The sequence below is a fragment of the Salmo salar genome, chromosome ssa03, assembly GCF_905237065.1.
Source record: "Salmo salar chromosome ssa03, Ssal_v3.1, whole genome shotgun sequence".
Lineage (NCBI taxonomy): Eukaryota > Metazoa > Chordata > Actinopteri > Salmoniformes > Salmonidae > Salmo > Salmo salar.
Window position 1 is genome coordinate 33745450 of NC_059444.1, and position 72089 is coordinate 33817538.

General features: G+C 40.6%; 1 long non-coding RNA gene across 1 annotated transcript; it reads right to left on the reverse strand.

Annotated features, from left to right (window-relative positions):
- Nucleotides 1-19793: 19793 nt before the first annotated feature.
- Nucleotides 19794-20426, reverse strand: LOC106599921 (uncharacterized). The gene is made up of 2 exons (XR_001327623.2): nt 20368-20426; nt 19794-20106 (listed from the first exon to the last, which is right to left on the reverse strand). It is a non-coding gene; the product is annotated as an uncharacterized lncRNA (long non-coding RNA).
- Between the last annotated feature and the right edge of the window lie 51663 nt (nt 20427-72089).

Below are 72089 nucleotides of genomic sequence, written 5' to 3' on the forward strand. Positions count from 1 at the left end.
GGAGCGGGGTGACGTGAGAGAACTTGGGAAGGTTGAACACCAGACGGGCTGCGGCGTTCTGGATGAGTTGTAGGGGTTTAATGGCACAGGCAGGGAGCCCAGCCAACAGCGAGTTGCAATAATCCAGACGGGAGATGACAAGTGCCTGGATTAGGACCTGCGCCGCTTCCTGTGTGAGGCAGGGTCGTACTCTGCGAATGTTGTAGAGCATGAACCTACAGGATCGGGTCACCGCCTTGATGTTGGTGGAGAACGACAGGGTGTTGTCCAGGGTCACGCCAAGACTCTTAGCACTCTGGGAGGAGGACACAAGGGAGTTGTCAACCGTGATGGCGAGATCATGGAACGGGCAGTCCTTCCCCGGGAGGAAGAGCAGCTCCGTCTTGCCGAGGTTCAGCTTGAGGTGGTGATCCGTCATCCACACTGATATGTCTGCCAGACATGCAGAGATGCGATTCGCCACCTGGTTGTCAGAAGGGGGAAAGGAGAAGATTAATTGTGTCATCTGCATAGCAATGATATGAGAGACCATGTGAGGATATGACAGAGCCAAGTGACTTGGTATATAGCGAGAATAGGAGTGGGCCAAGAACAGAGCCCTGGGGGACACCAGTGGTGAGAGCACGTGGTGCGGAGACCGATTCTCGCCACGCCACCTGGTATGAGCGACCTGTCAGGTAGGACGCAATCCAAGCGTGCGCGGTGCCGGAGATGCCCAGCTCGGAGAGGGTGGAGAGGAGGATCTGATGGTTCACGGTATCAAAGGCAGCAGATAGGTCTAGAAGGATGAGAGCAGAGGAGAGAGAGTTAGCTTTAGCAGTGCGGAGAGCCTCCGTGACACAGAGAAGAGCAGTCTCAGTTGAATGCCCAGTCTTGAAACCTGACTTATTAGGATCAAGAAGGTCATTCTGAGAGAGATAGCAAGAGAGCTGGCCAAGGACGGCGCGTTCAAGAGTTTTGGAGAGAAAGGAAAGAAGGGATACTGGTCTGTAGTTGTTGACATCGGAGGGATCGAGTGTAGGTTTTTTCAGAAGGGGTGCAACTCTCGCTCTCTTGAAGACGGAAGGGACGTAGCCAGCGGTCAAGGATGCGTTGATGAGCGAGGTGAGGTAGGGGAGAAGGTCGCCGGAAATGGTCTGGAGAAGAGAGGAGGTTATTAGGCTACTGTGCAGTCTGACAAGTAAACATAGCCTACAGTACATGGTAACGTGCCTAATTCCTTACATAAGGGAGAGCAGACCATGTCCAGACTTTCTCGGTGACCTCAAGTACTCATTAACTCTGTCTTTAATGCTTTTTCGGGTTGCATCAGTCATGGACAGAAACTTCGGAGACACAGTATTAATGATGAACACCCGGAGGTTCACTGGTAAGACAGATTTTCCTCGGGATCCATCCCAGTTGGTATTCTGTGTCCACTCGTGGTATCTCTCTTCGGTTACACATCCTTGGAATAGCAGAACAGCGTAACGGTCCGGACGGCCCTTGCTGTGCCTGGTGAGCAGTTTGTCAAGTTCTGTTGTCAGAAGTGGAATGGAAATGTCAGGGTGAACTGACGACTTGACGAACCGACCATGTATGTTGACTCTCCAGAGCTCACAGGTGTGCCTGACTCTCCGCCAGTGACGAGTGACTCTCCGCCAATATCGCCTGGCTCTGGACCAATGCATCAGCTGTCGCCCGTATCTCTGTCCTCAGAGAATGTTTCTCTTTTTGCTGGTCTGCCTTCAATGACTCGATCTCGGTCATCAAAGTTTGAATCTTATCCATGTGCACCTTCATCAGATGAGCAGAATGGTACTGCCCTGAGCCCCCATCGATTACAGTGGCCTATGATAGTAACGGTAATTAAGAATTAAAAGTGACTGAAATACACAAATGCTGCGTACAGAAACACATTTTAAGAAACAAACCACTTTCTTGGGAACCATGTGTTTTTTCGGTGCGGCCCATTGTCCAGCCCTTTGTCCACTGATCTCCACGGATGATTGTCGGCATGGTTGTATGCTCTGCAAAAACACATTCACGTTTTTACTACACAATTATGGAATTTATTACACAGTATGCCTACACATTGATAGGCTATATAATATTTTTTTAAGAAAATGCACTGAAACCAAATACCTATACGTTTTGGTGATCCTCTCAGCTCTGGCTCATTTTCAAGTCCTCTGGTGGTTACAGTCCTAACCCTGGAACAGGTAGAGCTATAGAAAGAAGCTGGCTTGATGAAAACTATATCTGTTAGCCGGAAAAGGGTCTGCTCGGACCAAAACACACTGCCACCCAAGGTTGCATTGCAAATGAGGGCATAAACTGGGTCAAGACGCCAGCAGAGTAAGTAGACTTTATGTAGTAAAATAAAAGGTTAAATAAAAAAATAAAAATAAAAGACCTACAACACCTATGGTAGGCCTACAGTATATCTTATGATTTTTTTTAAATCTACATGTAGGTCTCCGGATTTAACTTCTTATGGCTTGGAGGCAGTATTTCGACGTCTGGATGAGAAGCGTGCCCAAAGTAAATTGCCTGTTACTCAGGCCCAGAAGCTAGGATATGCATATAATTGGTAGATTCGGATAGAAAACACTCTAAAATAATGTCTGTGAGTATAACAGAACTGATATGGCAGGCGAAAACCTGAGGAAAATCCATCCAGGAAGTGAGATTGTTTTTGATGTGGGTAATTTCAATTGAATGCCTATAGAGTATCTAATGGGTGAGGACCCAGATTGCAGTTCCTATGGCTTCCACTAGATAACAGTCTCTAGACATTGTTTCAGGCTTGTTTTCTGAAAAATGAAGAAGAATGAGACCTTCCTGTCAGTGGACTGTAGAATCATGCTGTGCTAGTTTGCGCACGTGACCGAGTGTGCACCCTTCGTTGTTTTTCCTTTCTATTGAATACGCTATTGTCCGATTGAAATATTATCGATTATTTAGACAATTGACAACCTGAGGATTAATTATAAACATCGTTTGATATGTTTTGACAAACTTTACTGGTACTATTAGGATGTATTTGTCTGCATGTTTTGGCCACCTGTGAGCCAGTGGATTACTGAACAAAATGCGCCAACAAAATAGAGTTTTTGGGATACAAGAGGAACTTTATCGAACAAAACAAACATTTATTGTGTAGCTGGGACTCTTGTGACTGCAACCATATGAAGATCTTCAAAGGTAAGTGATACATTTTATCGCTATTTCTGACTTTTGTAATTCCTTTACTTGGTTGTAAAATGTTTGTATGCTTTTGTAAGCGGAGCGCTGTCCTCAGATAATCGGATGGTATGCTTTCGCCGTAAAGCCTTTTTGAAATCTGACAAAGCGGCTGGATTAACAAGAAGTTAATCTTTAAGCCGATGTATAACACTTGCATTTTTTATGAATGTTTATTATGACTATTTCTCTATTTTGAATTTGGCGCTCTGCAATTTCACCGGATGTTATCGAGGTGGGTCACTAGCGGAATGCCTGCACCAGAAATGTTATACCAGATCGAACTTGTTTGGCATCAACTGAAAACATGAATCCGTAACGATACAATTATCCCCCTACCCTCCTTCTTGGCAAGAGTCTATTGTCCTGCTAATAGCCCATAATGGGTGGATGGATGGCTTCTTTTGTATTCCAATGTATTGAATAATTGTATTAGTTGTACTAGTTTGCAATCTATATTGCTCTCCACCAATAATTACATTTAGAGGATTGGAGGATTCTAAATTAACATCTAAGGGGCATTTGTCGTTAGGGCAAATATGGAAAATGACATGCGCAAGAGACAGTGGTAATATTTTTCCTTTTAGAGACTATAATACATGGCATCCAGGTCAGGATAACCAAAACATTTCTTTATGAAATACTATCAGAAAGAATGTTGGTACTTAATCTTAGCGCACGGATCCCGCTAGCGGGATCAAATTCGACAACATCCAGTGAATTCGGAGCACGCCAAATTCAAAATACAAAATCGTAATATTAAAAATTCATGAAAATACAAGTGTCATACATGATTCTTTAGTTTAGAATCTTGGTAATCGAACCACGTTGTCCGATTTACAATAGGCTTTACGGCGAAAGCAGGGCATTCGATTATCTGAGAACAGCGCCCCACAACAACATATGTTTTCAAACCAGCACAGGTGTCACAAAATGATAAATAGTGATAAAATAAATCACTTACCTTTGAGGATCTTCCTCTGTTTGCAATCCCAAGGGTCCCAGCTACACAATGAAAGGTCGTTTTGTTTGATAAAGTCTTTCTTTATATCCCAAACAGTCCGCTTAGTAGGCGTCATTGAGTTCAGTAATCCACCCGTTCAACATGCAGACAAAGAAGTCCCAAAAGTTACTGGTAAAGTTCGTCCAAACAAGTCAAACAATGTTTCTAATTAATCCTCAGGTAGTCTAACATCTAAATAAATGATAATATTTCATACGGAGACTAGTATGTTCAATAGGAAAGGAAAATAATGAAGAGCACGCCCTCGTTTATGCACGCAAAGAGACTACATTTGCCTTAGTCCTCCCCTTGGATAAATTACTATTCCACGTTGGTTTTTCAAAAAACAAGCCTGAAACCATGTATAAAGACTGTTGACATCTAGTGGAAGCCATAGGCACTGCAATCTGGGATGCGGAAGTCATAGTTTTCAATAGCCTCACATTTGAAGTGGCTGGGAGCAACAACAAAAAAAGAATTGGGGATGGATTTTCCTCTGCTTTTCGCCTGACATATCAGTTCTGTTATACTCACAGACATTATTTTAACAGTTTTAGAAACTTCAGAGTGTTTTATATCCAACTAAACCAATTGTATGCATATCCTAGCTTCTGGGCCTGAGTAACAGGCAGTTTACTTTGTGCATGTCAGAAACTAGACCTTGCGCTGAAAGGTTAATTATTTTTATCCAAAGCCATGAATGAGTGAGTCACTCAGCTTTATGTAGGTGCCAAGGCTATATGACCACGCCATCAACTTGATTATTTAGCAGACATCACTTGCTTAAATTCAGTCCACACATATATTTTAAGAATATCATGGAATATAATTGAACATTTCCGTTTATCTTAGAATAAAAACCTTAGCTTAACAACAGTTTTAGTTAGTAATATGCTACAGTCCAGTTACAGCTTCTTCTGACCAAGTAGAAACAAATAAATAAGTGTATTTTTTCAGGTGTGTGTGCAGGACAGAGGAATAGCAATTCTTACACTATTGTTCTAAATTCAATTACCTTCTTCATCCTCATCATTCAGTTCATTGAAATTCAATTTTGAAGTTGTGCACAATTATCAGTTTCGATTTGGTTTATATCGCTCATTTATTGTCAGGTAGAGACACATTAGGCCTTGGGACCCAAAAGCATAATCAGTGCTCTAACACCCCCTCCCTGTGGTCTGGAGCAATGAAGCAGTGACGCAGGGTACCGTACTAAACCACAAATTACCTCTAAGTCCTGCTGCATAATCTCAAAACTTTTAATTGAGGAACCACTGTACATGAAGAGGAATTACAGTGAGGGAAAAAAGTATTTGATCCCCTGCTGATTTTGTACATTTGCCCACTGACAAAGAAATTATCTGTCTATAATTTTAATGGTAGGTTTATTTGAACAGTGAGAGACAGAATTACAACAAAAAAATCCAGAAAAACGCATGTCAAAAATGTTATAAATTGATTTGCTTACAGCCCAACACTGTGCAGGACATTTGGCATTTGCCAGAGAACACCAAGATTGGCAAATTCGCCACTGGCGCCCTGTGCTCTTCACAGATGAAAGTAGGTTCACACTTAGCACGTGACAGACGTGACAGAGTCTGGAGACGCCGTGGAGAACGTTCTTCTGCCTGCAACATCCTCCAGCATGACCGGTTTGGCGGTGGGTCAGTCATGGTGTGGGGTGGCATTTCTTTGGGGGGCCGCACAGCCCTCCATGTGCTCGCCAGAGGTAGCCTGACTGCCATTGGGTACCGAGATGAGATCCTCAGACCCCTTGTGAGACCATATGCTGGTGCGGTTGGCCTTGGGTTCCTCCTAATGCAAGACAATGCTAGACCTCATGTGGCTGGAGTGTGTCAGCAGTTCCTGCAAGAGGAAGGCATTGATGCTATGGACTGGCCCGCCCGTTCCCCAGACCTGAATCCAATTGAGCACATCTGGGACATCATGTCTCACTCCATCCACCAATGCCACATTGCACCACAGACTGTCCAGGAGTTGGCGGATGCTTTAGTCCAGGTCTGGGAGGAGATCCCTCAGGAAACCATCCGCCACCTCATCAGGAGCATGCCCGGCATTGTAGGGAGGTCATACCGGCACGTGGAGGCCACACACACTACTGAGCCTCATTTTGACTTGTTTTAAGGACATTACATCAAAGTTGGATCAGCCTGTAGTGTGGTTTTCCACTTTAATTTTGAGTGTGACTCCAAATCCAGACCTCCATGGGTAGATAAATTGGATTTCCATTGATTATTTTTGTGTGATTTTGTTGTCAGCACATTCAACTATGTAAAGAAAAAAGTATTTAATAAGATTATTTCTTTCATTCAGATCTAGGATGTGTTGTTTAAGTGTTCCCTTTATTTTTTTGAGCAGTATATTTATATTGGTCAGTCCAAAATTGCTTCTTAATTCTGTCATGGAAACAAATGTATGTTACCAAGTCATTCATGGCTTCCATGCCCCTAGGTTTCCATGTAGACCAATTAATCAGTGAACTCTGAAAAGCTATCAATGGACTGCTCCATAGGGCTGTGTTTTTAGGTAGTGATATTGGTTCTTGTAGAATATGCTTCATTTTCTTCCATATTGCCACAGTGTTCCCAACCATGAAGCTGTTAATGTTCCCAGCTCTATCCTATGAAAATAGACACGCAAAAAGTTACTGGGGATGAGTATCGACATCATCAATATGTACCCATTGTTTTTCCTAAGTTGCAAGTAAAAGACTTGGGTGGCGAGCTGACACAATTCCAAGTCTGGCAGGCCAAAACTACCCTCGGACCCAGGAAGAAGCAAAACTTTCCCTTCTATTCAACAAATGTCATTTTGACAAATAAAGTCTGTCATGATCGAGAAAAAAATAAAATTGTATTTGTCACATGGCTGAATACAACAGGTGTAGACCTTACTGTGAAATGCTTACTTACAAGCCCTTAACCAACAATGCAGTTTTAAAAATATAGAGTTAAGAAAATATTTACTAAATAAACTAAAGTAAAATATAATAATAATATTATATATATATATATATAGAGTACAAGTCAAAAGTTTGGAAACACCTACTTATTTAAGGGATTTTCTTTATTTTGACTATTCTCTACATTGTAGAATAATAGTGAAGACACCAAAACTATGAAATAACATATAAACTCAGCAAAAAAAAGTCCTCTCACTGTCAACTGCGTTTCTTTTCAGCAAACTTAACATGTGTAAATATTTGTATGAACATAACAAGATTCAACAACTGGGACATAAACTAAACAAGTTCCACAGACATGTGACTAACAGAAATGGAATAATGTGTCCCTGAAAAAAGGGGGGGTTGGGGGTCAAAATCAAAAGTAACAGTCAGTATCTGGTGTGACCACCAGCTGCATTAAGTACTGCAGTGCATCTCCTCCTCATGGATGGCACCAGATTTGCCAGTTCTTGCTGTGAGATGTTACCCCACTCTTCCACCAAGGCACCTGCAAGTTTCCGTACATTTCTGGGGGGAATGGCCCTAGCCCTCACCCTCTGATCCAACAGGTCCCAGACGTGCTCAATGGGATTGAGATCCGGATTTTTCGCTGACCATGGCAGAACACTGACATTCCTGTCTTGCAGGAAATCATGCACAGAATGAGCAGTATGGCTGGTGGCATTGTCAATCTTGAGGGGCATGTCAGGATGAGCCTGCAGGAAGGGTACCACATGAGGGAGGAGGATGTCTTCCCTGTAATGCACAGTGTTGAGATTGCCTGCAATGACAACAAGCTCAGTCCGATAATGCTGTGACACACCGCCCCAGACCATGACGGACCCTCCAGCTCCAAATCGATCCCGCTCCATAGTACAGGCCTCGGTGTAACGCTCATTCCTTTGACAATAAATGCGAATCCGACCATCACCCCTGGTGAGACAAAACCGCGACTCGTCAGTGAAGAGCACTTTTTGCCAGTCCTGTCTGGTCCAGCGACGGTGGGTTTGTGCCCATAGGCGACATTGTTGCCGGTGATGCCTGGTAAGGACCTGCCTTATAGCAAGCCTACTAGCCCTCAATCCAGCCTCTCTCAGCCTGTTGCGAACAGTCTGAGCACTGACGGAGGGATTGTGCGTTCCTGGTGTGACTCGGGCAGTTGTTGTTGCCATCCTGTACCTGTCCCGCAGGTGTGATGTTCGGATGTACCAATCCTGTGAAGGTGTTGTTACACGTGGTCTGCCACTACGAGGATGATCAGCTGTTGTCTTGTCTCCCTGTAGCGCTGTCTTAGGCGTCTCACAGTGTGGACATTGCAATGTATTTCCCTGGCCACATCTGCAGTCCTCATGCCTCCTTGCAGCATGCCTAAGGCACGTTCACGCAGATGGGCAGGGACCCTGGGCATCTTTCTTTTGGTGTTTTTCAGAGTCAGTAGAAAGGCCTCTTTAGTGTCCTAAGTTTTCATAATTGTGACCTTAATTGCCTACCGTCTGTAAGCTGTTAGTGTCTTAACCTCTTGGGGCTAGGTGGGACGCTAGCGTGCCACCCGTGGTGCACTCCATCAACAGCAGGTGCATTTCAAGAGCGGCAAATTTGAATCCAAATAAATGTCAAAATTCAAATTTTTCAAAAATACAACTATTTTACACCATTTGAAAGATAAACATCTCCTTAATCTAACCACGTTTTACGATTTCAAAAAGGTTTTACGGCGAAAGCATAAATTTTGAGTATGTTAGGACAGTACATTTACAAGAGTTGTGTGTAATGTTTTGTCAAGTCAAAGACAGGGTCACCAAAACCATAAAACCAGCTAAAATGATGCACTAACCTTTTACAATCTCCATCAGATGACACTCCTAGGACATTATGTTAGACAATGCATGCATTTTTAGTTCTATCAAGTTCATATTTATATCCAAAAACAGCGTTTTACTATGGCATTGATGTTGAGGAAATCGTTTCCCTCCAATAACCGGCAGTCAAGTCAGCGTCACAAATTAAATAATTAAAATTAGAAAACATTGGTAAAATATTATATTGTCATTTAAAGAATTATAGATTTACATCTCTTGAACTCAATCAACTTGCCAGATTTAAAAATAACCTTACTGGGAAATCACACTTTGCAATAATCTGAGCACTGCGCCCAGAAAAATACGTGTTGCGATACAGACTAGACGTCATGTTGGGGAGATCTAAAATCGAAAATACTATGTAAATAATCCATTACCTTTGATTCTCTTCATCAGATGTCACTTCCAGGTATCACAGGTCCATAACGAATGTAGTTTTGTTCAAAAAAGCTCATCATTTATGTCCAAAAATCTCCGTCTCGTTAGCACATGATGTAAGCCAGCCGGACTTCTCGTCATGAACGAGGGGAAAAAATATATTTCCGTTCGTTCAAACATGTCAAACGTTGTATAGCATAAATCATTAGGGCCTTTTTTAACCAGAACATGAATAATATTCAAGGTGGACGAATGCATACTCTTTTATAACGTATTGGAACGAGGGTACCCAACATGAACTCATTGGGCGGGGGGCCAGTGGCTTTTCAATGGGATAGGTTTAAAGTCAATACAACACATCAGGTATCCACTTCCTGTCAGAAAATGTCTCAGGGTTTTGCCTGCCAAATGAGTTCTGTTATACTCACAGACACCATTCAAACAGTTTTAGAAACTTTAGAGTGTTTTCTATCCATATATAATAAGTATATGCATATTCTAGTTACTGGGGAGGATTAGTACCAGAAAATCGGTACATTTTTTTATCCAGACGTGCAAAAGCTGCCCACAGGAACGACTGTTCCACAGGTGCATGTTCATTAATTGTTTATGGTTCATTGAACAAGCATGGGTGTCACGGCCGTCATATAGCGGAGACCAAGGCGCAGCGTGTTGAGTGCTCATCTTTTTAATTTTAATGAAATGAAACACTTATACAAATAAACAACAATGACAGCCGACAGGTCTGTCAGGTTAATACAAACTAAACCGAAAGCAACTACCCACAAACACAAAGGGAAAAACAGGCTGCCTAAGTATGGCTTCCAATCAGAGACAACGATAGACAGCTGCCTCTGATTGGAAACCATATCCGGCCAAAACATAGAAAACAAAAACACAGAATGCCCACCCTCCTATCACACCCTGACCTAACTAAACAGAGAAAACACAGCTCTCCTAGGTCAGAGCGTGACAGTACCACCCCCCCCCCAAAGGTGCGAACTCCCGGCTGCAAACCTGAACCTATTGGGGAGGGTCCGGGTGGGCATCTATAATTGGGCGTAGCACCCCCACCGCCCGCTGATCCCTCCGCTCCTGTGTGTCCGGAGGAACCAGACCATGGATCATCGCCGGAGGCTTTGGAACGCCAACCGCCGCTGACGACTCTGGGCTGAAGGCCACCGCTGAAGACTCTGGGCTGCAGACCACCGTTGAAGACTCTGGGCTGCAGACCGCCATTGAAGACCCGGGCTGCAGGCCGTCGCTGAAGACCCTGGGCTGCGGAGTGTCGCTGAAGACCCTGGGCTGCGGAGCGTCGCTGGAGGCTCCGGACTAGGGAGCGTCGCTGGAGGCTCCGGACTGGGAAGCGTCACTGGAGGCTCCGGACTGACCTAACTAAACAGAGAAAACACAGCTTTCCTAGGTCAGAGCGTGACAATGGGACACAGTGTTTAAACCCTTTACAATGAAGATATGTGAAGTTATTTTGATTTTTATGAATTATCTTTGAAAGACAGGGTCCTGAAAAAGGGATGTTTCTTTTGAATCATGTTTCTTTTGAATCATGTAGTAACCAGAAAAGTGTTATACAAAGATTCTTCAAAGTAGCCACCGTTTGCCTTGATGACAGCTTTGCACACCCTTGGCATTCTCTCAACCAGCTTCACATGGAATGCTTTTGCAACAGTCTTGAATGAGTTCCCACATATGCTGAGCAAAATAAATAAATCACAGACAGTATCACCAGCAAAGCACCCCCACACCATCACACCTCCTCGTACATGTGTCACGGTGGGAACCACACATGCAGAGATCATCCGTTCAGTTACTCTGCATCTCATAAAGACACGGCGGTTGGACTCATCAGACCAAAGGACAGATTTTGACCAGTCTAATGTCCATTGCTTGGGTTTCTTGGCACAAGCAAGTCTCTTCTTCTTATTGGTGTCCTTAGTAGTGTTGTTTTGCAGGAATTCAACCATGAAGGCCTGATTCACGCAGTCTCCTCTGAACAGTTGATGTTGCGATGTGTCTGTTATTTGAACTCTGTGAAGCCTTTATTTGGGCTGCAATTTCTGAGTTTGGTAACTCTAACTTATCCTCTGCAGCAGAGGTAACTCTGGGTCTTCCTTTTATGTGGCAGTCCTCATGAGAGCCAATTTCAAAATAGTGCTTGATGGTTTCCATACATTTTTGTACATATACGTTGCTAAAATATGTCAATATATTATTTTTCCGTATGGGATTGATTGTTGTTGATGCAGTTATGATGACACAGAGGTGAAGAAACTAGCAGACGTGAAGTATTTATGAGCATCATGCTTCATGCAAGAACGGAGTGTTCCCTCGTCTGCCGACCTGTTGGAAATTCTCTTTCCCATCAGCCGTGCGGACTACCTTATTGTTTGAGAACATAACACAAGGACCATAATTTTCCATCCCAGAACGTGTGGCTCCCTGGTAGCGGAGCTGTAGAGGCACAGAGATGAGGAAAAACAGGATACAGGGCAGGGGCAGAGAGGCCCTGTTCATACCAGACTCATGTGAACGGCTCGCTGCAGCCACTGGGCTAGACCTGGGCTGGGGCTCCCCTCTCAGACCTGACTCATGGTGTCTAATGTTGGAGAACTAGACAGTTGAGATGTTCCCATGTCATATTTTCTATTGTGCTTGGCACAGGGGACCAGGAGTCACTTTCTCGTTGAAGGCGTGGGTTGTGGAGACGTTGCCACAAACTGTGCGCCAATGTAAATTGTAAATAAGAATTTGTTCTTAACTGACTTGCCTGGTTAAATAAAGGTTAAATAAAATAACAATTGAAATAAATAAAAATGCAACTTGCTGCTGTTGCCCCCATTATCTGCCTACATCAGTTTAGTTTCAGGTGCTTCAATAGTGAAGTAAATTTGATTTGTCTGAATTACTTTGATTGACAACCAGATTCTAAATGAATTTATTATAATGTAACATGGTTCAATATGCAAACAATTTTGCTTTGTATAACTGTGCCAACGCCGTTTTCCACATGGCAATACTATTCTGATTTTAGCAAATAACAAGCCTGTTACCTATCCCAGAAATGTCTAAACAAGTGCTGTTAAATGCATTGAAATGCTGTTTCATTTGCAAAAACCAACATGTCTTTATTGCAAATGAAAGGTCAAGAAACACTACACCTGTCTGTAGCCTCGTGAGCAATGGGGAAAAGTTGAATTGCCAAAATAACTTGTTTGTGTAACATGGTACACTGTCTACGGCAGCTTTATTTAGCCTGTGAAGGTGACATTAGTCACAGGGATATGAAAAGTATTTCAATCCCTCATGCCAACACCACAATATTTTTGATGTGGTCGGTCGAGGGGTGACATTCTGTAGAGAGGCAGATGCCCTGGCATATCTGAGTTATGGCGAGGAATCCTGAACGTTGACACAACCACGGAACAGTGTGTAAGAACAATTGGACTGATGACGTTCATTTTTTTAACCCCGCATTACTCCACTTTACCTCACTGCCCAATGTTATACTCCACATAGCCCTCGGACTACAAGGTCAGTCCCTATTATTAACTCGGGAAAAAAACGCACCCGACTAACACTCTGTTGCTAAACATCATGTGAAAATATATCTGCTGCGGGTGGTCTGCGTTTCAGATTCTCTCAGTGACAGAAGGGGCACTTGGCACATCTCAGCGACGAGCCAGCCCCACACCAAACACACTCGATAAACTATTGATGGATAGCAATACATTGTGTTTATTGAACAACTGTATCAGAATTAATTATTTCTTGTCAACCAGGAAATGTGGACACTCGTTAAAATCTTAAAAATTCCCCAGGCATTTATTTTAACAACAAAGACAGGTGGAAGAGGAGAAGGAGGAGAGGGATGGTATCGCTCCCAGACAAGAATGGTTTGAGCGAAGTAGGCAAAATAATTTTGGGAATTTTAGATGAGGGACGGACAACACCTTTCATGTTACAGATGCTTCACCTATGCGATCACTGTGCTAACCCTGATGAGGTGGCATGCGTCACAGCCCTGGGCTTTGTCATGCACACTAAGAGGCAGACCTGGGTTCAAATAGCATCTGAAATCTTTCAAACACTTTAACTGAGTTTCATTGAGCTTGCATGACGGGGGGTGCATGTGTAACAGTATAGCTTCCGTCCCTCTCCTCGCCCCAACCTGGGCTCGAACCAGGGACCCTCTGCACACATCAACAACTGACACCCACGAAGCATCGTTACCCATCGCAGCACAAAAGCCGCGGCCCTTGCAGAGCAAGGGGAACAACTACTTCAAGGTCTCAGAGCGAGTGATGTCACCGATTGAAACGCTATTAGCGCGCACCACCGCTAACTAGCTAGACATTTCACATCGGTTACACATGGAAGCAATAGAATTGACCCAAAAGGCCAAACCCTTCCCATCTGGGACTCCAGGCAGGCTCAATCAAATGCTCAAAGTATTTGAAAGAAAACAAAAACAGTTTGAACCCAGGTCTACTGAGAGGATGGTATGTGGTGTGGCCAGCCCTTTGGAATGTGGCTCTGCCTTGGCAAAATCACCTCAAACCGAAAAAGGGGATCCGGCCAATGAATTTGGATCACTGCAGGGGATACACTCGCTATGCCTCGATGGTTCTTGCTTTGGAAAAATATTTTAAAGTCTGAGAAAGTCATATTCCTGACACCATGGCATAGAGAAGGTTGCAGAGGAAATGGTGCCGGGTAAACATACACTCCCCTTCATATGTATTTGGACAGTGAAGCTAACATTCTTTATGTGGCTCTATACTCCAGTATTTTGAATTTGAGATCAAACGTTTCATATGATGCGACATAATGTCACTTTTTATTCAAGGGTATTTTTATACAAATCTATTTTACCGTTTAGAAATGAAAGCACGTTATGTATCTAGTCCCCAAATTTGAAGAAGTCATAAGTATTTCGAACATTTCACTTAGTGTGTTAAAGTAGTCAAAAGTTGAATATTTGGTCCCATATTCTGTGCACTCAATGACCACATCAAGCTTGTGACTACAAACTTGCTGGATGCATTTGCAGTTTGTTTTGGTTGTTTTTCAGATTATATTTTGTCCAATAGGAACTGAATAGTGAATGTGTATTGTGTTATTTTGGAATCACATTTATTGTAAGTAAGAATAGAATAAAATATGTTTCTGAACACTGCATTAATGTGGATCCTACCATGATTATGGATAATCATGAATGAATCGTGAGTAATGATAAGTGAGAAACCTCCCTCCCCTGGTTGTAGCCTCTGAATGGCATCTCGCTCATCATTATTCATGATTCATTCATGATTTTTGTTAATTATAACATTGTCAGGAATCATTTAAAAGTGTTCAAAAACATCTTATCTACTCAATTAGAAAAAAGGAAAAAATGACAACAGTCATCATTCAGTTCATATTGGGCAAAACATAACAAAAAACACAACCAAGACGAACTGCATGTAGTCATTGATGTATTCACTGCGTGAATAAGGAATATGGGACCAAATACTAAACTTTTGACTACTTTAATACACTAAGTGAATGTGTCCAAGTGAAATGTTCCAAATACTTATTACTTCTTCAAATGGGGGGACTAGATATATAAAGTGCTTTCATTTCTAAATGGTAAAAGAAAAACAGTGCATTCTGATTAAATTGATTCAAATGTATTTTTTACTTATGTAAATGTGAAATGTCTGTTTTTATTTTTAATACATTTGCAAACATAAAAAAAAAACTGTTCGCTTTGTCATTATGTAGATTGATGAGGAATATTTTTTATTTCATCCATTTTAGAATAAGGCTGTAACGTAACAAAATGTGGAAAAACTGAAGGGGTCTGAATACTTTCCGAATGCACTGTAAAAGAAAAACAGTGCATTCTGATTAAATGGATTCAAATGTATTTTTTACTTATGTAAATGTGAAATGTCTGTTTTTATTTTTAATACATTTGCAAACATTTAAAAAAAAACCTGTTCGCTTTGTCATTATGTAGATTGATGAGGAATATTTTTTATTTCATCCATTTTAGAATAAGGCTGTAACGTAACAAAATGTGGAAAAACTGAAGGGGTCTGAATACTTTCCGAATGCACTGTATGTATGAAAATACCTTCAAATAAAAGGTGAGGTTATGCACTGTCGCCTTATATGAAACATTTCATCTCAAATCCAAAATGCTGGAGTATAGTGACAAATGTATTGTAGTTTCACTGTCCAAGTACATTTCCTTCAGAAAGTATTCACACCCCTTTACTTTTTCCACAGGTTGTTGTGTTACAGACTGAATTTAACATTGATTACATTTAGATTGTTGGTCACTGACCTATACACAATACCCCATAATGTCAAATTGGAATGATGTTTATCAAATTTCTTACACATTTATTAAAAATGAAAAGCTGAAATGTCATGAGTCAATAAGTATTCAACCCCTTTGTTATGGCAAGCTTAAATAGGAGTAAAAATCACATAATAAGTTGCATGGACTCACTCTGTGTGCAATAATAGTGCTCAACGTGAATTTGTAATGACTACCTCATCTCTGTACCCCAAACATAACACTTTGTAGTAAGGACAAAAGTGAATTGCTTTGTGGTATTACTTTAGTGCCTTGTTGCAAACAGTATGCAAACAGGATACCATTTTCTGTAAGGTCCCTCAGTCGAGCAGTTCATTTTAAACACAGATTCAATCATAAAGAACAGGGTTTTCCAATGCCTCACAAATAAGGGCAGCTATTGGTAGATGGGTAAAACAATTCTGACATTAAATATCCATTTGAGCATGGTGAAGTTATTAATTACACTTTGGATGGTGTATTAATACACCAAGTCACTACAAAGATACAGGTGTCCTTCCTAACTCAGTTGCCGGAGGGTAAGGAAACCGCTCAGGGATTTCACGTGAGGCCAATGGTGACTTTACAGTTTTTTACAATTGCTAGGACCCATTTCTCAATACTTAGGTCACTTTTTCAAAACTCTTCACACAATGAGCACAACAGCAGTCTATGTGGGCTAAACTGTGGATACTTTTTCATTGCTTTGGCACAAAATGCATTCAATGACTACATCTTTCGAATTTCATGAATTATTTTCTCACTCAGACACAACCACCACCAAAAGTGTATGTACCTACAGGCCAATTTGCACATGTTTACATACTCTTTTCAAAACTGTTAAACTTAAGTTCACAACCTAACATAACACAGAATTGAATAAGACAGCAATTTGCTACATTTCTACAGTAATACCATACTGAAATATATTCCTATCTAAAAAAATAAAATACTATCAAAACAATTAGACCAACCACAGCTGATTCTCACTGTAGCTGAACACCTACCCAGGTGTTAGTCTTTCAATTTCATTACCATCTATACAAAAGGGAATAATAGGAATATGAATAATGATGTACTGTAATGTGGGGCGGCAGCGTAGCCTAGTGGTTAGAACGTTGGACTAGTAACAAAAGGTTGCAAGATCGAATCCCTGAGCTGACAAGGTACACATCTGTTGTTCTGCCCCTGAACAAGGCAGTTAACCCACTGTTCCTAGGCTGTCATTGAAAATAAGAATTTGTTCTTAACTGACTTGCCTAGTTAAATAAATGTAAACATGGACCCAGATAGAGAAGTGGCTGACAGAGGAAGAAGAGTGGCAGGGAGAGGGAGAGAAGTACATATGTGTGGTGGTGGAAGATCAAGAGCTGTAATCTCAGATGAGATTAGGGCTACTATAATTGATAATGTAATAAATCATGGTCTATCAATGAGAGAGGCTGGTCTGAGAGTGCAGCCAAATCTGCAATGCTCAACAGTGGCATTCATTGTTAGAAATTTCCAGCATCCATTGTTAGAAATTTCCGGCAAAACAACAGGTAAGAAGGGCATCTGACTGAACTGCACCTTAGAGAAGTAAATTGAGCAAAGCCTCCAAACCCACTTGTGTGTAATTATTTTTGTATTTCTGCTTAGGACTCAACGGTTACCTCCCACAGGCAGGAGAGGTAGAATTTTCACTGCTGTGCAGGAAACTGCAATCATTGATATGGTCATCAGAATCAATGGCATACAACTCACAGAGATTGTTGGCAGACAACGTCACGTCCTAACCATAGAGAGCTTTTATTTTCTATGGTAGAGTAGGTCAGGGTGTGACTGGGTTTTTTTCTAGTTTATTTAGTTCTATGTTGTTTGGTTCTAGTTTCTTTTTTCTATGTTGGGATTTTTGTATGATCCCCAATTAGAGGCAGCTGGTCATCGTTGTCTCTAATTGGGGATCATATTTAAGTAGTTGTTTTTCCCACCTGTGTTTGTGGGAGATTATTTTGAGTTAGTGCATGTTGCACCTCGTTCGTCATGGTTTGTGGTTTATTTGTAGTTTATCCTGTTAGGGCTAGGGGGCAGTATTGACACGGCTGGATAAAAAACGTACCCGATTTAATCTGGTTACTACTCCTGCCCAGTAACTAGAATATGCATATAATTATTGGCTTTGGATAGAAAACACCCTAAAGTTTCTAAAACTGTTTGAATGGTGTCTGTGAGTATAACAGAACTCATATGGCAGGCAAAAACCTGAGAAGATTTCATGCAGGAAGTGGCCTGTCTGACAAGGTGTCGTTCTTCTTGTCTCTGTTTATTGAAGAGTGAGGATCTTAGCTGTCCCGTGACACTTCCTACGGCTGCCATAGGTTCTCAGAAGGCGGCAAAACGCTGAATCTTGGCTTTGCAGGCTCTGGCTGAAACAAAGTAGCGCGTTTGGGTAGTGGCTGGTTACAGTACTGTGAGACTCAGGCTCGTGCCCGCGTCGACCGAAAGGTTTGTTTTCTTTCCTCTGTTTAGCTAAATGGACATTCCCGGTCGGAATATTATCGCTTTTTTACGAGAAAAATGGCATAAAAATGGATTTTAAACAGCGGTTGACATGCTTCGAAGTACGGTAATGGAATATTTAGATTTTTTTTGTCACGAATTGCACCATGCGCACGACCCTTCTTTACCATTCGGATAGTGTCTGGGACGCACAAACAAAACGCCGCTATTCGGATATAACGATGGATTATTTTGGACCAAACCAACATTTGTTATTGAAGTAGCAGTCCTGGGAGTGCATTCTGACGAAGACAACAAAAGGTAATCAAACTTTTATAATAGTAAATCTGATATTGGTGAGTGCTAAACTTGCCGGGTGTCTAAATAGCTAGCCCGTGATGGCTGGTCTATGTACTTAGAATATTGCAAAATGTGCTTTCACCAAAAAGCTATTTTAAAATCAGACATATCGAGTGCATAGAGGAGTTCTGTATCTATAATTCTTAAAATAATTGTTATGCTTTTTGTGAACGTTTATCGTGAGTAATTTAGTAAATTGTTAGTGAATTCGCCGGAAGTTTGCGGGGGGTTCTGAACGTCACATGCTAATGTAAAAAGCTGGTTTTTGATATAAATATGAACTTGATTGAACAAAACATGCATGTATTGTATAACATAATGTGCTAGGGTTGTCATCTGAATCCTACAGACGAAGAACCATATATATGACAATTTTTCCATTTCAAAATAATCAGTTATTTTTATATTATTCATTGTGTGTACCACATTAGGTGTTTTATGGTTGACAAATAATTCACCATACTCATATCTTCCAACAACAATTGATATTTTTTTGTTATTTCAAAAAATACTTTTTTTATTGCCGTTTTAATTTTTAGAATGTGGAAGAACAGTATATCTCCAGTGATGATTTCAGTTTGTGGAAGAACAATATATGTGACATGTTGCATGACACTTGTAAGATGTCCTTTTTTAATACCTGATATGATGTTTTAAGTACTTTCAAGTACAGATGCCCTTCATGTAAATAACTTAAATGCAATATGTAGTTCATTCATTTAATGGAGGTTCATTTAAAGGTGGTCTATCAACTTTAGCACCGATGACTTTTCTTAAAAGTTGAGTCATGAAATCTTAGTCTCATTTAAAATGAAGCCCTCAATGTGAACATACCATAGAATAACTACAAAAATAGAATACAATTAAATTAATTCAATCAAAAGAAGTACAACTTGTACATATCAAATATGGATCAATGTGATGTGCCAATATGCATGTCCATTATGCAGGTCCCTAAGGTCAATATTACAAAACGTTCAGAAAACCATTCTCTTTGCGTTTAACACTATGATCTGCAATTAAGTTTTGAATTGCGTTAAACCCATGCTAAAGGCAAGAAATGTCCTGTACTGAGGTGACAGCAGTAAATAAGTATTAACTGCTTAGAGTTGATGCTAAATGTGGTGACAGAGATGTATATTGTAATGAATAAAAAAAGGGAATCATTAGGATATTTTATTGTTAGAACAACATGTTGCATGTTGATGGGATGTTAGTAAACTATTCTCTGTGCAATACATGTGACTTTTAACCACCTCACTGAAGTGATCTGTAGTCCAGCTGGTCGCTTGAGAACAGAATCTGGGAGGTGACTGAAGTCTTCACATTGCATCCTCATCACCTTGAATGGTTTTGCTGGTTGTGCTTGTTGTTTCTCGTATGGGACAGTGTAGAAACTGTTGAACAGATGCAGCTTGCGCTCATCAGTCAACTTTCCACAATCCTTTCTGCACGTCGTGGAACACGCTCTTCCCTGCAGGATACAGTGTAACGTTACATATAACTAGCTAGCTACTGTAGCCATGTCGAATCATCCGGTGGATGGACAAAAAGTAGCTAGCTATGTTTCTTCTATAATCTAGCAATAACATTTGTAACGATAATGTATAAGTTAGTAGCCAACGAACTTTAGCTAATATTTTCTCTATAGTTACAAATTAGACAACCCAGAACATAGTTACTGTACTCTATAGCTAGCTAGCTTGATTGTTTGATATACGGTTCTTCCACATACCTCTTTTGGACAGCTTTTCCCAGTTTTTTCTTGACCCTTACGATTTGTATAGGGTTTTCCCGCATCCCGTAAGATCTTCCTTTGCCTGTCTTTCCATTCTTTTAGTTTTGTTTTACGTTTCTTTCCCACATTTCGGTGATTTTCATCAGCAACAGAAAAGTTGTGCGCTTGTCCGTCCATTCTGAGTGGTGCACATAAATGGTTATTCCACGAGAGCCTATCTTTAAATTTAAACATATTGTTAATTAGCGCGTGGAAAGCTTGTGAAACCGGTTCACTATAGAAAAAGGGTGTCCAATAATGATTTTTCATGTATATCTCGTTTTTTTGAAAAATGTCACATATACGGTTCTTCGTCTGTAGGATTCATCTGATGAAGATCATCAAAGGTTAGTGCTGCATTTAGCTGTCTTCTGGGTTTTTGTGACATTATATGCTAGCTTGAAAAATGGGTGTCTGATTATTTCTGGCTTGGTACTCTGCTGACATAATCTAATGTTTTGCTTTCGTTGTAAAGCCTTTTTGAAATCGGACAGTGTGGTTAGATTAACGAGAGTCTTGTCTTTAAATAGCTGTAAAATAGTCATATGTTTGAGAAATTGAAGTAATAGCATTTCAAAGGTTTTGAAAATCGCGCCACAGGATTCAACTGGCTGTTACGTAGGTGGGACGAATTCGTCCCGCCTGCCCCTGAGAGGTTAATGTTTGTTTTGCGAAGTTTCACATTAAAATAAAAGATGTGGAAAGATACCCACACTGCGCCTTGGTCTCCTTCCTACGACGAACGTGACACGACATTACATTTGGAAATATTCACAATGTAACCATAAGAACTATTTCTAGAGTCCTGAAACAACACCAAGTCAGGATGAAGTAGTTGTACACTGTCCCCTTTGAGAGGAACTCTGAACGAGTCAAGTAACTCAGGAACCAATATGTCCAGGTAAGATGACTATAAAATACAGAACTAGTTTTGAACAAAACCAAACAGGGCAGAGGCACACAATGGCATGTTTTTAGGTATAATGTAAACTACCGTTATAGCCTAACTCTTATGTTGCCTTGGGGATTTATTTTAGAGAGTCATGGAGATTGAAGCCAGGCAAACATCCCACATATTCATCTTTGTGGATGAGGCTGGTTTCATTCAACCTGGCCAAAGCACGGCGGCGAGGAAGGAATGTGATTGGGAAAAGAGCCACAGTGGATGTCCCGGGCCAGAGGGGTGCCAACATCACAATGTGTGCAGCAATATCCTCTGATGGATTGCTGTTACACAAACCGCTAATTGGGCCGAGCGTCTCATTTCATTCCTGGATGACCTCTATGGAAGAGTTGTGCCAGGTGAGGAAAGGGTTGCATTGAGTCGAAATCAGCCAACGTTTCTAATTGTATGGGACAATGTGGCATTTCACCACTCCCGTGCAGTCAGTGGTTTGCAGCCCATCCCAGGATGGTGTCACTTTTCCTCCCACCTTACTCTCCCTTTCCGAAAACCCCATAGAGGAATTATTTTCTTCATGGAGGTGGAAGGTTTAGGACGACCATCCACATGATCAAATGTCCCTCCTGGATGCAATGAATGCTGGATGCCTGGACATATTTGCAGAAGATTGCCAGGGATGGACCAGGTATGCCAAAAGATTATTTTCTAGGTGCATTGCCCAAGATGACATAAGATGTGATGTGAATGAGAACCTGTGGCCAAATGCAGAAGACAGGGTTGACTAGCATTTCTACTGTATCTGTATTGGTAGATGGTGTATATACAAGTGGAATCACTCAATGCCAAAAAATGACATAAAACCTATTGAAGCATATTGTATCATGTCTGATTCATTCCTATAACATATACTGCAATGAATTCTAAACAGTAGAGAGGTGGCATTCTTGTTTTGTAAAGACATTTTACAAAGTAAAAATTGTGTAATGATGCCTGTTAGTGTTTTTTTAGGTCATTGTTTTATGAGTGACAAAGTGCGCTTGTTGGGTGACATCCTTTGCTAGAGTTATGGAAGAATGAGTTGATTTGAGACTTGTATTAAGTGTTTTGGTAGTTTGTGCATTTTGGATGTGAAATTAACTGCTGTGCTAAGCTGAAAGTTGGTTAGGAGAACTGTGTGAAGAGTTTTGAAAAAGTGACCCAAGTATTGAGAAATGGGTCCTAGTGATAGTAAAAATAAATTTTTTAAATGTTGTAATGGCTGTGATAGGAGAAAACTGAGGATGGCTCAACAACATTGTTATTACTCCACAATACTAACCTAAATGAAAGAGTGAAAAGAATGAAGCTTGTACAGATTAAAAAGATTCCAAAACATACATCCTTTTTGCAACAAATGTGGCAAAGCAATTCACTTTTTGTCATGAATACAAAGTATTATGTTGGGGGAAAATACAACACATTACTGAGTACCACTCTCCATATTTTCAAGCATAGTGGTGGCTGCATCATGCGTATAATCATTAAGGACTGTTGAGCTTTTCAGGATAAAAAATAAATGGAATGGATCGAAGCACAGGCAAAATCCTAGAGGAAAACCTGGTTCAGTCTGCTTTCCACCAGACACCCAGGAGATGAATTCACCTTTCAGCAGGACAATAACCTAGAACACTTGGCCAAATCTGCACTGGAGTTGCTTACCAAGAAGCTAGTGAATGTTCCTGAATGACTGAGTTACAGATTTTACTTAAATCTATTTGAAAATCTATGGCAAGACCTGAAAATGGTTGTCTAGCAATGATCATCAACCAGCTTTAAGAAATGTTGCACAATCCAGGTGTGGAAAGCTCTTCGAGATTTACCCAGAAAAACAGCTGTAATTGCTGCCAAATGAGCTTCTACAAAAGGGGTGTGAATCACAGGAGGTTGGTGGCACCTTAATTGGGGAGGACGGGCTCATGGTAATGGCTGGAGCGGAATTGGTGGAATGGTATCAAACACATGGTTTGATGCCATTCCATTCGCTCTGTTCCAGCCATTATGAGCCATCCTCTGCTCAGCAGCTTCCGTTGGTGTGAATACTTATGTAAATGAGATATTTTTGTAAAAAAAAAAACAAGAATTACAGTTAATGTTGGCAAAACAATTTAAACAGATTACCATCATATTTTTCCTGGAATATTAAATATTCTTGTGAATAGAGATTTACATTAAGAGTGTTGCGCCAACCAGCATGGTTAGGCTAGCCTACCACATTTTTATCTATGACTGGGAAACTTCCTCCCAAAATAGTGAAAAGGAAGCCTCAGACATATAAGAAATTCAATACCTTCATTTTTAAAGAGAGAGCAAGGGCAGACACAGGGCACATCAAAAAAGCCCGTTGGTTAATCCTTGTCTTGAATAGTTTTTTCTCACAGCAACCACAAAGCTCTAATTTCTTATTTGTTTAAAATGCCTTATGCTAAACGTAGTGATTGGAAATTGTATGTGTTGGAGGGAAGTCACATTTCCACAATATTGGGAGCTGGGATATATACAGTGGCAGTTCTTCAATGGTTTCCTTTAGTGGATAAAAAAAGATAAAAAGAAAAAGGAGAAAAACATACAGAGGGAAAGGATGGGCCATTGAGTTTGTGTATCCACTGACATCAGCCAATGCTGTCAACTAGACCCCCAAACATGTACTTAAGCGAACTGCACACTCCCTTTTCCCCACATCCCATCCCAGAGCCCTTTATGTTGTCCACACAATGGAAATCCAAACACACAAGAAAGATTTTTCCATGCAAATGTGAAATCCATACAGGAAAATAGAAAATATCATGCAGTTTCAAGTTTCCCCATGCACCCAAAAACAACAACACATGCTTCTGTAAAATACCCTAACTGCCAGCCCTCCAAGCTACTGCCTTTCAATTAGGTTGCCTAAAGTATATCAACTTGACAAATATGGACGGATGCAACCGCTTGATTTGTATTGACCCCTTTCACTAAATCATTGTTGCGGTGTTCTAACACTTGCAAATAATTGCAGTGGCACAGCATTAATGACAGAAATGTCAGGCCACTGTCAGAAGTTCTAAGTAGTATTTTCTTAGCGCTCTGGAAAAACTACATGTTTTGTTTTGGCCTACAGTGACAATATAATCCACAGTTAAATTCACTAAACAGTCAAGTTCAGTGACAATATAATCCACAGTTAAGTTCACTAAACAGACAAGTTCACCAAAAAGGCAAAAGGTACAGTATATTTCAATGTTTGCCATAAAGAGATCCCATTTGTTGAAAAACATCTTGTATGACTCTTACTCAGCTAGTCTCAGTGATTAAATGTCATTTTGAAACCAAAGGTAAGCTAATCAAACCAAAGCGACAGTGTCTAAGGTTCAGAAAAGGGTACTGGGCAGGGGCTGGCTAGTGATGACTGTTTAACAGTCTGATGGCCTGGAGATAAAAGCTGTTTATCAGTCTCTCGGGTCCCAGCTTTGATGCAAGTGTACTGTCTGCATCTTCTAGATGGTAACGGGGTGAACAGGCCATGGCTCGGATGGCTGAAGCTGAATTTCTTCAGCCTCGTGAGGTTGAAGAGGCGCTGTTGCGTCTTCTTCACCACACTGTCGATGTGAAGGAACAATTTAAGGTCCTCAGAAATGTAGATGCAGGGGAACTTGAAGTTTTTGACCCTCACCATTGCGACCCCGTCGATGTGGATGGGGGTGTGCTCTCTCTGTTGTCTCCTGTAGTCCACAATCAGTTCCTTTGTTTTGTTGACGTTGAAGGATAGGTTTTTTTCCTGGCACCACTCTGCCAAGGCTCTCACCTCCTCCCTGTAGGCTGCCTCGTCATTGTTGTTAATCAGGCCTACCACTGCTGTGTCGTCAGCAAACTTGATGATTGAGTTGGAGATATGCGTATGCCAAACTTTCATGGGTGAACAGGGAGTACAGGAGGGGGCTGATCACGCACCCCTGTGAGGATTAGCATGGGGGAGGTGTTGTTGCCTACCTTTACCACCTGGGGTCGGCCAATCAGGAAGTCCAGGACTCAGTTGCACAGGGAGGGATTCAGACCCAGTGCCCTGAGCTTAGTGATGAGCTTGGAGGGCACTATGGTGTTTGCTGAAGGCTGAGCTGTAATCGATGAAAAGCATTCTTACAGAGGTATTCCTCTTTTCCACGTGGGATAGGGCAGTGTGTAGTGCAATGGCTATTGCATCGTCCGTGGATCTGTTGGGGTGGTATGCAAATTGTAGTGGGTATAGGGTGTCGGGTAAGGTGGAGGTGATATGATCCTTAACTAGCCTCTGAAAGCACTTCATGATGTCATTTAGTTCAGTTACCTTTGCTTTCTTGGGTACAGGAACAATGGTGGGCATCTTGAAGCAAGTGAGGACAACATACTGGGATAGGGAGAGATTGAATACTGTATGTCCATAAACACTCCAGCCAGCTGGTCTGCACATGCTCTGAGGACCCGGCTTGGGATACCGTCTGGGCCGGAAACCTTGTGAGGGTTAACACGCTTGAATATCTTACTCTAATTCATGATCCTAGCCACCACAGAGAATGGGACATGGGAAAGGTAGACAATCTGCAATTACTTAAAATCACTGGGTGGGTCAGTGTTTGGATTAGCTCCTCTTGTATCAGATAATGCGTCCGTACTTGTATCATATCGCTTCAATGTGCCTTGCATTAAAATCACAAAAACACATGGGATGGTGTTAATTAAGATCATGTAGTTCTGGTCTCCATAATTGACTACTTTCTACCATGGACTGTGTGGTCTGCCATTTCATTTTCATGTTTTTAATCTCCCATTTTAAACATGGTCACAGATAGCATCATCACTGGTGTCCCCCTGGACTGGGGACAAAGAGACAGGCCGTGGGAAAGTATATAAAAGTGGCAGTAAAACGATGATCACCCTTCTGATAGGACTGTAATTATTTGTCCCTGAACACCCCCTCCCAGTCTTCTTAGAGAGACTATCATCTGATACAGTATAATGCTGTAATTGCTTGCTGACCTATAAGGCCTACGCTGGTTGTTCACAGGTTTGTAATTTTACTGTGTACGTTAAAGTTCAGATACAAAAGGAGGTGTCCCCATCAACTGAAGGTGACATGTCTCTCTTTCTGCTTGATTACTGAAATACATAGGATCTGATTCTAAAGTATAGCACGATTGTGCAACATTGACTACATTTATGGACATTGTGAGCTCGTCAGCTCATTTTTCACAATTAAATGCTGTATAATAGTACATGAATGTTGTTCCTTAGTCTAAGTGGAATACATATTCCATTCTTAGAAAATATAATAATCATGCTCCATTAAACTCCAAGGTTTCAGATTTGGCAGAATTCAAGCAGGAGCCACACTTTTCCGTGAGAGCACATTGTTAATGCAAGAGGCTAAAGGAAACAGCACAGACCTCCAAGGACAGATATAAATGTCATCAGTTTTTAAGGCACTGCATTTTTTAAGACTGACCCCATAAGTAAGTGGTCACGTATGCGTTTTGGTGTCCCCACTGTAATGCAATATATTTGATTGGCACCTCAATAAATGTAAAAAGAATCTATTGGCAAGGGTATCTTTGACAAATTGAGAATTGGCAGAGTTTACCCCACCATACCTAACATGTAACACTTGAGAATGAGTCACTTTACCACACTTTCCATTTGCCAAAGACATTTACGTGTTCGGCCACCATGCCAAAGACAACTCATAGATCAGAGAGGGAGAGAGAGGCTGCACATCACTGTGGAAACCCTAACATAAATTCCATTATGAATGTTTTATTTTGAAAAACATTCCTTAATGAACATAATTAATAAAATGTGTGGACTGTCATTTGTAATGTTTTCAATGCCTGTGGGAGCTCACAGGATTCCACCTTTCTCTTCTTTGTGTATTAGTTGAGTGTGAGAGCAGAGAAAGACAGGTCCACCTCCTAGACGTGTGAAGTTAGAAGATGAACAGTGTTCATTTGCATCCATGATAATGCCACATGACCACTGGCCAACTTCATTTACAATCAACAGTTACATTAAACTGAACTTAAGTTTCATTTTAATTGATAGTATAAAATATATGATGGAGAGTGGTGACGCTCTAATAGGTGCTGTGATCTCTGATAGGCCTACTTATATAGACAGTTAGTGACATGGTGATGAAAGGGAAGTAGATCACTTTGGGTGTTGACACGAGCTGACAAGTCTGTATTTCTCGTCATGCGTGAGCATAAAGTATCTTTTTGGATACTCTTTTATATAACTCTAGCATATGTCACATATTGTTTCCATTAGATGGATATTTATATAATATATAAATCTCTTTGAATATAAAAGCAGAGAGAGATTTAAGAATATGGCCTCAGTCACGAACCGAATGTGGGCATTAAACAACAAGTCACGCAAATGTACACTTTACATGCAACACAGTTGGTGCTTCACTTATCCATTAGGTTCGAGCTTGTTTTCCTCCTTTTTCAGTCAGCTACACGTGGTTCCCCCACCACTTCATTTAGAGTCGTCAGAAAACTCCCTCCTTGCGTAACTATTACTCCCCTACTAAAACAATATACAACAGATTTTGTACTGGGGCCATTAATGACTAAATAAATTAATGTTGAGTCATGTACTTTGGCTGGGTCTCAAAGGGGAAAGGGCTGTAGAATAGACTTCCCACAATGGGAGACATACAGACATTAGCTGCTATAGGGGTTCCCTAGACAGTAGCACCACCATGCAGTCAGTCAGTGTCTGGCAGGCCTCTGTTAGCACCGGGACCTGCCTGTTTCCTTAATGGGAACCAATTACTAACCAGTTACTAAATACTCCCTTCTGCCGGGATTCAGGAATGGGCTCCAGAGAGATAACAGTGTTGCATACTGTAGGTTTTGGTGGATGAAACGGGTAAAGCCAAGGGAGTGACAGAAAGGAGAAGATGCCAAGGGGTATTGTGAGAGGTGCTGGCAGACAGACCTTGGGAGAGCCCGGTTGAAATCACGACATTGTCTTTCATTTTCCCTGATGGGAGATACCTGTACCATGCTGGTGGTAATAGGAAAGAGTCAGCATGTCAGTGTCAGAATTACAAAAATGTGGTTCAGAGGAAACCCTGCTGCTTTCTCCTTTATGTTTACTCAAAATTCAAAAGGCACTCGCACGTCTGAGCTATCTTTTTTGCAGGTGAATGGTAACAGTTGAATAAAATGAGAAAAAAGAAGGAACCAGCACACTGCTCTTGATAGTATCACTGCTCTTTAATAAGCTTTACGTAAAGCTAATTAAAGAGCAGTGTGTGGGTTCCTTCTTTTCTCTCCTTTGTGCTTATTAAAATGCTCACGTTATTGGGAAGGATATTGTGTACTGTTTCTTGTTTCATGTCAGTAACAGATCAATGACTAATTGTAATGTATGTGTACATGGTGCCTTGTTAGTCAGGTTTGTGTCTTTTACTAAGTGATTGGAATTTGATCATGGTGTAGGGTGAAGGAGGCTCTTGGTACAACTAACAGAGGAAATTGAGCTCTGATTTTATGTATATATTATGTTTTGTTTGGCCAAAACAAAATCTAATTTACCTTATCATAAGTAGTCTTAGCAGGTCATGAAAAGTTTGATTTCTCACCTACCAGGCTTATTTACTACAGCCCTGGTGCCATGCCAGATCAACTGTGTGATTATTAGGATTGCATTTGTGGGAGGGAAGTTGTTAATAACAAACTTGGCAGTTATTTTCTCATGAATCATACAATGTAGTGAAAATTGGCCTCTAAAATGATTACATAATTTGGAAACAATGACAAAATGGATTTGAAATGTCATGGGTCGTTCCACCAAATCGGTGCCTTTTGAGATGTGTAACTTTTGATTTCAACTAATCTTAACATTTTGTCATAAAGAGCACATGTTCAACTTAATAAAACACATGTTTTCCCATTTAAAGAGGTTAAATAAAACAATTACTATAGCAAGTCCCTATTAACTGCCAAATAAAGTAACAGAATTGACCGTACCAGGGTTGACCGTAACAGGGTTGACCGTAACAGGGTTGACGATTTCATCTTAAATCAGCCATAAATCTCCTTGTGACAGGGGAAATGGAAGCTTGTTGTGTGCAACGTGGAGGGACAATGGAATCCAAACTTCACAAAAAATGTAACTGTTAAAACAATTCTAGCCTGTCTATCTACGGCTAACAAGGTTGACGTTTTATGCTCGACCCACTCAGTTTTCCACCACAAAACACCAGAAAATTGCCAAAAGAGTACAACCAGCTCACCTGCTTTTACGGTATGATTTCACTTTTAGATGTTCATTGTTTATTTAGATTTTTAGATTGAAAGAGCTTCAACACATCAAAACGAGAGTTCAGTTCACGTAACAGGGTTGACCTTAAAATGAGGGACAGGTTTAATTTTTTTCCCTTTAAATTAATCACTAATCACATGAAACAAATACTAATCTTCAGAAATGACTTTGTCAAAGCAACAAAACAATTTTAAAACTTGCACAGAATACACAGAATTGTCCGTTTAAATACATTTTCCCAATTTATTCAATATTACATTTAACTAACATTAGATGATTAATCCAGAGAGATTCTTACCTTTGCCTCGATTCGGCAGTCTCGTCTAGATCATCATGGCGTTTGGAGTTCTTTATGATAGCCACATTAGCAGGTAATTAGCATTTCATTTTGGGGGTAAATACAGGTGAATTTATTGATAAAAGTCACCTTATCCTAAAGTGATGTACACAGTCATTATTTTAAGGTTTGTAAAATCCCTTATGGTAAAAATTAATGGTGGAAAAACGATTGGAACCATTTCCCTGTTTGACCTCTAGGTTTTATGGATACTATGACTCATACTCTGGTACTCTATAAAAACAAGCTCACGACAGCTGTGATGGAAACAGGAAGTTTTGGTACAATTTTATAAGCCATTTGTTCGTTCGACATGGTGAAATCTTTTTGTGTCTGTAAAATTCATTATGCGAGAAATGGCAGTGGAAACGCCTTTATGCTCAAATATTGATATAATAACCATCATATCGAAGTAAACTTGGAGTCATGTGATGATATGGTGTGTGCTCCTCCCACTACAACTCAGGAAACCATGCAGTTTATTAGGCTACAGATTAAATAAATGATGATGAACTTCACAGGGTTGTGAAAGTGCACAGTATGAGCTTGATGCTCCTTTCCAATAAATGTCGAGGGTCTTATTCTGGTGACATGATGATCGATGCTTGACTAACGTTTGACAAGTAAAAATATTCTCGCTCTTATCCATAATAATCTCATCATGTAGACTAATCTACCAGCAAAGTCCACCCTCACTGTTTGTGCAAGCTGTTGGCTAGGGCGTATGTGCCAAGACCAGACTAGGCACATTTCTATTTAACGCAACAGTTTTTGTGACAAAATTATCGGTAGAGTTGAAAATGCGATGGAAACACATTGAACATTAAAATGTTTATTTGGTTCATGAAAACTTTAGCGAAAAAGTACATTTTGTATGCACTACGTAATCACCCACTGATTTTTAACAGCAACAAGTCAGTTTGGTGGAACATAGCAATGGTCTTTATTCATATTAAAACTTTATTCATATAAAAAAGTATATTATATCTATATAAGTCTATATTACAGGGTACTTCAGTGAATATAACATTCAATAATGGTGCACAATTTCTATCAAAGGGATAATGTCACTCATTTTGGGAACGACCCTCATACCACTAATAGTATTGATATACCAAACTAGGTTTTGAACCAGGGTTATCTACACAACTCAAAAGTGCATTAGCCTTCTAAGCTAAAGCCTAGGCATCAGCTTCAGGAGCGTCTCATGCATGGCTACTAAAAGAGAAAATCCATTCTACCAAATAGGGAACTGATGAAAAATGTAGTGACTACAGGGAAAGAGTAGAGACAGTCTTCCTCCAACACTCAGGCTGAGTTGACCCCTTGTGAAGGGAATAACTATGGTGATTGTTGACATGTTTTCTAAATGGATTGAAGCTTTCCCTTGCAGGAGAGCCACAGCAGGTGCTCTGGCAAATGCACTTGTGAGAGAGATCATACCCAGGTGGGGTCTACCGTCAAAAATGTCTTCTGACAATGGTCGACATTTGGAAAATGAGATTGTTCAATCCCTGTCAGAGGCTTTGCAGATTGATTTGAGAACTCGTTGTGCCTATCATTCCCGATCTGTGGTTGCGGTGGAAAGGGCGAATCAATCTCTGAAAATTGAATTAGTCAAACTGATTGGTGAAACAAGCCTGTCATGGGCTCCATTGGCACTGATGAGTATGAGAGGCAGAACCCATACAAGTCACTGGTCTCTCTCCACATGAAGTGCTGACTGGCCGTCCCATGAGGATGACAAATACACCTTTCCCCCAGAAAAGGTTGTCCCTGCAAAAATGGAGGTAGACATGTTTGAGTGTTGTGTCACCCTTAGCAGTGTTCTTAAGACTATTTTCCCCAGGTGAAGGCTTCTTTGCCAAATCTAGCAGGTGGAGCTGAACACTGTTTGAACCCAGGTGAATTCGTGGTGGTGAAAGACTTCAGGAGAAATAGTTGGAAGGACCCCCGTTGGAGAGGCCCGTACCAAGTTCTTCTGACCACCCCCACTGCAGTGAAGGTTGCTGGGAGAAATACCTGGATCCACGTGTCGCACTGCAGATGAGTTCCTGATCCAGAAGAAGATGGGCCCTCGCCAGTTCCAGTGGTGCAGTGTGGCTCTCCTCTGCATTAGCACAGGAGTGCTAATAAGAACAGTAGGTTGTCCCCTTGTGGGAAACCTGCCAGAGGGTAGAAGGAGCCCTGAGCGAAAGGAGCCAATGCAAGCCCGGAGTAGAGGCCCAGAAGTAGATGGTCATTGTTGAAAGAGCCCTGCTGGGCCCTCACAACAATGAGGACAATTTGTTCTTAGCTAGAGCAGATATGGTCGCTAATCTTACATCTGGACAAAAAACATGTTGGGTGTCTGGTTTGGAGTCAGTTAAGGTAGGAGCAGATTTACCACTTGTGGGAGTTCTCATGGAGGTAAATTTGACTATGCAAATGGACTTACCATTCTTAGTGGAAATGCCACGTAACCCTGACCCCATGACATTCTCTGCATTACAGTGGCAAAGTATTCACCCCCCTTGGCATTTTTCCTATGTTGTTGCCTTACAACCTGAAATTAAAATAGATTTTTGCGGTTTTTGTATCATTTGATTTACACAACATGCCTACCACTTTGAAGATGCGTAATGTTATGTTTATGACAGTGTTATGTGGGCTTCTGGCCCCCAACAGTTCAAAGAATATGTTACCTTCCTGTCTTCAAATACAGAGGAAGATGGATAATGACCCACTCTTGTGAGAAATCAGTCCTGCAGGTCATGTCTTTCTGTTCATCCTCTATACCTCCAGGTGCCCAGAGATGAAGCAGATAGCACAAAACGGCACTGCAGACCTTCTAAAGCCCACCTCGCTGCTCCAGCTGCAATGCTATCATCTCTTCTTAGAAGCACATTTTCTGTAATGATTTCTGTACTGACAGAAGGTCTGTGTATGATCATAGCATGGCTGTAGCCCAGGGATAGAGACGTGTGTTATTTTCCCCCAAATCTAGAAGGTATTCCATGGAAGTATTTTCCACTGGTTTCTGGGGTGAAACATCTCATAGTGTTATTGACAAATTCTCTCACGCAGGTCAACTGTCCTGTCCAAGTCGAATCTGCGTGTGGTTCTTTACAGCCAACCCCTGTGTGAGAGTTGTTGCAAAATAGTAATTGTCTAATATTTACAATAATGAAACTCTCTGACTATATGTACATTTGGGTGAGTGGATATATAAAGCAGCCGAGGTCAGTAGTTGACGGTAAACAGTCTAATGCGTCTTTGGAGATCAAATGAGTGCCATTATGCACTGATTCTCCTCAGGCTTTTGGTGATAAAAGCTAGAACAGTGAGGCTCTCCAGACCAGTTCTGCTGTCCCTGCACAGATAAGTGACTTCCTCTTTTGAAATGTCCTATACTCCTCATTGGATGAGCAGCGTAATCAGAAAACCCTTTTCTTTAAAACCCATTTCCCTCAATGCTAGGTCTGCTCTTCCAAGGAGGACAGCTTTTCTTTGCCTCCAAGGTCAGTGTGAACACAGTCCATGCTAAACCAACATCACCTTTGAGTGCAAGGACCATTGATACGGTGTCCATATTAGGACAGTCACACATCCATAACGTACGTTAATTCTCTTTTCCACTGTCCGCCGATCATTGATTGCATTTTCAGTATCTGTTGTCATCAAAGAGACATACCCCTCCCCATCTTCACAACAACTTTGTCAAAATGACTTGACCATGATAATTGATAATACAATGTTACATTTAGGAGTTTAGCTTCCTCAACTTGCTCAATGGTCACACCCTTTATGATCAACTCCATTTGAGATTTAGGTCTTCGAGAATGTTTTTAATCAAATACAATGCTTTTAGTGTTAATGTATTTAAGACCAGTTTATTATTAGTCACCCACTGATAATGACTGTAACTCCTTATTTAGAATTTCACTGAGCTCACAGGCTTTGGTTGCTGACATGTAGAGTGTGGAATCATCCGCATACATAGTCATTCTAGTTTCTTGTCAAACCAATGGCAAATCATTTGTAAGCAAATAAATAAATAGAGAAGAGTAACAGCCCAAGGCTGCTGCCTTGAGGGACACCACACGGTACATATCTGATGTTAGAGAAGTTTCCATTGAAGAACACTCTCTGGGTTCTATTGGATAAAAAACTCTCCAACCATGTGATGTCAGATGATGTAAAGCCATAACAAGTGAGTATTTTCGATAACAATTTATATGATCAATAGCATCAAAGCTGCAGTGAGATCTAACAATACAGCTCCAACAATCATCTTATTATCCATTTATTTTAACCAATCATCTGTCATCTGAGTTAGTGCAGTACAAGTTGGGTGCCCTTCTCTATATGCATGCTGAAAGTCAGTAGTTAACTTGTATTTGGTCAAACACAATTCTTTCCATCAGTTTACTAAGAAGAGGCAGCAAATGTGACTCAACACCTGGATTCGGTCTTATGTAGGAAAATATAAAATTGTGTTTTTTACATTGGATAAAAGTAGAGACTCGGAGCTACAAAATGGTATATCATACATTGCATTTGAGGAACAATGGGAAAATAATTCTGCTTTGAAAGTTGATCAACTTGTAAACTCCCTTTAGAGAAAATCGCCTTTGAATGTTTTGGCATCTAGTGAAGAGCTCTTCTTTGTCTACACCCATTCAGCATCGTTCACACCCTCTTAAGCTTTAGCCCCACCCATCTCGTTTCGCTCTCTGAGCTCACACTTGACGCTCTGGCCGATGATTTGTTTACCTCTGGATAACATGAAAACAGCCTAACCAGCTCTACTGGCAACAATTTCATTATGTTGAAGATCCCTTTAAGATGGTGAAGTTATTAAAAACATTTTGGATGGAGTATCAATACACATAGTCACTACAAAGATACAGGCGTCCTTCCTAACTCAGTTGCCGGAGAGGAAGGAAACCGCTAAGGGATTTCACCATGAGGCCAATGACTTTAAAACAGTTACAGAGTTTAATGGCTGTGATAGGAGAAAACTAAGGATGGATCAACAACATTGTAACATTGTAGTTACTACACAATACTAACCTAAATGACAGATAAAATTAAAAAAAAATCCAAAACATGCATCCTGTTTGCAATTGGGCAAGTAAAACTGCAAAAAATATGGCAAAGAAATTTACTTTATATCATGAATACAAAGCATTATGAGGCAAATCCAACACACATATCACTGAGGCCAGTACATCACTAAGGCCAAGCTTCCTGCCATCCAGGACCTCTATACCAGGCGGTGTCAGATGAAGGCCGTAAAAATGGCCTAAGACTCCAGCCACCCTAGTTATAGACTGCTCTCTCTGCTACCGCACGGCAAGCGGTACCGGAGCGCCAAGTCTAGATCCAAAAGGCTTCTTAACAGCTTCTACTCCCAAGCCATAAGACTCCTGAACAGCTAATCAAATGGCTACCCGGATTATTTGCATTTAATTTTTTTTACTTCAGTTTATTTTAGTAAATACTTTCTTATCACTTATTTTTCTTAAAACTGCATTGATGGTTAAGGGCTTAAAGGCTAGGTGTCCCGCTAGAGGGACAACTTCCGCTGAAACTGAAGGGCACGCAATTCCAATAAATAATCTTAAAAATTATGGATATTAAACATTTAGGTACATACAAGTGTTTTATATCGGTTGAAAGCTTAAATTCTTGTTAATCTAAGTACACTGTCCAATTTACAGTAGGCTTTACAGTGAAAGCATACCATGCGATTGTTTGAGGACGGCGCCTCACATCAAAATATTTTTCCACCGGCACAGGTTTTATAAAATCACAAATAGCGATTAAATATTCACTTACTTTTTGAACATTTTTCTCTGATTTGTCATCCAAAGGGTCCCAGCTATAACATGTATTCTCGTTTTGTTAGATAAAATCCTTCTTTATATCCCAAAAAGTCAATTTAGTTGGCGCCATCGATTTGAATAATCCACTCGTTCAACGTGTCAAAATAAGTTTCTATTTATTCCTCAGGTACCCTAAAATGTAATTAAACTATAATATTTAATACGGAAAGAAGTATGTTCAATAAGAAAGCAATATTAGCAGGTGTGCGTCCTCTTCATCGTGCGCGCAAACACGGATTTCCAAACTGGTGTCATTGTACTAAAACTCATATTTCTTACTCATTATTCAAGTTACAAGCCTGAAACCTTGAACAAAGACTGTTGACACCTAGTAGAAGCCATAGGAATTGCAATCTGGGAGCTGAAATTGGATATGCCCCTATGCTTTCCATTGTAAGAGCATGGGCTCTCCATATCTATTGTGTTATAGTCTCATACATTATTTTAAGATTTCTACAAACTTCAAAGTGTTTTCTATCCAATGGTACCAATTATATGCATTTCCTGGCTTCTGGGCCTGAGTAACAGGCAGTTTACTTTGGGCACGTCAGTCAGGCGGAAATTCAGAAAAAAGGACCCTAGCCCTAAGAAGTTGCATGTAAGCATTTCACTTTAAGGTCTACGCCTGTTGTATTCGGCGCATGTGACAAATACCATTTGATTTGAGCACCACTCTTCATATTTTCAATAATGGTGATGGCTACATAATGTTATGGATATGCTTTTCATCTGCAAAGAATATGGAGTTTAAAAAAAATAAAAATAAATGGCATAGAGTTAAGCACAGGCAAAATCCTAGAAGAAAACCTGGTTCAGTTTGCTTTACAACAGCCACTTGGAGACAAATTCACCTTTCAGCAGGACAATAACCTAAAACACAAGGTCAAATATACACTGGAGTTGCTTACCAAGACAACATTGAATGTTCCTGAGTGGCCAAATTACAGTTTTGACCTAAATCGGCTTGAAAATCTATGGCAAGACTTGAAAATGGCTGTCTAGCGATGATCAACAACCAACTTGGTTGAAGGTTGAAGACTTTTTAAAAGAATAATGTGCAAATATTGTACAATTCAGGTGTGCAAAGTTCTTAAAGACATACCCAAATAGAGTCACAGCTGTAATCGCTACCAAAGGTGACTCAGGGGTGTAAATACTTATATACAGTGCATTTAGAAAGTATTCAGACCCGTTGTCTTTTTTCTACATTTGTTACATTACAGCCTTGTTCTAAATTGGATTACAAAAAAGATCCTCAATCAACACACAATACCCCATAAAGACAAAGCGAAAAAAGGTTTTTAGACATTTCCCCACCCCCAATCTTTTTACAAATAAGAAATATCTAATTTATATAAGTATTGAGACCCTTTCCTATGAGACTCAAAATTGAGCTCAGGTGCATCCTGTTTCCATTGATCATCCTTAAGATGTTTCTACAACTTGATTGGAGTCCACCAGTGGTAAATTAAATTGATTGGACATGATTTTGAAAGGCACACACCTGTCTATGTAAGGTCCCACGGTTGACAGTGTATGTCAGAGCAAAAACCAAGCCATGAGGTCGAAGGAATTGTCCGTAGAGCTCCAAGACAGGATTGTGTCGAGTCACAGATCTGGGGAAGGGTACCTGAAAAATTCTGCAGCATTGAAGTTCCCCAAGAACACAGTGGCCTCCATCATTCTTAAAGGGAAGAAGTTTGGAAGCACCAAGACTCTTCCTAGAGCTGGCCGCCTGGCCAAACTGAGCAATCGGGGGAGAAGGGCCTTTGTCAGGGAGACCAATAACCCGATGGCCACTCTGACAGAATTCCAGAGTTCCTCTGTGGAGATGGGAGAACCTTCCAGAAGGACAACCATCTCTGCAGCACTCCACCAATCAGGCCTTTATGGTAGGGGGGCCAGACCGAAGCCACTCCTCAGTAAAAGGCACATCACAGCCCACTTGGAGTTTGCCAAAAGGCACCTAAAGGACTCTCAGACCATGAGAAACAAGATTCTCTGGTCTGATGAAACCAAGTTTGAACTCTATGGCCTGAATGCCAAGCGTCATGTCTGGAGGAAACCTGACACCATCACTACGGTGAAGCATGGTGATGGCAGCATCATGCTGTGGGGATGTTTTTCAGCGGCAGGGACTGTGAGACTAGTCAGGATCGAGGGAAAGATGAACGGATCAAAGTACAGAGAGATCCTTCATGAAAACTTGCTCCAGAGCGCTCAGGACCTCAGACTGGGGGCGAAGGTTCATCTTCCAACAGGACAACAACCCTAAGCACACAGCCGAAACAACGCAGGAGTGGCTTCAGGACAAGTCTTTGAATGTCCTTGAGCGGCCCGGCCAGAGCCCGGACTTGAACCAGATCGAATATCTTTGGAGAGACCTGAAAATAGCTGTGCGGCGACTCTCCACATCCAACCTGACAGAGCGTGAGAAGATCTGGAGAATAGAATGGGAGAAACTCCCCAAACACAGGTGTTCCAAGCTTGTGCAAAGTTCTAAGTAAAGGGTCTGATAACTTATGTAAATGTGCTATTAAAGTTTTGCAAACCTGTTTTTGTTTTGTCATTATGGGGTGTTGTGTATAGACTGATGAAGGAAAAAACGATTTAATCAATGTTAGAATACGGCTGTAACGTAACAAAGTGTGGAAAAAGTCAAGGGGTCTGAATACTTTGAGAATGCACTGTAAATTTGATATTTCTGTATTTAATATGCCAACATTTCTAAAACATGTTTTCACTTTGTCATTATGGGGTATTGTGTGTAGATGGGTGAGAAAAACAATATACACTGCTCAAAAAAATAAAGGGAACACTTAAACAAAACAATGTAACTCCAAGTCAATCACACTTCTGTGAAATCAAACTGTCCACTTAGGAAGCAACACTGATTGACAGTAAATTTCACATTCTGTTGTGCAAATGGAATAGACAACAGGTGGAAATTATAGGCAATTAGCAAGACACCCCCAATAAAGGAGTGGTTCTGCAGGTGGGGACCACAGACCACTTCTCAGTTCCTATGCTTCCAAGCTGATGTTTTGGTCACTTTTGAATGCTGGCGGTGCTTTCACTCTAGTGGTAGCATGAGACGGAGTCTACAACCCACACAAGTGGCTCAGGTAGTGCAGCTCATCCAGGATGGCACATCAATGCGAGCTGTGGCAAGAAGGTTTGCTGTGACTGTCAGCGTAGTGTCCAGAGCATGGAGGCGCTACCAGGAGACAGGCCAGTACATCAGGAGACGTGGAGGAGGCCGTAGGAGGGCAACAACCCAGCAGCAGGACCGCTACCTCCGCCTTTGTGCAAGGAGGAGCAGGAGAAGCACTGCCAGAGCCCTGCAAAATGACCTCCAGCAGGCCACAAATGTGCATGTGTCTGCTCAAACGGTCAGAAACAGACTCCATGAGGGTGGTATGAGGGCCCGACGTTCACAGGTGGGCGTTGTGCTTACAGCCCAACACCGTGCAGGACGTTTGGCGTTTGCCAGAGAACACCAAGATTGGCAAATTCGCCACTGGCGCCCTGTGCTCTTCACAGATGAAAGCAGGTTCACACTGAGCACGTGACAGACGTGACAGAGTCTGGAGACGCCGTGGAGAACATTCTGCTGCCTGCAACATCCTCCAGCATGACCGGTTTGGCGGTGGGTCAGTCATGGTGTGGGGTGGCATTTCTTTGGGGGGCCGCACAGCCCTCCATGTGCTCGCCAGAGGTAGCCTGACTGCCATTAGGTAGCGAGATGAGATCCTCAGACCCCTTGTGAGACCATATGCTGGTGCGGTTGGCCCTGGGTTCGTCTGAATGCAAGACAATGCTAGACCTCATGTGGCTGGAGTGTGTCAGCAGTTCCTGCAAGAGGAAGGCATTGATGCTATGGACTGGCCCGCCCATTCCCCAGACCTGAATCCAATTGAGCACATCTGGGACATCATGTCTCGCTCCATCCACCAACGCCACGTTGCACCACAGACTGTCCAGGAGTTGGCGGATGCTTTAGTCCAGGTCTGGGAGGAGATCCCTCAGGAGACCATCCGCCACCTCATCAGGAGCATGCCCAGGCGTTGTAGGGAGGTCATACAGGCACGTGGAGGCCACACACACTACTGAGCCTCATTTTGACTTGTTTTAAGGACATTACATCAAAGTTGGATCAGCCTGTAGTGTGGTTTTCCACTTTAATTTTGAGTGTGACTCCAAATCCAGACCTCCATGGGTTGATAAATTGGATTTCCATTGATTATTTTTGTGTGATTTTGTTGTCAGCACATTCAACTATGTAAAGAAAAAAGTATTTAATAAGATTATTTCTTTCATTCAGATCTAGGATGTGTTGTTTAAGTGTTCCCTTTATTTTTTTGAGCAGTACATTTAATCAATTTTGAATTCAGGCTGTAACACAACAAAATGTGGAATAAATCAAGGGGTATGAATACTTTCTGAAGGCACTGTACATCTTTGATGAAGACAATCAGGTTCAGATATACTGCCAATGTTCTTTTATTCCCCCGTCTGATTACAATCTTGAATCTAAAGCTCTAAAACCACAAAAGATTGCTCTTAAAAGTACCACTGTTTTGTAACTAGGATAATGTTTTATGTCAAGGTTATAATGGAAATCTACAGCTGCACATTTCACATGTTTGAAATAAATGCAATCTAGTGGAGCTTGGGATGTGCACATTTTTCAAAGACATGCAGCAGACAGAGGAAAAACGACACGACGTCATTGAGACTGAATACAGAACTTTATAAATATCGAAAGCAGATGTTAATGGAATGCCTAAAATTGCTAAAAGACATCAAATTCTCTCTATTCCTACTCTCACTGAACTTCTGTAATGTATTGCCTTTACATCCTCTTTAAAGGTTTGTCTGTGCAAAATAGGACCTCACAAATCAGTGAAGGCCCAGTACTTGCAAGGTATGAGACAATGTATAGGTACTTGTGGTCTTTCATCACCAATTATTATAGTATAACCCTGACACTCAATTATATTAGCAAGGGGGAAATTAAAAAGAAGTGTGTGGTGGCGGGATATGCCTCTTGGCTGCTATATGAGTATCAGAGCAATAGAATGTTAAAGACATTCTGAAATTCTAGAGCTAGCATAGCTACTTCCCTTGAGCAATAAGCAACATGTGTTTGTTAACACCAATGTTCATCTCCTACATTTATTCAGCAAGAGTTCATATGGTTGCAGACTTAAACGGTCACCCTTTACATAGACCTATGTTATTACATAATATGAACACAAGTAGATACAATTGAACTACACTGTGGATGCATGATGTGTACAGTATTATTAATACATTGTACTTACAAATAGGTGTTTGCATCTATAGCGTTTCATTTTCTCTCTAAATTCCTGTAAAAAAAAAAATAATAATAAATCGCTGCTGCCTTTTCATCACTGTTGCCAATTGTTAAACGTTATTAAACACACATTCCTTTGAGATATTTAATTAAATGAGGATAAGGATTTTCCACTAAAATAAATCATCAAGTGGTGTCAAAATCACAAAGCACCAAGCATAAGCTCTCCTGCTGTTTTTAATATAGGAGTGGCTGCAGTTCCGGATTTTCTGGAACCCAACTTGCCATGGCTATTGATATGGAGATTCCTGTGCATGTGCAGGATTTTTTTAAAGGTAGCTGCTACCCATGTGGCTTCTGCTTAGTATCTGCTTCTGCTTGATATGGAGGGGGAAATTTTATGTTGTACACTAAAGATATGGTCTACATGTTCGAACTGTGCATTCCATGCCTCAAGCGCGATTCCATATAATTTTTTCACGTTGTAGCCTACACAAAATACATCATCGACATGTTCATACAAACTTTGTCTGTTTTAACAGTATATTTAGGCAAGCATATCAAACACAATCAAGACACATACAGGCATGATCCGTTGACTAGTTATTTTTTCAGCAGCTCTTGCTACAATATGGCAGCATAACTATGAAAATTACCACAAATAGGAGACAGTGGCAGACACACGTTTAAAGCAGTAGCTGACAAACGATGCAAGGAATAATGGCGTGCTCGAGCTGTCTATAACTTTCAGCTGCCCAGAGATGGTACAGCTAGGTAGCCTACTCGTGTGGTATTTGCATAATCATTGAGTGGTTTAAATGCAGATGTTTTTTTTTGTCGGAATGCAAAACTCAAGTGGGGAGTTACATTAAAGTAGGAGTGGTATTCAGAAGATAGCCCTATTTGGTAAAAGAACAAGTCCATATTATTTCAAGAACGGCTCAAATAAGCAAAGAGAAAAAACTGTCCATCATAACTTTAAGGCATGAAGGTCAGTCAATCCGGGAAAATGTCAAGAACTTTGAAAGTTTCTTCAAGTGCAGTTGCAAAAACCATCAAGCACTATGATGAAACTGGCTCTCACGAGGACTTCCACAGGAAAGGAAGACCCAGAGTTACCTCTGCTGCAGAGGATAAATTCATTAGAGTTAACTGCACCTCAGATTGCAGCCCAAATAAATGCTTCACAGATTTCAAGTAACAGACACATCTCAACATCACCTGTTTTCAGAGGAGACTGCATGAATCAGGCCTTCATGGTCTAATTGATGCAAAGAAACCATTACTAAAGGACACCACTAATAAGAAGAGACTTGCTTGGGCCGAGAAACACAAGCAATGGACATTAGACCGGTGGATATCTGTACTTTGGTCTGATGAGTCCAAATTTGAGATTTTTGGTACCAACCGCCGTCTCTTTGTGAGATGCAGAATAGGTTAACGGATGATCTCCACATGTGTGGTTCCCACCATGAAGCATGGAGGAGGAGGTGTGATGGTGCTTTGGTGGTGACACTGTCAGTGATTTATTTAGAAATCAAGGCACACTTAACCAGCATGGCTACCACAGAATTCGGCAGTGGTACACCATCCCATCTGGTTTTCGCTTAGTGAGACTATCATTTCTTTTTTCAACAGGACAATGACCCAAAACACACCTCCAGGCTGTGTAAGGGCTATTTGACCAAGGAGAGTGATGGAGTGCTGCATCAGATGACCTCAACCCAATTTAGATAGTTTGGGATGAGTTGACCGCAGAGTGAAGGAAAAGCAGCCAACAAGTGCTCAGCATATGTGGGAACTCCTTCATGACGGTTGGAAAAGCATTCCTCATGAAACTGGTTGAGAGAATGCCAAGAGTGTGCAAAGCTGTCAAGGCAAAAGGTGGCTACTTTGAGGAATCTCAAATAGACAATATATTTTGATTTGATTAATACTTTTTTGGTTCCTACATAATTCCATATGTTATTTCATAGTTTTGATGTCTTCACTATTATTCTACAATGTAGGAAATTATAAGGGCACAAGGCAAGACCCATATGCAGACACAGGAGGCAGATGGTTGAGCTCCGATATTTATTATAACACAAGGGGTAGGCAAAAGGCGAGAGTTCATAAACCAGGTCAGAGTCCAAACACTACAGGGTGTTAGACAGTCTCGAGGTCAGGACAGGCAGGGATTCAGTAACCAGGTCCCAGTCCAAACAGGCTCGAGGTCAAGGCAGGAAGAATGGTCAGGCAGGCGGGTATGGTGTCAGGACAGACAAGGGTCAATACCAGGAGGACTAGGAAAAACAGAGACTGGGAAAAAAATGCTGGTTGACTTGGCAAACAAGACGAACTGGCACAGAGAGACAGAAAACACAGGGATAAATACACCGGGGATGATCAGCAAAACCTGGAGGGGGTGGAGACAAGCACAAGGACAGGTGAAACAGATCAGGGCATGACAGAAAATAGTAAAATAAAGAAAAACCCTTGAATTTGTTGGTGTGTCCAAACTTTTGACTGGTACTGTAATAGGTTATATGGCCTTCAATAAATATTTTGGGCAATGTTCGTTCAAATCGCAGCAGGGTTTTTCATTCAGCTGTTCAGAAATACGAGGCAGAGATGCTACATCATCGTGGTTCAGTAGAGGCTGAGTAAAGATAGTGTGCATAAATTCATAGCCACGGCCTTTTAATATAAGGTTGAAGTCGGAAGTTTACATAAACTTAGGGTGGAGTCATTAAGACTTGTTTTTCAACCACTCCACACATTTCTTGTTAACAAACTATAGTTTTGGCAAGTTGGTTAGGACATCTACTTTGTGCATGACACAAGTAATTTTTCCAACAATTGTTTACAGACAGATTATTTCACTTATAACTCACTGCATCACAATTCCAGGGGGTCAGAAGTTTACATACACTAAGTTGACTGAGCCTTTAAACAGCTTGGAAAATTCCAGAAAATGATGTCATGGCTTTAGAAGCTTCTGATAGGCTAATTTACATAATTTGAGTCAATTGGAGGTGTACCTGTGGATGTATTTCGAGGCCTACCTTCAAACTCAGTGCCTCTTTGCTTGACATCATGAGAAAATCAAAATAAATCAGCCAAGACCTCAGAAAAGAAATGGTGGACCTCCACAAGTCTGGTTCATCCTTGGGAGCAATTTCCAAAATTCCTGATGGTACCACGTTCATCTGTACAAACAATAGTACGCATATATAAACACCATGGGACCACGCAGTCGTCATACCGCTCAGGAAGGAGACACGTTCTGTCTCCTAGAGATGAACGCACTTTGGTGCGAAAAGTGCAAATCAATCCCAGAACAACAGCAAAGGACCTTGTGAAGATGCTGGAGGAAACAGGTACAAAAGTATCTATATCCACAGTAAAACGAGTCCTATATCGACATAACTTGAAAGGCCGCTCAGCAAGGAAGAAGCCACTGTTCCAAAACCGTCATAAAAAAGCCAGACTACGGTTTGCAACTGCACATGGGGACAAAGATCGTACTTTTTGGAGAAATGTCCTCTGGTCTGATGAAACAAAAATAGAACTGTTTTGCTATAATGACCATCGTTATGTTTGGAGGAAAAAGGGGGAGGCTTGCAGGCCAAAGAACACCATCCCAACCGTGAAGCACGGGGTGACAGCATCATGTTGTGGGGGTGCTTTGTTGCAGGAGCAACTGGTGCATTTCACAAAATAGATGGCTTCATGAGGAGGAAAATGATGTGAATATATTGAAGGAACATCTCAAGACATCAGTCAGGAAGTTAAGGCTTGGTCGCAAATGGGTCTTCCAAATGGACAATGACCCCAAGCATACTTTCAAAGTTGTTGCAAAATGGCTTAAGGACAACAAAGTCAAGGTATTGGAGTGGCCATCACAAAGCCCTGACCTCAATCCTATAGAAAATTTGTTGGCAGAACTGAAAAAGCGTGTGGGAGCAAGGAGGCCTACACACCTGACTCAGTTACACCAGCTCTGTGTCAGGCCCTGACCTTAGAGAGCCATTTTATTTCTCTATTTGGTTAGGTCAGGGTGTGATGTGGGGTGGGCATTCTATGTTGTTTATTTCTTTGTTTTTTGGCCGAGTATGGTTCCTAATCAGAGGCAGCTGTCTATCGTCTCTGATTGGGAATCATACTTAGGCAGCCCTTTTCCCACCTGTGATTGTGGGATCTTGTTTTTGTGTAGCTGCCTGTGAGCAGCCCAGAACGTCATGTTTTGTTTTTCCCCTGTTTTTGTTGTGTTTCATCTTCATTAAAAGATGTGGAATTCCGTGCACGCTGCGCCTTGGTTTATTTATGATTGGGAGTTTGAAGATGGTGAACGTGACACTCTGTCAGGAGGAATGTGCCAAAATTCACCCAACTTATTGTGGGAAGCTTGTAGAAGGCTACCCGAAACGTTCGACCCAAGTTAAACAATTTAAAGGCAATGCTACCAAATACTAATTGAGTGTATGTAAACTTCTGACCCACTGGGAATGTAATGAAAGAAATAAAAACTGAAATAAATCATTCTCTCTACTATTATTCTGACATTTGACATTCTTAAAATAAAGTGGTGATCCTAACTGACCTAAGACAGGGAATTTTTACTTGGATTAAATGTCAGGAATTGTGAAAAACTGAGTTTAAACGTATTTGGCTAAGGTGTATGTAAACTTCCGACTTCAACTGTACAGTTGTCCAGAGTAGCTGAACAAATAACCACATGGTTGCATTCAAATCACTGCTGCTCGAAAAACAGACTATACTTGAGTTTTTATTTAAACTACACCTGTTTAGGTCCTGTTAAAGAGTAGGTCATATAACTGGTTTCCACACAGGCAATAATTTAATGGACTTAAAATATTTTTTTCTGACTATTTTTCGCATCTCCTTTCATGCTATAAGGTTATTCTCTATTACAGCCATTTCAGACAATAAAGCATGACAACACATTCAAAAGAGGGTTATTCTTCATTAAAACAGCTATATATCTGTAGCCAGTGGCACCTAGTGGCTGGCATGAGATGAGATGAGGTGAGAATTTTAAGCCTGAAGCGGAACTCTCAGGTAACAGTGCTGGTTCCGTCCCATAGGACAGGGAACAGTGCACATTCCCTGTTCAAGCCGTTGGATTTGTTTGTAAAAGTCTATTAACTTCTGTTGCTTTCTCAATCGATGTTTTAGCCCTTACTTAAGTAAACAACATCTAAAACATTGATTTGTGTTGCAGTGACGTTCAAAACTGTTTTAGGAGAAGTGGCTTTGATGCTGTGTTGTGGTTGTTGGGTCAGGGAAGGGTATGGCCTACCAACTTTAAAGGTATGTGCTTTTAACATTGTAATGTGAATCGAGTCTATTTGATAATGTTGTGAATTTAACTATTTTTTGTTGTTGCGGGGGGTCACTTTTTGGCACTTTTGTTGTGTCATTCATTTGACAGACCTGTGTTTAACTTGTAGGACAGTTTACATATCTACATTTCAATCTATGTAGATAAAAAGCCTGAAGTCTACTATTTCACTCTTTACTGAGTACTTGGGGGATTGTAATAACATCCACAGGAATCTTTAATAGTGAAACCCTAACCCTAAACACTTTGTACACTTGATTACCAACAGAGTTATCATGGATATCAAATGTGTAGGCACGTTGTTAATGTTTGCAGTTACTTCCATGATGACAGGTAAAGGCTCTCAGATCATGATTACAGTATGCATAGAAAATCCCCGAACAATCAGTGATGTTGGATCTGAGGTCCAATGTCTTCGATCGGTCACCTTGCTTGAATGTTTGTCTGAGTGGGTTAAGTTTGCATGTAACATGGATACCAGCACAGGAAGAAAAAAAAATGTATGAAATGTATGCATTCACTACTGTAAGTCGCTCTGGATAAGAGCGTCTGCTAAATGACTAAAAATGTAAAAATGTAAAATATCAAACTCATACGTTTCAAGAGACGGATGACAAACTTTTACTGAATCAAAGTAAGAAGAGAACTGGATGCCAATGTCACTTTTTTTTGTCACTTACTAATTGGGTCGCCAAGTTCTCTCTTGGCTTGCGTTAATGGGTCATTTGAATAATGTCTAATCAAATAGTTCAAGTTCAAGACCATGTTGCCAAGAAAAGTGTGCGTAGGAATTAAATCTGTTACTTTTATCATTTATCATGGACTTAAACAGGAAGTAATTATTGACATTACCATGACCATGGGCAATAACTGATGAAGTCTCTCTCTTTCTCATTAAGACAAATGAAAATACAACCAAAGCTCTGAATACGTATGGACTGAATCTTGGGCAAATGTCAAATAGACTATGCTAGCTATATCACTGATGCACAATACCAGATAGATTCAAACTGCATTCAATATCCTGCAAATGTTCACATCGGTGTTGATGCATTCAGCCAGTTCCTAAGAAGATTTAGTTTGATTAAACCAGTTCTGTGTGTTATGCTAGGAAAGTGTAGCACAGCATTATTATTTCCTTTATCTCATCATTGCTGTGTGGTCTTAATCCGCATGAGTTGTCTTTTGTCAGAGACTGGTGCCCTGTTGCTTGGAGGAGGCTTTGGTATTGAAAGTCACTCAGTGTTTTGTCCACAACTTCTCGACTTCCGCGGGTTCCTTAGAAATTGAGAATAATTCAGCTCTATTGAGGAAGGGGAATGCCAGTGTTGTGTGGGGGGCCTAGGTTGCTATTGATGAGTTCCGAGGAGGCTGGTGGGAGGAGCTAAAAGTGGATGGGTTCATTGTAATGGCTGGAATAGATTTAAATGGAATGTTGATACCGTTCCATTTAATCCATTCCAGCCATTAAAATGAGCCCATACTCCTATACCTCCTCCCACCAGCCTCCTCTGGATGAGTTGGTTGGTGGGATATTTTCTGACACAGAAAATGGCATAGTCATCCTAGAAATTCCTGGATCCTCAGCAACTTGCAGAGTCATGAATACATGTTGTCTGCTGAACAGTGTTACACTCCCCTATGTATTTATTTGGACAGTAAAGCTAAAACGTTTAAGTTGGCTCTATACTCCAGCATTTTGGATTTGAGATCAAATGTTTTAAGTAGCGGTGCATGGGTAAATCACTGGGTAAGCCAAGCCAGGAAAAAAATGCCATATTACAACTCATGTGATAATTGCAGTGTTTGCTCTATAACCTGTTAGTTCATGTGCCTTGACACCGTGATATCAAGGCCTCAGGCCGAGACAATAAGAATAAATTCAACCACTCCTTTGTTTCATCACAAAACCGGAGAGCAACATCTGTCCGGTGAAGTCCACAAAACCTATTGCATGTAACGAACAGTTACATGACCTACAGCATGGTCAAGCAAGTTAACGTTTCTGAAATTTTTGGACTACTAAACAACTATTGATTTTAGAAGAGTTATGGCAAGTCGAAAAGAAAATAGGTGCTGCCTCCATTATTCCAGCACCATTTCAACATCATCTAATCACCTACTGTATGCTTAGTCTAGTACAGTGACAAATAAAAAATAACAAAACTATTTTGTCCAATCAACGTAAGCTAAATATGCTGTCCAGGGTAATGATTTGTTTGTATGTCTGTGTGTGTGCAAGTAGAAAAAAAACATGTTGACTTACCCTACTTGTAGAGAAACGGCAATGCCATCCTCATCTTTCAAGTTGTCTAAACGGTCTATGACTGGCTAAAATGCTTGCTCGCTAGCCTAACTTCCTTTCAAGGGCAACGATGCGCCAGGTCAGCTAGTTAACATTAGCCTAACATTACTACATCTAGCTACATGTTGAACTTCCATCTTCTCAGGCCAGGGGCACAATGTATGAATTTTTGGTTGGACCAGAATCGCCAGTATAATCATTGGCCAGTATTGAGAATTAAATAATTAAGTAAAAGTCTAAATCCCTATCTCCTCCATGACTAATTTAGGAAAGGGATGATTTTAGCTAGCTAGCTAGCCACCGAAGGACAACGACACAACAAGATGCAACAATTCAAGTTTTCTGTTACTGACGTTTGGCTTCTAATGTCATGTGATTATGTGATGTGATTGGTGTGAAGGCTTCTCTTGACACTTTTTTTGAGTGTGCCAGGACCATTCACAGCTGAGCTCACTCAATTTAGCTCAATGCTGATTGGCTATTATTTTTTATCAAGGGAAGCCAAATGCTATGGGCAGCAACAATGTCATACATTTTTTTGACCAGACAGCATAGATGGGCTACACACACAGAGACAGAGGGGACACTGTTTCGTTTGCTTGGATGCTTTCTCCGTTGAGATACATTCAGCCTCTTGCGAATTAAAGGAAATGTATGAAACACAGAGAGATAAAGGATACATTGGAGGAAGCCTGGCTTCCCTTGGCATCCATGAATAAATGCCACTGAATGTTTCATATGAGGTGTTAGTACAGAATATCACTTTTTAATTCAGGGTATATTCATACATACAGTTGAAGTCGGAAGTTTACATACACTCAGGTTGGAGTCATTAAAACTCGTTTTTTTCAACCACTCCACAAATTTCTTGTTAACAAACTATAGATTTGGCAAGTCAGTTAGGACATCTACTTTGTGAATGACACAAGTAATTTTTCCAACAATTGTTTACAGACAGATTATTTCACATATGATTCACTGTATCACAATTCCAGTGGGTCAGAAGTTTACATACACTAAGTTGAGTGTGCCTTTAAACAGCTTGGGAAATTCCAGAAAATTATGTCATGGCTTTAGAAGCTTCTGATAGGCTAATTGACATCATTTGAGTCACACCGCTCAGGAAGGAGACGCGTTGTGTCTCCTAGAGATGAACATACTTTGGTGCAAAAAGTGCAAATCAATCTCAGAACAACAGCAAAGGACCTTGTGAAGATGCTGGAGGAAACAGGTACAAAATAGTCTATATCCACAGTAAAACAAGTCCTATATCGACATAACTTGAAAGGCCGCTCAGCAAGGAAGAAGCCACTGCTCCAAAACTGCCATAAAAAAGCCAGACTACGGTTTGTAACTGCACATGGGGACAAAGATTGTACTTTTTGGAGAAATGTCCTCTGGTCTGATGAAACAAAAATAGAACTGTTTGCCAATATGACCTTCGTTATGTTTGGAGGAAAAAGGGGGAAGCTTGCAAGGCGAAGAACACCATCCCAACCTTGAAGCAGCGGGTGGCAGCATCATGTTATGGGGTTGCTTTACTGCAGGAGGGACTGGTGCACTTCGCAAAATAGATGCCATCATGAAGAGGAAAATGATATGGATATATTGAAGCAACATTTCAAGACATCAGTCAGGAAGTTACGGCTTGGTCGCAAATGGGTCTTCCAAATGGACAATGACTCCAAGCATACTTCCAAAGTTGTGGCAAAATGGTTTAAGGACAGCAAAGTCAAGGTATTGGAGTGGCCATCACAAAGTCCTAACCTCAATCCTATAGAAAATGTGTTGGCAGAACTGAAAAAGCGTGTGTGAGCAAGGAGGCCTACAAACCTGACTCAGTTACACCAGCTCTGTCAGGAGGATTGGGCCAAAATTCACCCAACTTATTGTGGGAAGCTAGTGGAAGGCTACCCAAAATGTTTGACCCAAATTAAACTATTTGAAGGCAATGCTACCAAATACTAATTGAGTGTATGTAAACTTCTGACCCACTGGGAATGTGATGAAAGAAATAAAGTCTGAAATAAATCATTCTCTCTACTATTATTCTGGCATTTCACATTCTTAAAGTGGTGATCCTAACTGACCTAAGACAGGGAATTTTTATTTGGCTAAGATGTATGTAAACTTCCGACTTTAACTGTATCTATTTTACATAAAATGTTTTAATTTCTAAATGGTCTCTAGTCCCCCCATATGAAGGTGTCATAAGTATTTTGACAAATTCACTATTTCACATACGTGTATTAAAGGCAGACTCAGCAAAATGATGTTGCCACAAGCAGCACAAGAGATACTGAGATGAGCGAGATGCAACACTTCGCTCTCACACAGTCACACACAGTACAGTATCTGCGCATGAGCACAGGTTCACTTCACGTTCCTCAAGCATCTGAGTTTGACCAAATGGGTGACCCAGCTTGCAGCCACGTCCTCAGCATGTGGTCCTGTATCTTCAGACAGGAAGATAAATGCGACTGCTTCGGGTAGCATTGTTATTATTGAGAAGTGACATCATCTCGTGGTACGCTAAACAGCAATCAGGCCTCTCTCTCTGCAGCCGCACAATGCAATCCAGATGTGCATTTGATTAAAGGCTTAAACGAGATTGAAGAGGGTGAGAAGTGGGGAGGTATACCATAGGTCAACCCCTGGATAATAAAACAAAGAGTTTTGTAAATGTATTTTAAAACAAAAACACATGGCTGTAAATTCTCCCATGCAACCCCTGGTATCTGCCCCTCCTTTTCCTCTCCTCCTCCACCTCCTTCTCCTCCTTGTCCTCCTCCTCCTCCTGCCACCTCTTGGTTTGCAGCACTTGATAATCTGCATGAAAATGCCTGTCTAATGGTATCCCCCATTCACTCTGATACCTGTGGGAAAATCAGATACTGAGGAATTATTCACTTGTTACTCTTTGGAGATTGATTGTGTATTGGCACTGTTTTGTGTATGCAACCAAGTAAACACTGACCCTGAATTATGAATATGAATCGTTATACAGAATGATCAGCCTAATTATACCCTCAAAAGCATAGTTGGTAGAGCATGGCTCTTGCAATGCCAGACTAGTGGGTTAGATTCTCAGGACCACCCATACATTAAAAAAATATGCACGCATTACTTTTGTAAGTCGCTTTGGATAAAAGTGTTAGCTAAATGGCATATATTATATTGTATTATAAAATGACAGCATTCCAACAGGCTGCCTGAATTATTTAAAAACTCAGAGGCCTTACTGCAGAGGTAGGGTTACTTCAACACTTGTTCAGTCTCCACGTTTTTCAGTGTCAAATTAACACATTGCTTAGTGTAAAGCCTTATTTGCATATTTCCACAAATGCCTTGCCTTTCAAGTGAATTGTAGAGTTAACGTCCATGACTGAGACATGGTTGTTGCATTCATCTATTTTCAGTCCTGTAGCCTTATATGTTATCATTAAATTAAAATTATTTAACAGAATACAACAACACATATAGGCCTGAAACTCATGGTTTACAGGCAACATCAGGCCTGCATGTCACATTATGCTGGCTTGAAAAGTGATGTGTAATTCCTATTGTAAGCCAGCCAGAGTTGGGATATTGTAACGCCCTGGCCATAGAGAGGGGTTTTTTGTTCTTTATTTTGGTTAGGCCAGGGTGTTACATTGGGTGGGCGTTCTATGTTCCTTTTGCTATGTTTTTGTATTTCTATGTTTTGGGCCGTGTGTGGCTCCCAATCAGGCACAGCTGAAGCTCGTTGTTGCTGATTGGGAGTCACACATAAGGAGCATGTTTTTCCTTTGGGTTTGGTGGGTAATTGTTTCTGTTAGTGTTTGCACCTGACAGGACTGTTGGCTGTCGGTTTTCTCTTTTCTTGTTTTTGTATAGTGTTCAAGTTGTTCAATTAAATATTAAATGATGAACACTAACTCCGCTGCACCTTGGTCCACTCTCTCGCACGACAGCCATTACAGATATACAACATTTGGAATTTATATGCATTCAGAATGACTGCTCGGTTGGGAACACTAAGATATGAGACTACCTAAAGCATCTAAATTGGAACATCCATTTCAATGTACATGCAAAAACATTGGTATTGAAACAAACAATAAAACAAATCTACCTGCAATAGAACATACTGGGAAATATGATAATGATGGGCTTGGTTTTGGTTTAACACTTTATTAACACCAACACTGGGATTATTTTACACCAACCAGTGTTAATTTAACACTTGTATCAACACTAGAAATGTTACACTGAAAAATCAACACAAGGTAACACTGGGCATTTGCTTTACTCCTGCATGGTATGATCCGTTATCCCCTGCGACTGCAAGACGAGCCAGACACTTACAGACCAGGCCTGGGTTCAAATAGTATTTGAAATGTTTCAAATACTTTGAGAATTTTCTCTAGCCTACCTGTAGTTGTTACGCCCCTGAAAAAGGGGAGAAATAATCACGAGAGTGATACGGTATTGTTACCTCACTGAACTTTTACTGCAATCTTTTACCAAAGTAACACATTTTACAAAAGTAACACATTTTACAAAACAACAGATCTACAGGAAAGAGCTAGTGTTGTAGGGTACAAGCCTTATTCAAGTCACAACAGTAGACACTAATTCATTGAAACATACACTAATTTCAATATAACTGTCAAGCACAAAGCTTTAACTCAGTAAACCATAACTCAATTTATCAACAGTCAATAAAGTGTTTGAAAAACCATTATACAAATAACACCACAAAATATCTTATTAACAACGCACATGTTCATTCACGATCGACATAAAATGGCAGCTACTCTCAGTACAAAGCTAGCCTTAGCTGCAACCGAGCAGGGCTCATATTACTCTCAGCAAACTTAACTCTAACTTCCTCAAGATGTTACTAAGACACACCTTAAACACTCTTGACATGTTAGCGAGTTATTACATTTAAATGACTCTGTTTTATCATCAATAACGTACCTGAAAAAGGGGAGAAATAATCATGAGAGTGATACGGTATTGTTTCCTCACTGAGAACTTTTACTGCAATAAGGAAAAGACCGCGATTTCCCCGCGAACTTGGGTGGAGACCAATCGATCTCAGGCTCATAGATTAAAGAGCATTTAGTAGATCACAGATTAACACTTTTCCCCTTCAATTAGGTACCACAAAATAAAGTAATCAATATAACGTTTACACATTCCTTTTACAATTCTTACCTTTTGTACACTTGATGGATTTTAACTTAACACAATTATATGAATGTTATCCATCTCTATCAACTAATACAGAATGCATGATCTTTTTAACCTTAGATGTTTTAAGATCCTCACATACTATGAACTTACTAATACTTTTTAATGTATAACAGGCTATGAGTATTTCCTTTAACCTGTCACATAGCGCTAGATGGGTGGGGTTTGCGGTGTTGTGGCTATTATATTGGTCCTAGCTCAATCAAGCCCAGGTAAAGTATTTTCAATTATTTCAAATACTATTTGAACCCAGATCTGGTTCGGACTGACCGCAACCTGAACTACCACATAAAATGACTCACCTAACACTGACTACACGGGCGTGACTGTCCCTACCCAAGCTCCGTTTTTTCCCCAACCTTTGAGGAGAGAGGAGCCAAGGTTTGAAACCAAAGCAAAAACCCACCCAGCTCTTCAAGCAATCCCAATTGTTTGCTTTACTATACATGTTGCTGATGCACGATGGATGGATGTAAGGATGAAATATGAGAAAAATTATGACTCACTGTATTTTGTTACCCACAGTCTAAACTAAGCTTAACGTTTGAAAACTCTTCTAAGAGGGTGTTCTGTGGTCAAACCGCCTCTGAGGTGATGGCTGTGACGTCATGATAATCAGGATGTAGTACCTTTTCCCTTATGTCCATGTGACTGTAGAGAAACAACATACAGTATTTTATAGGGGTCTCCAAGCCCTTGAAGTCAACAGGGGGATCTCCCTTATGGTGTACATTTCTGTCTCACCACCTGTATTTGGTCTTATGTAGCAATTTTTTAATTTAATTTAATTTTATATTGGATAAAAGCAGAGACTCAGAGCTACAAAATGGTATATCATACACTGCATTTTTGAGGAACAAAGGGAAAGTAATTCTGCTTTGAAAGTTGATCAACTTGTAAACTCACTTTTGAGAAAATAGCCTTTGAAAGTTTTGGTATCTAGTTAAGAGCCCTTCTTTGTCTACACCCATTCAGCATCGTTCACACCCTCTTAAGCCTTAGCCCCACCCATCACGTTTCGCTCTCGGAGCATTCAGAGCGCACACTTGACGCTCTGGCCAATGATTTGTTTACCTCTGGATAACATGAAAACAGCCTAACCAGCCCTGCTAGCAACAATTTCGTTACACTTTTTTGCCAACGTTTACTGACACCAGCCATATTCAATGGGTGTTGTACACTTTAGCTTAAAACATGTAGCTAGCTAGCTAGGTAAACAATGAACCTAGCTAGGTAAACAACATGTAAGATCACACATGTCAGGTAACATTAGCTAACGAGCCAGCCAGCTAACGTTAGCTAGTTAAACAACAATGAACATAGTGCCAAATCATATCATTACTACCCTGCATGAATCTGCTGGGTGCTAACCAACCAGGTTCAATGTTAGCTAGCTAACATTAGGCTCTAACTAGCAAAGCAAACGGCTTTGGGATACGAATAATAACATCATACATGTAACGTTAGCTAGGGAGCCAGCCAGCTAACATTAGCTAGCTAGCCAGCTAACAGTACAATTTAGCTTGAAATGAAACCACTTTCTGTCAAAATTAGAAACATGTAATATCTGAAAATGTAGCTAGCTAATGCTAGACTATCTTACCCATATAGATCATCATGAATGAAGGACGTGTCTCCCTGTCACGGATCCTCTAGAAAGTGGAGAGCAACACTTAAGCAGCTCCACAACACAATTTTTTTTAAAGCCGCGTTCGACAGGATTACCAACACAGATTGACCACCTCAAATAGACAGAAGCCTTCTATATGGCAGACCAATCCTAACTCCCCTCTCGGCATGTCCAGCCCACTCATTATCTCAGCCAACCATGGCTAGTGGGAAGGTTACTGACTTTTTCTGTGGCTTAACCAACAAGGTTAGTAATTTAACAATTTTATTCGTATTTACAGATGGCACACAAGTATGATATTAAGGCACATGAAAGTTCATATGTTCCAGAAGGCATTTCTGCAAAAAAACGCATTTTGATACATAAAAAAAACAACAACGTTAACATGGCTCTCCTGTGAAGTCGTGACTTGAGACATATGTCTAGTTTCCTGAAACTGGTCACATTTTAGGACACCCTCAGTCTCAATCCACACAGGGTCCTAAGATGTCCTAAAATGTACACCACAATCCCCGCTCTCTCCATGTTAACAGCACTTGCCGTTTCTCCAGGGCCAAACACTACACCATCTCCAGTGGAAAGGAAATCATAACTCACTGTCTGTGCTGCAGTCACAGTTGCTATGATGCTATCTGTTGGTGTAAGCTTGACAGGCTATGGATTCTGTTAGGGTGGACGGTCGAGGAAGCTATACAGGAACTTTAGCCTGCCCTTCCCTGCATATGTGCCTCAGAGAGAAAGGTTGTGCTAGTGCAGTAGGTGAGCATGATGCAAAACAAAACACTTTACATAAACATGAAAATAGGTTGTGTGTGAGCCCTGTCTATCAACTTTTTTATGTTTTTGCTTGACCAATAAATTATTTGTTTATTTCTCCGCTTGCCCTCTGACTCTCGATTGAGTTCTTGCCAGAAAAGGGAAACATTTTAAGTTATTTTCTTAATAGTGTCAAGTTGAACTCAGTGGTTCACAGTAAATGTGTTAAAAAGACAGTCTTTACAAATGGACAAATGTAGAAGTTTCTGGTTGCCTACTGTTAATGAACTTCCGGTTAGCAATAGCCATAAATCTGAGACACCCAGTTAAGTGTTAATTTCAAGCTTTTTCCAAGATGCATTGTACCTGCTTAATTCAATTTTTGGGGGGGAAGTCTGAAGTGGGATGTCCAAACCTGAAGAAACCTACAGCAAACCATCCACTGAAAGGCAATTCAGATGGCAAACATAGCAACAATGGCCGCCACTTCAAGCTGAGCTGCCTGAACAATATGCTAGCTAGCCTCAATTAATGAGTGTTGTGTATCCAGTTATGATATCTAGAAGTTTGGGCACCTGGGGGGTAGTGGGGTGCCGCTGCCTGGGTTACAATGATTAGTGCTTATATCTTAGTGAAACACAGCGGCTATGAAACACATCTCACTCCCACATCTAAATGGTGGCGTGTACACCCTTAATCATGATCATTTAACATTGACTTAATGACAGGCATATGGTTTCAATGTGAATTGGCCACTAAGCCACCCAAGGAACTACAATATGGTCTGTCATTATGGGTAATTCCTTAGTCATTATGCACAAAATTGTAATTAAAATATGGATAGGTCATGCAATGATTGGCCACTTTAACCAATGTATTTTTTCCCCAACCTCTTTGTTTTGAAGTTCTGAAAATCTAAATCAGTAAACAAACTTAGGTCATGTGTTTTGCCACTAAGTAGTGGATACCAACACAACACTTGCAGTGCAGTATAATATACTGGAATATGATTATAGGCCTGTAGACATTGGTTTTGCATTAATCATGCAGTTGGGACAGGCTTGCTGTTGAATCATTTGGCATGATTAGGGAAGCAGAGAGCAAAACAGAGAGGAAAAACCTTTCTCATTTCATCTCAACACGGAGCCATTGCTTCATGTCCTCGCCCTTTCTCACAAGGCCAAATAAAACATAAAGTGGAAACTTTGACTTTGGGAAAATAGGAATACCTTACCCTGCCATATTGCTTTTCATGTTGAATTAATATTCATGATCATTGTTTAAAATGGGTGTTTTTCTTTTCTTTTTATATATAGCTGTGATTGATTCATGACTTTTGACTGGCCTCATGATTCACCTTCTCAATATTTAAGTAGATGTTTATATTCAATCTTTGCACGTATTTACTCTCTTGTGTGAAAGGATTATTATTGTGAACCTTTCATCTACCTTTGCCCTAAAGAGAGGCCTATACTAATTTCTACTGTGAATAGATTGAATAGCAATCAAGCAACAGTCTTTGACCCTGTTATAAACAAGACTGATTGAAATTGAGATGTGCAGAGTTCTAGTGATAGACCACATAAACAGTGCAGTAGGGGAGAGAGAGGTAAGTTGAGCAACTCTTGTTTTCACCATGTCAAATTAATGTATTGTTTCAGAGGTTTCATGATGCGTCTATCTAAACAAAAGTACATACTTTTAAGATTGTTATATCCACCAGTAGGGATCTCTATAGGCTTCAATATGATGTCCTAAACCTAGCATTCTTGTAGGGCTAATATGGGCTAATATAGTCTTAATGTTTGCTTTGGAGTAAGTTGAGACAATGGCAAGTTGAGAATATTGAAGTGTTTTCTTCTCAGGCATAATGCAAGGCATTACCGCTGGGATATGTGGTAACAACAGGACCTGGCCTAGGTTAAAAGTGTTTGTTTATTTTTAAGTAGAAAGTGTTTGTCAGGTGTTAAGCCAGTGTTAAAATATGCTTAATATTATTAAAAGACAAAAAAGCAATAGTGATTGTGTGGAATTGTGTTTGGGCAGTCGTGGAAAAAGTAAATATACCTTAATAGAAAATGACTCAAGTAAAAGTGAAAGTCACCCAGTAAAATACTACTTGAGTAAAAGTCTAAAAGTATTTGGTTTTAAATATACTTAAGTATCAAAAGGAAATGTAAATTGCAAAAATATATTTAAGTATCAAAGTAAAGGTATAAATAATTTCAAATTGCTATTAAGCAAACCAGACGTCACAATTTTCTTTTTTCTTTTTATTTACAGATAGCCAGGGGCAAACTTCAACAGGCAGACATAATTTACAAACAAAGCATTTGTGTTTAGTGAGTCTGTCAGATAAGAGGCAGTAGGGATGACCAGGGATGTTCTCTTAATAAGTATGTGAATTGGACCATTTCCCTGTCCTGCTAAGCATTCAAAATGCATTCAGGACAGTACTTTTGGGTGTCAGGGAAAATGTGTGGAGTAAAAAGTTATTATTATTTTCATTAGGAATGTAGTGAAATAAAAGTAAAAGTAGTCAAAAATATAAATAGTAAAGTACAGATACCCCAAAAAAGTATTTTTACTTACGTACTTTACACCACTGTGTTTGTGTAAAAAGATAGATATGTAACAGGCCCCGGGCATGAGATCCAACTACAGATAACAAAGTTATGTTTTACACGGAGAGAAAGAAGACACGGGCAGTTTCTTCCTCTTTTTGTCTGTCATATTGTTGTCTTTTTTTCAGTTTCAGTCCATTTTAAAATGTCATACCATAAAACTACAAACATATAGACCTGTATGTCCACAATACAAAAGAAAATACAAATTATTATCATACATAGAAACTAGTAATTAAGTACTAGGCTGTACTGTTACATATAACAGTATAACGTTATTGTAAACATATAAACTGTTTCATTACAAATAAATCAAACAATGAGAGCCCATGAGTGAGAATACCTGCTCTATGTCCAAAAGTTAATGTTAACCCTGAACAGTGCTATTTCATAGCCTAGCAATGAAAATACACAATTACCAAACACAGTAGTATAACATTTTAGTAACCTTTAGGAAGTCAGTGCAACATATAAAGAGAGAAAATGTAACTTGAACTGGATTTGGTAAGTATCCATCTTCGTTTCTGGACGTACCTTCTACACAGGAATGTCTCCAACTTGTTCCTTCACAATGTATATCCCAGTATGATCATAGTTTCCCAGGACCTCATCGCTTACCGAGATTCCACACAAGCACTCTGTCTCCTGGATGAAGGGCTGCATCTGTCATCTGTTTATCATAGTACGTCTTATTTCTTGAGCTGAATTGCTCACTGTTCCTTGACATGATCTTGTATTCCTCAGCCATTCTGTTAGCCCATGTCTCGGCATAGCCTCTGGGTGAACTTGTCTCTTCTTCTGTCATCAAGTCAAACGACAGGTCTACCGGCAGGCGTGGATGGCGGCCATATAGTACGTAGGTCAAAAATGAGAAAACCCAGTGGCTTCGTGTCTGTTGACATTGTATGCATGTACGATTTGTGGGAGATGGACTTTCCGCTAGTATTGCTCCTTCTCTTCGAGGGTCCTTAGCATCTGCAACAGAGTCCTGTTGAACCTCTCAGCTGGATTTCCTTGGGGGTGGTACAGTGACGTTCTCTTGTATGGTCCACTCCTGAAAGCTGCTGGAGTGTCTTGAAGAGCTGGTTCTCAAACTTGCGGCCTTGAATATGATGTAGTTTCGAGGGGTATCCAAACTGAGGGATAAAATCATTGAATATTTGTTCCGCTGCTTTCTTGACAGACTTGTTCTTCATAGGGTAAGCTTGAGCAAACCTTTTGAAGTTGTCAACAACAGCCAAGATGTACTCGTAACCACATCGACTGGCTTCTAAGGGAAGGTAACTTTCAACTTACAAAAAGAAGATGCCTATACAATGTCAGATATAGAGTTGAAATGTATTACATTTTGAGTTTGCATCCCAATATTACACCTCATATACTGTACATCACAGAAGACTGAAATATAACAAAACTGTTTGACATACAAAACACCAGATTTTTCGGGAGCTTTTTGGAATAATGTTTATTGGTTATGAAAAATATTCATAACATTCCACCCATGAGACCACTAGGTCATTTGACCTACATCCTCTATCACTTTAAACTCAAGCAAGAGCCTCTCAATTGTCAGCTGACTAACCCGGAATGGAACATGAATGGATAGATCAGGGTTGTCATTCTTAGGTAAGTTGACAGTAACTTCACCCCAGCCATCGAAGTGTATGGTACAGTATCTCCATTCACAGCATAGACATCAAACCCTCCGTCGGCTCCCATGAGCTCGGTGAGCGGCCTCACATTTTGACCAGTTAAGTATTTTTCCTTCCTGGCATGATCTAAGATGCTCACTTGGGTTCCTGTATCAAGTCAGACGATTGCTGTCAAGCCATTCATATTACATATGAGCAGGCATTTCTTTCCTATAAGCTGGGCTACTTTATCATCTTCTGCGGCCAGCTAGCCTTGTGAGTGTACCTTGGGAGAAGCACCTCCGGTCCTGCCTCTTTTCTTTACACCAACTGTCTCGGCGGATGCATGTCGTGAGACCATACTCTTAGGATTTACACTTTGAGGTCTTGACCCTGTGTAACCATCCGGTTGGGACTGTAGCTGCAGCCCGATTACTGGTTGTCCCTGCACAGTGACCGGCTCCCGTGTCCCGAGCGCTTTAGTCTCTTTAGAGAGCCTAATGTTCTTTGTCCTTCCTTACCACAGAAGAAACAGTGGCTACTGTTCGGTACACCCTTTTCAAGACATTGGGGGCAACAATATGGTTTCTCTCTTCTGGGCCCAGACGGTTGGCTTGGGGAACACTGGCATGTATGTTCTGGTTGTCTTGACTGTGGCAGGGACTCTATCATGCTGATTAAAGCTTCAACCTGCACACTGAGCTGTTGTATGGACTTACTTTGGTGTTTACGGTCAGCAACCTCCTCCCCTTTGATACAGTCTTCGTTACTATGGCTATCACCAAGCTGTACGCTATGAGCATGTGTAGGTTTGGGGTGGGTTATAGGGCCTAACCTACGCTGACTCTCGTGCTCGTCACTGGTTATTTTCATCACATGCCTTAGTATTACTTCGTCAGACATTTTGCTATCAGAAAAGAGGGGTCTTAACTCCTTGTGAAAATGGCTGTGTTTGTGTCCAAGCCCCTGGTAAACGATGTGTAAGAATACATCTTGCACTCTCTTTACATCATATCTTGTGTCTGTGTTTGCTTCTTTTGACGTGAACAGAATTGTCCGTTTCAGCACTATCATCCTACAGAGAAACTGTTGCGGTGTCTGTTGTTCACTTTGTTGAACGCACAAGCTTTTCGAATACTTTGATGCTGTTCTTTGCCCCTAAGTGACTCTGGAGAAACGCTTTAAGCTCCGCTATTGTCAAGTCGTCGTTGTTCATGTGCATGTCCTTAAAGCTTCCAGGGCTCATGATCCGCAACATGCTTCTGACTCTCATTTTCACTGCCGTTCTCTTCAATCCTTTCTTCTATCTGTTTGCACACACACACAGCTTGTGTCTGACGGGGGTGGTCGCTTATTTGACCCCCAGGAATCTTGAATTCTCTCCACTGCGGGCTGCTGCAGGTAAGAGAGATCTCTTAGGGAGACTACACTACAGTGCTATGTTTCTCAGCTGTGGGTGGGTTAAGGGTAACTCTATATTGAGTTTCCTACCTAGCATTCTCTGGTACTCAGTATCAGTATCTGATGGTCATGGGTGAAGGAGGTGTATTTTCAGACTGAGCGCTACCCTCTTGGCTATCAGGTGAAGATGATGACTCTGTATAGCTGGATCCATTGCATCTTTCAGAACTAGGAGTGTGCCGACAGGGCAATACCGGTATTCACAATCATATCTGTAAGTTGACAGGTGATAGTTGGATCGGATGATACTCGTGATCGGAAGAAACGGAAGAAATGTGTTATGCCTAAATAGATGTTGGCAAAATACCTCCCTAGACGTTCTCACTGCAAAACCCCCCCTGCAAATTAGGAGCAGCACGCGGAGGGGTGGGTCTGTGGGTGTGTGTCTGTGTGTCCTCAACTTGCAGCAGGAAGCCAAGTTTACTGTCACTCAGTCAGAATACGCATCAGCGTTTCATCTTTTTTCCATACCCTTACCCCGCTTGTCAGCACATTGTCAGCTTCATAGCAAACCTCACCATGTAATTTATCATACTAGCAGGCAGCAGCAATCTAAATGATCAGACCGAAAACATGCAATGAAAAGTGATCGGGTGAAATTATGAAGCGAATGGATGGAGAAATACAACGTCACCCTATCCAATCAGAGCAGCAGGATCAACTTACAACCCGCCCTTGTCTTTACAGCCAGGCAAACTAGCCAGTGGAGGTATTTCAACTAAATAGAACATGACTGACTCAAAGACAGTACAGTATGGTTTAGAAAATCTGTGACTGACTGACATGAGAAAGATGCTTGCTGGCACCTGAAAATAACTCTTTCTCTGATCATGGATAATTACAAAAAATACTTTGATCATATTCGTATCCAAAGACTTGCCTATTTCTGTTACGATACTAGTTTTGTCCGACTACTCAGCACACCCCTATTCAAAACCAACAGTTCAACCATTCCCCCATTCTTATAATAAAGAAAAGGTCTTACTCTACATGAAAGGATGAATATGCTCAAAACATCCCTCTTCGTCATCTGATAGACTTCATCCATTGTCAGCACGTGCAGGCTCTTCCTGATGTCCCACACCAGGCCCTTCCTCGCACCGTCCAACATGGCCTCTCTTTATCACTCATGCAGGTCATATGGCTATACAGGGCACACCGTTCCGGATGTCTAAATCACTGGATCAGCGTCCTTCAGCAGGTGAAGCCGATCCCGGTCGAGCCCCCAAGAATCTGGAACAGGCCCTGGGCATGAGATCCCACCAACGTTCCCTCTAAGCTGCGTGCACGCCTGCAGCTTCCCTGGGACTGTCGAGCAGAAGAAATATCAGCCCGCGCAGAGAAGCATGAGATTGAACTTCACTCAATTTTCTAGTTTTCCCCTTTAGTTAACACTATCAACGTTTCCCTGTACTGTAGGAATTACCAATATTAGCCACTTTCAATGAAACATACTGAAACAAAACAAACTACGTATGAGATTTCTTGTAGGCAGAACGCACCGGAGTAGGATTCTATTGCATTGACAGGCACAACTCAGCCTGTCAGTATCCCTATTTGCAATTAGATCATTGCCATATATGAATCTGTGCCATTCACTTTGAACTGGATTGCATGAGGGGCATGAGGGGACGTGAGTAGATGCGCTTGTTTTGAGATTAAAGCAAGAGCTGCATGTAGCCACCAGGTGATTCAATCCCTGGTCCTATCACACTTAGAGCACTGTCCGGTTATATGGTCACCTGCAGCAAAGAAAGATATAAAAAAGCTCCAAATGGCTCAAAATAGAGCTACCAGATTCATTGCTCTAACCGTAAGAATATTATCCAAATGCATCAGAATCTCTTATGGCTTCACGTCAAAAACAAATTACTATCTAGTCTTCTGATTTTCTTTAGGAATGTTATATTATTTTTAAAAAACACAGTATTTTTCAGTCCAGTTAGTACATACTAGCAACATGCATAACCACCAAACCAGACAGGCAAATTCAGGGCAGCTAAAACAACCCAAGCCAAGGACAAATATTCTTAAATCTACAGTTTTATACAGAGCCATAGCTGAATGGAACTCTTTACCAATCCATATTTCTCAGGCAAAAAGTAAATCCACCTAAATCCGTAAAATAACATCTAATGCCATATGACTGAACAGGAAATAGAAAGTATCAACTGAATGTTAAATGTGTTTCCTGTCAGGTATTTTAATTATCTGTAATGTCTACTTGTTGAATGTTTGTGAAGTCTTGATTGTGGCTGTTTGTAATGTCTTGTTAATTGGTGTTGGACCCCAGGAAGATTAGCTAGCGCTACGGCGTAAGCTAATGGGGATCCTAATAAAAATGTACAAAATTACAAAATTCCGTGTGCACATTTGTTCATATTCTTTGTTAGTAAGTCAAGAATTTTCTCAGTTATAGCTAATTTCTAGTCAGCAATGGGGGAGTGGTTGCTTCCTACAATAGCACAAAAGGTGTGCATTTCTAGCCATCTTCGAAAAGCAAGTCAGGTAAAGAGCATTTCTTCTGTCTTAAAGGGGCAGTGTTGTATTTTGAGACAGGCTTGAATAAGCTAATTAGCAATAGGCAGAGGGTAGCATAATTTGTCTGATTCTCTGTAATAATAGTATGGGAATAATAATTTACTTTATTTTGTAAAGTGGTTTCTTGCAACAAACAACACATTCTAAGTCACCTTCTTGTCTGAAGGACAAGTGGATGAACAGGTTAATGTCAAGCCCTGCATATTTTTTCCAAAAGTCTCACAATGTATACCTACATTAAACACGCCACATTGGCTGCTACTGTAGGCTGAATTATAGAACAGCTATTTCCATGTTTAAATGTTATGGGATGCATTTTCTCCATTGTTTTTGATGGTAGGCCACTCTGGTAGGCCTACATTATGATACAATATCCACATTACTCTACTTGGCCACTGTTATAAACTGTAACTTAAAGCGGGTACAGCCTCACTATTCACAATAAACCCTCGCCATAAGTTTATTCACCACATTCCAGTTTGGGCTCAGCATATCTGAAATTTGCTCAGTGCCGAAAAAAATTACAGGGAACATTGGATCTCACTACAGATAATAAAGTCCTGTTTTACATAGGGAGAAAGAAGACAAAGGAGAATAAAGTCATATTATTTTTCCAATAATGCATATTCTCATCTTTTTTTCAGTTTCAGTCCATTTTCAAATGTCACACAATAAAAGTTCAAACATATAGACCAGCATATCAACAATACATCCAATCTGTCACATAGTATCCCTTTCAAATACATATATACTAATAATTACATGTACCTACTAGGCTGTTCTGTTACGTATAACAGTATAAAGTTATTGTCAAAATATCTACAATTTCTAAAGAGATAAACTGTTTCATTACAAATAAATCAAATAATGAAAACCCATGAGTGAGGACGCCTGTTGACCAAAATTTTATGCTAACCCTGAACAGTACTATTCCATCGCCTAGCAAATGAAACGTATAAAACACGTTTATATCACAATATAAAACAATAATACGAAAAGTTGGACATAAAATTGAACAACTTTTAAATCCCAAACACAGTAATATACAATTTCAGTAACCCTTAATAAGTCAGTGCAACATATATATATAGAAAATATAACTTAATAGGAGCAGCATCTAATTTTGATGAAAAGACAAATTTACCGTAGTATATTTGACCATTCACATTCAGTAGACATTGCTTAGAAAAACACCGGCCCATTAGTTACCAATGGAGGAAATGCTAACATAGTTTCACTAGGTAAAAAACGTTTATACCAAAAACATCGACATCAAAATAAAGTGCTAGTAAGATGAACTTGTTATCTCAATAATTAAAGTCCTATTTTGTATTTGTGTAAATTACTAAACTGTTTTACACAGGGAGAAAGAAGAAAAAGGAGATAAGTTCGTTTTTCAGTCAGGAAGTTTCTTCCTCTTTTTGTCTGTACCCTAGCGCTCCTGCAGCTCCCCCTGGTGGTAAAGAATGGAGAATATCATTCCCATAGGAGGTATATGGAAAAAAACTCAAATAACAAAACACAACTAATACATAAAGATAATACGCTGAATAAAAATATAAACGTTACATGCAACAAGATTCTACTGAGCTACAGTTCTTAAAAGGAAATCAGTCAATTTAAATTCATTAGGCCTTAATCTATGGATTTCACATGACTAGGAATACAGATATACAGCTCTTGGCCACAGATACCTTAAAAAGAAAGTAGGGCGTGGATCAGAAAATGAGTTAGTATCTGGTGTGACCACCATTTGCCTCATGCAGCGCGGAACATCTCCTTCGCATAGAGTTGATCAGGCTGTTGGTTGTGGCCTGTGGAATGTTGTCTCACTCCTATTCAATGGCTGTGTGAAGTTGCTGGATATTGGCGGGAACTGGAACACTCTGTAATACATGGCGAACTAGAGCATCCCAAACATGCTCAATGGGTGAAATGTCTGGCGAGTATGCAGGCCATAGATGAACTGGGCTATTTTCAGCTTCCAGGAATTGTGTACAGATCCTTGGGCCTGTGCATTATCATGTTGAAACATGAGGTGATGGTGGCGGATGAATGGCACGTCAATGGGCCTCAGGATCTCGTCATGGTATCTCTGTGCATTCAAATTGCCATTGATAAAATGCAATTGTTTTTCTTGTCCGTATCTTATGCCTGCCTATACCATAACCCTACCGCCACCATGGGGCACTCTGTTCACAACGTTGACATCAGAAAACCGCTTGACCACACAAGACCATACACGCTGCCTGCCATCTGCCCGGTACAGTTGAAACCGGGATTCATCTGTGAAGAGCACACTTCACTTGCGTGCTAGTGGCAATCGAAGGGGAGTTTTTGCCCACTGAAGTCGGTTACGACCCCAAACTGCAGTCAGGCCAAGACACCGTTGAGGACGATGAGCATGCAGATGAGCTTCACTGACAGTTTGTGCGGTTGTGCGGTTTGTGCGGTTTGCACAGTCTTCGGTTGTGCAAACCCACAGTTTCATCAGCTGTCTGGGTGGCTGGTCTCAGACTATCCAGCAGGTGAAGAAGCCGGATGTGGAGGTCTTGGGCTGGCATGGTTACACATGGTCTGCGGTTGTGTGACCAGTTGGACATACTGCCAAATTCTCTAAAATGACGTTGGAAGCAGCTTATGGTAGAGAAATTAACATTAAATTCCCTGGAAACAACTCTGGTGGACATTCCTGGAGTCAGCACTCTCCCTCAAAACTTGAGGCATCTGCGGCATTGTGTAGTGTGACAAAACTACACATTTTAGAGTGGTCTTTTATTGTCCCCAGCACAAGGTGCACCTGTGTTGATATGCTACACTGTCAGGTGGATGGATTATCTTGGCAAAGGAGAAATGCTCGCTAAAAGGGATGTAAACAAATTGTGCATAACATTTGAGAGAAATAAGCTTTTTTGTGCGAATGGAACATTTCTGGGATCTTTTATTTCAGTTCATGAAACATGGGACCAACACTTTACATGTTGCGTTTATATTTTTGCTCAGTATAGCCTAGAAAAATCTCTCTTTCTCAAAACACCAAATTGTGACCAAAATATTTGTGTGCGTCACAATGGTTTTAAAAAGGTAGTATTAATATTTAATTCAGTACAGAAATGTGTATGCGGCTTATCTTATCCCGTCCTGTGTCTCAACTTAAGTTGTGCCAAGACTCCACTTTCGTTGGACAAGCTATGTTTTCAAAACTGCAATGTTTACATGAATTCTGATTATTTCCAGGGATAAAACAACATCCTGAAATATATATCTTTGTTAGAAAGAATACTATATTTCCCTTGACGGAGTGATGCTAAATGCACAAATGTCTCAACTTACCCCAGTTTCCCCTATAGTAGTTTAACAAGACACACAGTGCCATAATCAATCATAATGTCAAAAATGTATCTTTACCAAGACAAAAGTACAGTACACCATCCTTAAATTAGGTAATGCAGAGTGAGGATCTCAAGACAGTAAACCAATCATGCTGTTGGGTACAGCTATAAAAAAAAGCCTGGGAAATCCAAGTATTGCAAATGACTGCAAATTCACCATGATAAATATTTAAACTGCAACAACGATTTTGTAAAGATTACAATGCCAACTCGCTCATTGAAGGCAGTGAAACACAACAAATATCTCCATCCCTGTTTAGACATCACAAATACATCTTATCAGCAGGGACTTCTCCTTTCTAAACACAGCCAAATTTCTCTTTCCCCTCTGGTCCAAAGAGACATGCCAGACCACTATCTACCACTCAGGATGTCTAGGCCTTGTTTGAAGTTTATCTAACTTCCATGTGTTTTGCCTTGTCCCAAGGAGAGTGAATACTCCCTACTTATCATCCCACCCACTGTACATGTTATTTGTTATGAAATGACACCTTTGTGTGCAGGGCCAGGAAACTACTGCGCTGTTTGACTCGATTCACAGTACAGAAAATACTGTCTCAATGGTATTGTTACAGATTCAATTTCACTATTAAATAATTATCCGTGTTTGTGAACTACCATTAGAATTGTTTGGTAAAACTAGATACATAGTTATCACATTAACTTTATCAAAATATATTTTTCTATTAATAACACTAAATCGCTTTGTGATTTGTGACAACATGTAAAAACCCAATATAATAAAAAATAATATTCATATTTACGTGTAATTTTAGTGCAAATGCCTGCTTTAACGATATGACAAAGGTCACACATATTTACCGGTCTTTCCAGTGGTTACTGACATGACTCTAGTCTGTTCAGCTGGGATCAAACATAACAATTATCCCTATACCAAAACTGAAAAGGTGTGCAAACACACATGACATGCCATGGGGAATAACTTTAAAATTCTGCAGATGCTTGGTCAAAACAGTATTGCCTTGAAACTATCCAGTGTTTACTAATGTCAAGGGTAAAGAGGTATTTCAGCTCAGTGATACGTTTACTGCAGAATTGTTTGAATCTTCAAATGCATTCTGACTTCTTTTGAAGATCGGTACTGTGTATATGGTTTTTTCTCTCCTCCCTTGAAATTGCAATGATATGTACCAGGTGTTTCTCTTTTCATGGTGCCCTCTCTATGGATAATATATTCAGTCTTGGAGAATAAATATTGAAGTACTACAGTGTGACAGGGTTTGTTTGAAAATGGAAAGTACTGTCATGTCAAATAAATGTTTTCTAAAGAATTTGTTCCAAAAGCCAAAGGTCGGTTCAACCCCATCTGCTCATCAGATGTTATTAGAAAGGTGTTAAGGCAGTGTTTTAAAGTAACTAAGTAGTAACACTTTGAAGTACTACGGTACTTCAATAGTTTTTGGGGGTATCTGTACTTTACTATTTCTATTTTTGACAACTTTTACTTCCTAAAGAAAAAAATGTACTTTTTTTTTTACTCATTACATTTCAACTGCTCTTGCAGGACAGCAATATGGCCTCTGATCTGGTGCCCATGTGAGTTTTACTTAATCAAACATGTTCTCAGAGCAAAAAGGATAATGATTGGTTGTGTCAGGCAACCAATGAAAATGGAGAGGAGGTGCTGCTGAGGCGGGAGGAGGCAGGAATATCAAACAAGGCAGGTGGGGGAGTAGACGTCAGGTGATGGGATTTGAAAATATATTAGGGGGAAATGTGAGGGAAGAGAAAGAACAACAACATTCTGCAGGAGGGAGCAGCAAGAAAGCCAAATAATCTAAGTTGAACATAGCTAGCAAGTTCTTAATTTTGCACATTAATGTCTTGTTTCCAGCTAGTCTAAATAATTGATTCAATAATAAAGGTTATGCAAGCTAAAGTTAGTTTGCTAAAATGTGTTTTACTAGCTAATGTTAGGTAGCCAACTGTTGGGCTAGCTAGCGAGCTAGTTTGGTAACTAAGGCTAAACTGCTTGGTAACTAAGGCTAAACTGTTACAATTTAGCCTTAGCTAGCTAGCTCAACAGTTTTAGCCTTATGTCACCAAGCAAGCTTGCCAGTAAACAATTTAAGCCTGCAGGCTAACTAGCTAACCAGCTAAATATGTTGCTCTTCTGTGTAACGTTAGCAGCATGAATGAATAAGGAGTGCTGCTGCTCTTGGAACAGAACTGTGTCAATTACAGTAGATATTGCCGATCTAAGACCAGTTTAAGTCAACTTGGTCTTCTGCTTCTCCAAGAGGAGAACGGTATTGTGCTATTTTATGTTGCTGTTCTGGGAGCAGCACGAGTAAACTGTATCTGCTGCTCTAAGAACAGTGTGTCAACTACATATTGCGGCTTTAAGACCAGTTTGAGTCCACTGGATCTTCTGCTGCTCTAAGAGCAGAACTGTAGTGTGGCGTTATCTTGATGTTGCAGCTCTGGTAAACTAGCTGCACTGTTGCTCAACTAAGCCTATATTTTGCTGCTATAAGAGAAGTTTATGCTGCTCTAAAACCAGAACTGTACTGTTATCATTATCTTGATGTTTCTGCTCTAGGAACAGCTCAAATAAACTAGCGCAACTAGGCCTAGATTTTGCTGCTCTAAGAGCAGTTTGAGTCAACATGTTCTTCTTCTGCTCTAAGACCAGAACTGTACTGTGTTCTAGCAGCACCACAAGTAAACTGGGACAGCTGCTGCTCTTAGAACAGAGTTGTGTCATCTACATACTGCTGGTTTCAGACCAGTGTGTCTCATCTGAGTTTTACTTACTCAAAATAAGTGTGTGTGTTTGGTTTTTGGGGACTTAAAGTCCTCACAAGGATAGTAAAACAAGGAAAATTCAGACATGTGGGGACATTTTATTGGTTCCCTATTTTAAGCTTAGGGGTTAGGTTTAGGGTTGGTGTTACAATTATGGTTAGGATTACAATTAGGGTTAGGGGGTTTAGGTTAAGGTTAGGGTTTTGGTTAGGTTAAGGGTTAGGGTTGGGTAAGGAGTTAGGGAAAATAAGATTTTGAATGGGAATCAATTGTTTGGTCCCCACGCAGATAGTAAATCAAATGTGTGGGTGCATGTGTATTAACTCTATCTCTGCAGAATGACTTTAGTGTGTGTGTGTGTCCACACTGAGAGGAGGGAGTACAAGACTGCAGAGGACATGTACAGTGCGAGAGAGCCCTGGGCATCAGGAAGAAAGTCGTGTCACCTGACCATACTTTACAAACTAGGGTAGGTTGAGGAGATGGGAAGTTTCTAACCAAGCCACCACAGATATGACTGTTGCATATAATCCCAAGTCCTAGACATTTTATTATATTTTGCATATATATTTTTTTACATTGCTATTGATATTACACACAAACAGAACAGTACCAATAAACACAGTGAACACCACACAATGCTCCCATCCATGATAAATCAAACACAAAAAAGAAAAAGACAATGCAATAAATACTTTGGTCAAGTCCTCATCTAAAGAGTGTACGTTGGAAAAGGGAGATTTTTCTGCTAGTGGTAGACTACTATTCAAGATACATTGAAATAGCAAAGACACTCATAGCCATATCAGCTGGTGTTATCAATGGATTAAAGTCAATGTTTTCCATAAAAGGGGTCGCTGAGGTCTTGGTTACAGATAACGCTCCCCAGTTCTCTGCGAGCTCATTTCTGCTTTTGCCGCAGAATATGACTTTACACATGTGATCAGTAACCCCTACCATGCACAGAGATATCCGAACATTCAAGGGACTGCTGAAAAAGAACATGGATCCGTACAGGGCTCTGTTAGATTACAAAAGTTACACCACTGCATCATGGGCCATCGCCTGCCGAGCTCCTGATTAACAGGAGTCTGCGCCTCCCATTGCCTGTCTCAACAGCTCAGCTTAAACCTCAATGGCCTAACAGGAAGGCCTTTGCTGAGAGGAACAAATGGCTGAATCATACACAAACTGGAGACTTTAATCGGAGACACCGTGCTACGGAGAGGC